This window comes from Lycium barbarum, chromosome 7, assembly GCF_019175385.1.
Source record: "Lycium barbarum isolate Lr01 chromosome 7, ASM1917538v2, whole genome shotgun sequence".
Classification (NCBI taxonomy): domain Eukaryota; kingdom Viridiplantae; phylum Streptophyta; class Magnoliopsida; order Solanales; family Solanaceae; genus Lycium; species Lycium barbarum.
In genome coordinates this window covers 102,199,479-102,271,567 of record NC_083343.1, presented here as the reverse complement: position 1 = coordinate 102,271,567, position 72,089 = coordinate 102,199,479, and the positions used below count along the sequence as shown (strand labels likewise).

Below are 72,089 nucleotides of genomic sequence, written 5' to 3'. Positions count from 1 at the left end.
GTCATCATATTGAGACTACAAATGATTGGAAGATTGAATATCTCCAACTTATTACGGGTAGGGACACGTGTGTAAAGCGTTACCCGAGCATGATAAGATCGCATGTCACAATAAACCAGAAGTTTTGACATAAACTCTCATGCAATTGTAAATCCGAAGTTTACTAAAATAAATAGCACTTGTCATGGTAAACTTGAAGTTTATGGGTACAGATTATTTTATCAGTTGACAAGACCATTTTGATTGTCCTGATTTAAATCTGATGTGCTAATTGAGTATTCGAATATATTGAAGAACTAGAAGATTCTTCAAGAATTTGTTTGTGTTGCTTGTTCTCATGATAAGTTGATTACACCAGCTAATGTTAGGATTGAATCCCCTAAATTTTGAAAAATATAAAAGGTGAATGTGGGGCCCTTCACCTGCCATGTGATGTCTTAAATAGATGTATCTACGAGACGATCACATGTATGTTTATTGTCAACTGGAAGTTTGACATTTACAAAGTTGCTTGCTCAAAATAATTGAGTTGGAAGCACAATTTTCAGAATATGTAATCCAGACAATTCATCTTGATAAGTTGGTTTATATCTAAGCTGGTTTGGCATTGGATGCCTCCATTATATAGCTAAACCATTGCTTATGAGAACAAAGTTGCGGATGTTGGTCTGAGATATAATATATTGCATACAACACCATTTATATTCTTCAGACCAATAAATTATGCTAAATTCTCCCCTCATAATTGGTTCTGGGTCAGGAACAAAATATTTCCATCTTATAGCTTTTGATGTGCGTTATATGATTAATGGATATACTATAAATGCACATAGATGGATTTCCCAAAGAAAATGGGAATATGTGTTAGTTTTTCTAACATAAGGGGAAAGAATATGCAAATAAGAAATATGTTGTGAATTATCATCAGTATGATCCTCAAATAATTCAAGTAAAATGCTGGAAGCATTTACTGATCCAACTATTTCATATTTCATCTGCAAAATGCTCCTAATGTCCTTGAAGGACAGAGTCTACAACATGTATGGAGCATGGTAGACAAGTTGGTTCCAAATATAATAATCCTTGAAAAAAGGGAGGAGCAAATGATCATAATAAGGAGGCAAAGTGCTCTTGAAGAGCCGACGACATAACACTTCATGAAACCTTATGCGAGGTTCAGGTACCTGAAAATAATGAAGTGATGAGATCTCAGTAAGTTATGTCGAATTGCGAACCGATACAACATGATATCTTGTCGACAATATTTTGATACAATATAGCGCACAATATTGTATAAGGTTGTGAGGATTTGATTTCTACGTCTCTTAAAGCATGTTGATGTAGAAAATAATTACGAAGTAAAATGATGCATCTTGGTAAACGTAATGTTTATTGGGCCAGCAGTCCAAACATCAGAAAAATGTCACATTATTTATATTGATGGATGTTGTCACAGCCTATGTGGCTTACTTGATGAAATTTATATAAAAATTCCTGAAGAACTTAAAATGCCTGAAGCAATTAGTTCAAAGTCTCGGAAAATGTATTCAATCAGAATACAAAGATCATTATATGCTCTAAAACGACCAGGACACATGTGGTACAATCGCCTCAGTGAGTACTTGGTAAATGAAGGTTATATAAATGATGCCATTTGTCCATGTGTTTTTATTAAGAAAACAAAATCAGAGTTCGTTATAATTGCTGTTTATGTTGATAACATAAACCTAATTGGAACTCCAGAAGAGCTCCAAAAGGCAATTGAATATTTAAAGAAAGAATTTGAGATGAAAGATCTGGGAAAAACAAAACTTTGTCTTGGTTTGCAAATTGAACATTTGACAGATGGGATATTTATCCATCAATCTACTTATACCGAAAAGGTTTTAAAACGATTTTACATGGACAATGCGCATCCTTTAAGTACTCCAATGGTTGTTCGCTCACTTAAAGTGAGCAAAGATCCGTTCCGACCTCAAGAAGAAAATGAAGAGCTTCTTGGTCCTGAAGTACCACATCTTAGTGCAATTGGTGCACTTATGTATCTTGCTAACACTACAAGACCTGACATAGAGTTCTCTGTTAATTTGCTAGCAAGATATAGCTCTTCTCCTACACGAAGACATTGAAACGGAGTTAAGCATATATTGCGATATCTGAAGGGAACTAGCGAAATGGGTCTGTTTTATACTAACAAAGGTAGTACAGATCTTGTTAGTTATGCAGATGCAGATTATTTATCTGATCCACATAAAGCTCGATCTCAAACAGGCTATTTGTTTACATGCGGAGGTACTCCTATATCATGGCGATCGACAAAGAAGTCCATTATTGCTACTACTTCAAATCATGCTGAGATAATCGCTATTCATGAAGCAAGTAGAGAATGTGTATGGTTAAGATCAGTGATACATTTCATCAGAGAAAGATGTGGCTTGAAGTGTGATACAAAAATACCGACAGTATTATATGAAGATAATGTTGCATGCATAGCTCAATTAAAAAGAGGTTTCATAAAAGGAGATAGAACGAAGCACATTTCACCAAAGTTATTTTTCACACATGATCTCCAGAAGAATGGTGATATTGATGTGCAACAAATCCGTTCAAGTGACAATCCTGCAGATTTGTTCACCAAATCTTTGCCAACTTCAACTCTTGAGAAGATGATATTCAAGATTGGAATGCGAAGACTCCGACATCTGAATCTTGGTCTTCGTCAGGGGGAGTGAAATACGCGTTGTACTCTTTTTTCCTTAACCAAGTTTTGTCCCATTGAGTTTTCTTGGTAAGGTTTTTAATGAGGCAGCTCTCAAAGCGTATTACTAGATATGTGTACTCTTTTTCCTTCATTAGGAATTTTTCCCACAGGGTTTTTTTCTAATAAGGTTTTAATGAGGCACATCGTCTATTAATGGACATCCAAGAGGGAGTGTTGTAAATATTATATTGTATGTCCATTTTACTTGGCCACAAAGTTAGTTTGGTCATTAAGTTTTTATGGCCTATCTTAGAAGCCTTTTTCAAATATGGTTTGTCCTAGAAGCATTATGGCTTGTCTTAGAAGCTTTTTTTTCAACTATGGTTTGTCTTAGAAGCCTTTTTCTTTTTCTATATATAGAGGAGCTTGTTTGTATTGGAAAATATAGAAAGGAATACACAAAACAAAAGTTAGAAGAAACAATTGACATAGTACTACTGTTCCTATCTCTCTCTCTCCGTATATCTTTTGCCTTTTAATTTGAAGCTTAGTCTTTATTTTACAACAATATTAGGATAATAGTATAGATTCTTGAATCTAATTTATAACTTAGGCTTCTCGGAGATTGGAAGATCGAATAGCGAACATCCACCAAACTAAAAAGTGGCGAAAGGGTATGAAAAGGAAAAAAGAATATCAAAGTATGTTACGATGGGATGAGGAAAAGATTATAGGGAAAAAGTTCAAATAAATAAGACGTAAGAAGAGAATAAATGCTTTCTATACTGATATGGACGCCTTTTCTAGTAGTAGAAACACCATATTATGTCCTAAATAGTATGTATAAAACAACCTATTTTTTCTTTTCTGTTGAAGCATAACGAATGAGCAAAAATAGAATCTATTATTTAAATAAGCATGTTTACAATTGATTAACTACTGTATTTAATAGACATGCGGATGAGTGAATTTACAGTATCGCACCAACAATATTAATAAACAATTATTGATTTAGCTTGATTAATTCAGATGAAATAATTCAAATCAATCAGGATGAAAACGTCTCCAAAAGAATATTTCACCAGCTATGAGGTCACAATTCAAGTTACACAATCTTAACTGGCGGAGTTAATTCCTTAAAATTGTCACTCAACTTAACGAAACTATCTAAGAAAGGCATTTATCTATTTTTATTTCAATTAGGTCATTCAAGTTAATACATTTATGATAAAGCTGTTCAATGAAATTATCTAATTTTTGTTTGTGGTTACTTTCAATTTTTTTTTTAATTCTACTTTTTCTGTTTGGCTTTGTAAATAATTAAAAAATGAGATTAATTATGATTCTGTAAAAACTGAGAAGATTAGTATGCAAAAAGCATTAAAAAAAAAGAAAATAAAATGTAATCAGTGGCAGACTCAGAATTTTTACCAAGTGGGTTCAATATAAAAAAATAAAGACACCAAAAAAGTCAATAAAATAAAATTTATTTAATTAAAATAAATTATTACAATTATATTCTAGAAAGGGGATGTCTATGAAAGTAATGGAACATGATGTTAGAGCTTTTCACCGTTGAAACTTGAAATGACTGAGTCGAGAGAGACAATGAAGGGTTCAGAAATTGGGGACTCCTATACCTTTTCAGATTTGTGATTATGTTTTTTTTTTTAAAAAAAGAAGAAGTTAAATGGTAGTATAATTTTCTTTTCCAAAATTTTATGCATATAGAAAAACCTTTCCTAAGTTACATGATATAGGAAAATAGTTTATTTATTTTGGAGAGAAAGAATATAGGAAAGAGTAAAACGGTATACTTATTATTACACAGAAAAAGCTATAGGATATTATACAGAAAAAGCCTTCAGAAGTTATACAACAAATGGTAGTGGGCATGTGTTGTTGACCGGTTTCGAATTCAGTGCCTTAGCACTAAATGAACGCACTTTGCCGTTGGGCTAAGTACGACCTTTGTTTTAAATGGAGTCAATATTTAATTTATTAGGTATTGTTTTAAAGACAGATCAAATATACCTATATACATAGTATAATATTTTGATGAAGTGGGTTCGTATGAACCAACTTGAAATCATGTAGGTCCGCCCCTCGATGTAATTATAAAAGAGCACATAAATCAAGGGAAATTGCAAATTACTCTTATGTTTTAGTGTCTTTTTGTTACTTTATAAAGTAAATATATTAATTTTAGTGATCATTGAAAAAAAAAATTACTAAATAATTTCTTTAAATTAAGTGGCCATTTGAGAAATTACTCTAACATTGGTGCTATTGAGATCTTTCATACTCTCCCGTTAACTATGTCGAGAAAAACACTAAAACCTATGTTGCTTGGACCCTTAAAATGTTTCAACAGGTGCGTGTCGGATTCTCCAAAAACAATGTATTTTTAGAGAATTCGACACGAATACGGCATCTAAAGTGAAGAGTCTCCGCAACTTATACTAAAACAATATTTTGTATTGATACGAGAATCTTGTGGGGTAATAATATATATACACTCGAAAGTGGTCGATTATGTAACGATGATGCCATTTTATGTTACAAAGATGAGAAGCAAAAAGACATTAATATTCTGTATATTGCTAGGAGAATAAAAATAGAATTAATACCCATCATAAAAAATCTTACCAATAATGGACAAACAAATAAATTGCTGTGTGCTGTAGTATACGGTTATACATGCGAGTGGAATAAATGGAATAAAGAGTAGGTAAATGCATGGCAACTTCCACCCTTGATTCCTTTTATATGCAATGACAGGATGTAATTTTGACAAGAACTGGAGGCTGCGTTAAAAGAAATTTCAAAATTATATACAGTATCTTCATATTAAATATTCTGCACCCATTTTCACTTAAGAATAACAACTACTGTATTTTTCGACGTACTGATTTGAAATTTTGAATATGGCTTTGTTTGTTGATCATCTATCTTTAGAGTTCAACGAATCTGTGTTTAACATTACCTCTAGGTAAATAATTTAATTTTCAACTAAGTGCACCATTAAGCCTTTTTGTAACATGATGCCAAAATATAATACTAGATTAATTCTACAAAATATATACATAGGCTTAATACCCAGATGGACCCTTAAACTTGACATGTTTTGTAAGATAAGCATATAAACTTATAAGGTGACCAGATAGACACTTAAACTTACTCAAAGTGTATTTTTCAAGTTTTTCAGTTGTTTTGAAAACAAAAACTATATTTTTCAAACACTCACAATTTTCATGGCCAAACAAGCCCTAAATATATCACAAAATATTTTTTTTAAAATGCAAAAATAAGGCAAACGCATATACATGAGACTATAAATGTGCACTTAAACCAATAAATACTCGCTAATCGCAATTTTGCAGCTTTCAATTAACTCGGTTTTTTTTTACACTTGAATAATTAAAAAACAATAACTTTAACCAATAAAAATCCTTAAAAAAAGAAATTTTAAATTAAGAAATTTCTTTTTTTTAAGGATTTTCTTCTCGGCTTTACAGTTTTCTTAATTTGAAATTTCTTTTACACTTGAAATGCTGAACTTAGAAATTTCTTAATTTGAAATTTCTTTTTTTAAGGATTTTTATTGGTTAAAGTTATTGTTTTTTAATTATTCAAGTGTAAAAAAAAACCGAGTTAATTGAAAGCTGCAAAATTGCGATTAGCGAGTATTTATTGGTTTAAGTGCACATTTATAGTCTCATGTATATGCGTTTGCCTTATTTTTGCATTTTAAAAAAAATATTTTGTGATATATTTAGGGCTTGTTTGGCCATGAAAATTGTGAGTGTTTGAAAAATATAGTTTTTGTTTTCAAAACAACTGAAAAACTTGAAAAATACACTTTGAGTAAGTTTAAGTGTCTATCTGGTTACCTTATAAGTTTATATGTCTATCTTACAAAACATGTCAAGTTTAAGGGTCCATCTAGGTATTAAGTCATATACATAACATAACTAATTTTGCGGAAACACCATGGGTTCATGTGCACCTAAATTACCTACTAAATTCCCCCGGTGTAGGCGTGTACTTCTCATATTGTTATGGCATCTCTTTATATAGATATTTCCGTTTCTTCATTTATTATTATTATTATTATTATTATTATTATTATTATTATTATTATTATTATTATTATTATCATATCTCAGTTGTAACGATTTGGCAAACTGTAATGTTGAACGACACACTGCAGTTATCACCGTCGGATTTGACATTTTGAAGCAAAAAAAAAAAAAAAAAAAAAAGGAGGAGGAAACAATGTATGCAAATTGGCTTAATTTGATTCCTTAATGGAGTTGTATGAAAATTGTGCGCAATGCTTTGGCTGTACCTTTTTTGGTTATTGCTGGCACAATATGCCATGCCTATAATATTTTTAAAAATATTTTCGTTCCATTAAACGTGTAAAAACAGGACGTTGAGTAAATTGAACACTTGATGACACTAACATAGAGAGATATTATACTAGCCTCACTCCCATCTTATATAATACTCTTTCCTTTTTACTTTGTCCCAAAAAAAAGAAGAAGATATTTTTCTATATTTAGAGATAATTTAATTCCAAACTTTCTTTTTATCCTTAATGAAATGATTTACAATCACATAAACATCCAAGACTTGTTTTAGATCACAAATTGTAAAAGTCTTTTCATATTTATTAAACTTCATGCCCAGTCAAACATCCTCGTATAAAATGGGACATAAGGAGTAAGAATATTATAATTAATGGATATATTCAGAATTACTGCATTATTAGTTAATTCCGACACTCGCAATTAATAAATGTTACTATTAACCAGAAACAATATATAAGAAGTAAACAAGAAAAAGTGGAAAGTGGAATTGTTCTTGGAATAGCATTATCCTCCCTACTCAAACATTTATTCTTTTCTTTGGCTCTTAATTATATATCTCACTTAATTAAGCAAGCAAGAGATAGTGTTTAAAATTATTATGAGTTGGGACTTGGTAGATACCTCTCTTTTAGTTACCACCGTCCCAAATGGCATAGGGAATAAAGGTCACACTGCAAGAATTGCAACCGCGTATACAAAAAATGTACCATGAGAAGAGAAAAGGGATGGCATTAGAGTTTCATCTACTTCATCTAAAAATTTAAACTGTTAGAATGTAGGATAAATCAAATTGAAAATAATTGACATGTTGTGATATTATTCATTTTGAATTAAGTTCGCACGATTCTTCCCAAAAGGCCTTAATACTAAAAAAAACGCGAATTTCTAATGAATGTCCCATTGGAAAGTGGTTCATCTTTAAGGAAAATGTATTTGTTAGCTTTCGTTGGAAATTCACTTTTTCTTAGTAGTGCCTCACACAATTAAGATTATTCCTACACTTTATATGTAGTTCCAATCTTTCCAATCAACGACGTGGAATTTTTTTTCGCATACCCAACAATCTTGCCTTCTAACTAAGTTTCATGTGGCTATCGCCACAATTCACAAGTCAATTCTTGAGATTCACTATGTGTCAACCACATATTAATCGTGCATTTATGGCCACCAAAGCTCAGATAGTTTCTTCTTGTGTGTATGTCTCCAAGTTATGTTTCTCATGAAAAAGATAGTAGAAGCCCCATGTTATCATTTCACCATCTCCATATATACTTGTCTCGTTGAATCATTGGCTTGGTAACAGTTAGTTGGGCTAAACAACTCTAAACATACTCTTGACATTATATATTGTATACATGTCAAAAAAGCGTGACACGTGGCAAAATGGTGTTGGAGCACGTGGCAGAAGAAGATATAATTATGCAAGTTGGCTCACTTAATTCGAATAAAAAGCTCAGGTGGTATCCAGAGCTAATCCGCCAAAAGCAGTGACACCGGGTCATTTATGGAAGAATAACGTTATATGATCGGCCATATACGGGGCAGACGTTACGATTAAACATTAAGGCAATATTTATTGTCCATTAATACTATTTATTAGGATGTAATCATAGCCCAAGAGGGGGATTACTTGTACTATAAAAGAAGTTGAAAAGCCCTTAGGGCGATCATCGAATATCACTAATTATACTTTACTCTTACAAGCTTTGCTATTTAAATTCAGTCTCTTAAGTTGCTCTCTTGCTCCGGAAGATTACTAAAGTTTGAATATTGTTCCACCAGATACAGCTTATCAAAGGATTTGCTCCAAGGATTAATCAAGCCCAGGCTTAATCATTTCATTCTTATTTATCTTAATCATTTTATTTGTTTATTATCACGATCATCTTTGTTAATTATTCTATATCTTTACTCATAACGAACAAATCACGTATGCTTTTAACCCCTTGATAAATTTAATTGTTCCCTCAATTTTTAGGTTAAACAGTTTGACGCCCACCGTGGGGCTAAGGATAATAGAGTATTATTTTGTTGCTCTAACCGTAAAACTTACAATTCTTATTTTTCTGTCACCAGATAAGTCTTGAAAGATGAAGAATACTGGAAACCAAGCAGATGGAGTGTTGAACAATGCAAACACTCAGGGAAGGAACCAAACCGTAGAAGACGATATGATAAGGAACAAACAGATGCAAGAATCACCTTGTGGATCCAAGCACAGTGGTGATGATTTCAGTCCAAATGATGATCATGAAGAAGAGGTGGTTCCAAAAGAAGATCCGACAATAGCTAAGATATTGGAGCTATTGGAAAAGCAACAGAAAGACATTTCGGACTTGCAAGCAGGAAGAAACAATGCTGGAGGTGATCCACCCAATACGGAGGCGCGGCAGTAAGAAGGCAATGGTGTAGCCCGTGGCAATGGGGGAGCACCTAAAGTAATGCAGTACCTGGAAGCTCTTTCCAACCGATTAGAGAAAAATGAGAAAGAATTAAATAGCCGGTTGGATAAAAGCGAAAAGGAATTCAATTCCCGGATAGATCAGATTCCGGGAGCCCCGCCAGTGTTAAGGGGACCATATTCAAAAAGATATGTGCAACTGCCATACCCACCAATTGCGACTCCTAAACTCATTCCAAAAAGATTTAAGATGCCGGATCTACTCAAATACGATTGGACTACTAATCCTCAGGAGCACGTGACTTCATACATGTGTGCCGTTAAGGGAAATGATATGCAGCCGGATGAAATTGAATTTGTACTACTCAAGAAATTCGGTGAAACTCTATCTAAAGAAGCAATGACCTGGTACTCATTGCTTCCGGAGCACTCCATTCACTCTTTCGAAATGCTTACGGATGCCTTTATCAAGGCATATGCTGGAGCGAAAAAGGTGTCAGCAAGAAAGGCGGATATATTTAAAATCGCCCAGGGAGATGACGAGTTGCTCAAAGAATTTGTTATCCGATTTCAAAAGGAGCGAATGCTGCTTCTAGTTATTCCGGTCGAATAGACGGCAGAGGCAATTACTTGGGTTAAACCTAAGGAGTTCAAATGCTTCGCTGAAGTTGAAGGAAAACCTATTGGAATTTCCTGCCACAATGTGGACGGACGTTCACAATAGGTATGAGTCAAAAATTCGGGTGGAGGATGATTAGTTTGGTTTGTCAGCTGGTTCAACCGGTAGAAGTCGAAACTATGACAACCTAAGAAGAAATATTGATTCTTATTCTAGAGTTGGAATGGACAGATATCAGCCGTATGGTCAACAAGAAAGGCCTCGAATGAGACCAAAACAAAGCTGGGGCAGTTATTATGAGAGACTAGTTACAGATAGAAAAGGTGAGTCTGGTCAGAGCAGACGCGGATTGCAGCCTAAGCTGGCAACAGTTGATTCGGTTATGAACAAAATTGAGAACCTGAGGCTATCGTAATACAATTTTAACATTGATTTAGTAGAGCTGATTGCGGCGATAGACAAAATCGATGGCGCAAAGCGACCTAGAACAAGAACAGATCTAAGTCAGAGGGATACAAATTTATTTTGTGATTATCATAGTACTCATGGTCATCGGACATTTGATTGCCGACACCTTAGGGACGTGGTTGGTCAGTTGTTGAAGGATGGCTATTTAAGAGAATTCTTAAGTGATATGCCTAAAGATAACTACGGAAAGCACAAGGACCCGGTTAAACAAGAACCACAGGCTTAGCCTCTTCATGTTATTAACATTATAATTGATGAGCCCGAACAATCCGAAGCAATACTAGAAAGGGAACAAATTGCCCCTTCGTATTGGGAATCGGAAAAAAGGTGTTCCTAGGCACCGGATTACCCCTGGAGCTCAAGCTTAGAGTTTGTAGATTTTTGTTAATTAATATTGATTGTTTTGATTGGTCAGGTTCAGATGAAGAGAGACCTTCATCAGAAAGAGTGCTTTCAGTAGTAAGGACGGAGGTATTCAAGCAAGAGACTACGAAATTGGAAGCGAAAGTTACGTTGTCAGCAAGGGAAAAGAACATACAAAACAGTTTGCCTCGCCCAAATGATTTGGTGAATTCCGCTTTAGTCAATCGTATTGTGGTTTCTAGAATTGCAGTGACACCAAGGAGTACAAGGAATTTTATTCAGTGGAATGTTATAGAACAGCTGGTTGAAATGGGAGAAATATAATTGTCTGAAAAAAAGAGACATTAGCCTATTTCAATCCGGAGTTATGGAACTAATGGTAGCCACCGGAGGTGTAGAAGGAAATGTGGAGTTTCGAGTAATCGATAATGATGAAGGTTTCAAGGCCATGATAGGGAAGCCATGGATTCAAGATACAAATGTCGTGATATCGACACCACTCAAACGGTTGGAATTTCCAAACCCGAAGGGAGTGTTACATCTCCTAGAGAGAAGCTTCGTTGAGTGGAATGCCCGATAGCAGAGCGTAAGTTTCCAAAAAAAAAAAAAAAAGAGAGAGAGAGAGAGAGAGAGTGAAGGCTTGATAAAAGAAAAAAATAGGGGTTTTCAGACCAAAATCGTGTGAAGGCAAGTTTAAAGTTTGAACGGATCATTTTATAATAAAGTTTTTATGGAACAAAAAATACTGGTCCAGGAACGCTACACGGCAAGGATGAAGCCCGGAGGAAAGTGAAGGATCAAAGGAGCGATTCCGGAACACTTTTCACTGAGGACGAAGCTCGGAGGCAAAGGGTTAATCCCGAAATGATTCCCTACAAAGATGAAGCCCGGAGGCAAAAGAGGAACGTAATAATGATTCAGAGAACTTAGCAAACCCCGTGCTGCACTATTTTTTCCTTCGACCAGCTAAAAAATTGAAGAAGGGTTTTTTCGGCAAGGTTTTTAACGAGGCAGTAACAAGCGTGTCACTCTGAATCATGATCAAAGGATTCAGTTTGATGATAATCTTAAGAAAGCTTTCAAGGAGAATGGCTACAAGAAGTGTTGTTTGATTCAAGAATCATATCGACACATTTTTTAAGATAGGTGCTGTAAGAACTGGGAACTATGTACTAGATGCAAAATCAAAGTATGACTGATAGCAATAAATTTGTTGTTCAAATTGCTAGACTTATAGCAAAAAGAAAATTGTGTTGATTAAATAAACTTTTTTCAACCATAAATGTTGACTGAGTGATTAATCATATCCAAGTAATGAACGAAATGATAAATATGCATTCAAAGCAAATAATGCCTAAATGAATCAGAGACATCTGGTTCATCAGCATAATTATGAGGCCTTATTTAAAGAAAATTGAACCGGATGACTTATTCCCGGTTAGTAACTCAGATTTGGAGGTAATAAACTCCACAAAAGATAAAAATTTTTTTGGCATGAAAGCCCGAATAAGTCAAGTTCAAGCACGATGAAGTGTAAAAGAGTAAATTCTTGGGTATTTAATCCTGAAAAATCAGACTCATAATCAATTGAGTCCAAGATTATCAAGATAAACTCTGAAAAAAGAGATATGTAACTCACCTCGTACAAACAATAGAATTATTTGAAGTCCAATAAAGCAAAAATTTGTTACTTCACCCAAGGAGTTGTTACACGAGCACAATTCATAAAAGTAGTAAAGGGAGCGCCTTTGGGAACAATATATCCGGGTAAGTGTGAATATTTACATAGTTTCGATTTATCTTACACTAGAATAATAAAGTCTTAGGATTATAGACAAAAGTACAACAATAAGAAATGCATAAAACTAAAAAGTACAATAATAAGAAATGCATAAAAGTCATGCTACTTGTGTCAGAAACGAAAGACATCCATTAAGTTCGACTAGAAAACTGGAGATAAGTACAAAGGGATTGCAGTGTGCTGCGTTTGAAAACATATCTTATCCTCGAAATTGGGATAAGCAATTCTTCCTACGTGATTATGGTAAATCAATGATACTATTTCTGCAAAGAATTGTTTTTTGGCAAGACTAAGTCTAGGGATCGCCTCCTCTTCAAACCTCTCTGCAACCTTATGCGAGGAAGAGTAGGGAAAAGCTTAACAAGCTCATCAGTGGATATATCGAGAAGGGCATCGAGATCCACCCCTCTGTAGGTCAACTTCTTAAATGTTCTTTTCTTTGGCGGTTGCCCGACAATTCGGCTCTAGTTTTCCCCTTAAGAAGCCTAAGAAGCGAAAGTTATAAGGGATTATCAGATATTCAAAACGAAAAAAGAAATGAAATTTCTGATATTGAAGAGTTTAGAGCAAGTACAGGGACTAATTGTCCAGGGCTATCCCGGCGGCAGGTGGAGACCCGAAGTCTTCACTTCCCGGTTCGTTTGCTTCGGGATCCTGGATGTCCTCGAGAGCCATTTTCGCAGCCTCCAAATCAATTATTGCTTCGAGAAGTGACGTTGGGAGATCAAAATCAGGAGCTCTTGACTTTTCGAGTGTACCCCTCCTAGTCTCAAGAATGGCTAAATCACGACGAAGTTTCAATTTTCGACATCGGGCCCTCAAGCGTTCACGGGAAACTTCAACACTAAAAAGCTTGCCCCGGATGTTGTTTAAATCATCCTTAAGCTGGGAAGCTTTGTTCTGATATCCTACGTAAGAGGAAGTCAGGGTTTGTAGAGAATTTTCCCGATCCTGTAACGAATTGGCCGCGTCTTCCAAACGCATTCTCAGAGAAGCCTGGAAGGAATCGGAGTCCCGAATCTCAGCCTTCAATCTCTCTACTTCTGCAGTAAGGCGATCATTGTCGTCTTGGAGTTTTACCTCCAAACGGGAAGTAGCAAGAGAACGTTCAAGCTCGGCAGTAAAGATAGCAGCAACATGACCCTAACAAAAAACACAAATTATAAAGAGGTTATTCGAAGATAATGGGGACTGGCGGAGAAGAGCAGAAGAAGTGATGAAGTAGTTACCTGAAGGAACAGATTGGCGAGGTGAGCTAAGAAGGCATCCAGATTAGTAACCGAAGGCTTGGGAAGAGGAGACGAGCCCGAGGTTCCAGTTTCAACCGGAGGAATGAAGCTTCTTTATGATGGTTCACAGACCGGAGGAATAGGACTCTTTGGGCACTGATTGACAGGAGATGTCCTGACCTCTCCGGACGCTTTGCTGGAATCATCAGGCAATGGATTCGGGGAACCGCCGCCTCGCATTTTCTCATCATCATCATCAATAAGAACTACGCCGGGAAGAGCGTCCTGTTGAACCTTTCTCCAAGCTTCCATAAGCAAGCGATGGCTACGCACCCTGGAACCAATGCGCACCAGAGAAAAATAGGCATCTTTTGGTTTGCGTTTTCGACTGGAAGAAGCAGCATTGAGGTTGTTCGACAGGGCAGCTTTCTGCGTATGAACTCTCCGGGGATTGGGTTTTCGAACTGGAAGATCTGCAATTTCAGAAGTGTTAAAAAAGGTGGAGAGATTGAAATAATACAAAAGAGTTGTGGAAAGTTCATCTCACTGTGGTTCTTCCCTCTCTACCAATCAGACTTCATGCTCTTCCAGGAGCGAATCAAATTGGGAGAAGCACTCAACAATGCTACCACCCATTCGAAGATCCCGACCAAAAATTTTGGCTCAGCGGGAACCACTGAAGGGAAGAGGTATGAAATATGGAAATATTAAGAAATAGTCAATTGAATGCCATTTTCGGTGTTAAGATGAAAGAAAAGGAAAGGGAAAGAGCAGAGCAAAGACCCATGAGTGGGATTCCAAGCCTCCGGGAAGGGCTCAAGCTCAAATCGGTGGAGGTGGCTAGTCCGGATCATAATAAACCTTTGAAGCCATACTCGGTCAAAATCATCTTCCGGGTTAACCAGGCTGCGCCTTCACCGGGGTTACAAGTGAACAAACCATTCCCAGAAAACTCGAGGAGCATATAAGTGCATCAGATGATCAAGGGAGAAAGGAAATCTAGCTTGATCTGATAGAAATTAAATGCAATAAAAATAACTCCAAATTTGCAGAGCAACCTGACTAATGCAAACTCGATATCGGCGACAGAAGCCCTTAATTATCTCATGATAGGAAGACTGAATCCTCTCATAAAGGATAGGTGTAAACAATAGAAAAACCATTCGAACGATGATTCATCTTAGCTCCATCACTGACAGCAGCGATTGCAATTTCGGGAGTGAAATTGGAATATGTACGAACTTTGGGGAGAGTTTCGACAATGATAAACGATTCAATTTCTTCAACACTTTGGTGATGATCAACAACACTGAAATCATCGTGATATTTGAAGTCATCGAGAAGAGTATCGGCTGCAAGAGAGTTTAAGTCAATCTCTTGACTTGAAGGAGAAACCGGAGCCTTCCCAGAATGACGTCCAGGAAATGAATTGTCATTATGGGCAGACATGGTTGAAATTTGGTAAAAACGGAAAAGATGTGGGTGAAGAAGGAAGTGTTTTGCTTTAAGAATGGAAAGGATTTGATTGAGTTGGGTGATTGATTTCTTACCTTATTTATAACCGAAGCAAGGAAGATGAAATGCTTGGCATTCGAAGGGACACAACTTCCAACGAGTGGCAGCTTTATGTCAATCTTATCGATTGAAGGGTTGCCAGCGTTTCGCAACAGATGCACTAACTTCAAATGTTTTTTCAAATGATCAAGAAGTCAATTTGTTTCCCGCCATTAAGTGACGGCTCCAGTTACACTTTCAATTCCACTCTCCGGTTTCACTTCATTATACCGGAAAGTGGGGAGACTATCTGTGTACATGTCAAAAATAGTGTGACACTTGGCAAAGTGGTGTTGGAGGACGTGGCAGAAGAAAATATAATGATGCAAGTTGGCTCACTTAATTCGAATAAAAAGTTCCGGTGGTATCCAGAGCTAATCCTCCAAAAGCAATGACACCGGGTCATTCATGGAAGAATAACGTTATATGACCGGCCATATACGGGGCAGGCGTTGCGATTCAACAGTAAAGCCATATTTATTGTCCATTAATACTATTTATTAGGATGTAATCATAGCCTAAGAGGGGGATTACTTGTACTATAAAAAAGAAGCTGAAGAGTCCTTAGGGCGATCATTCAATATCACTAATTATACTTTACTCTTACAAGCTTTGCTATTTAAATTCAGTCTCTTAAGTTGCTCTCTTGCTCCGGAATATTACAAAAGTTTGAATATTGTTTTACTGGATACAACTTATCAAAGGATTTGCTCCAAGGATTAATCAAGCCCAGGCTCAATCATTTCATTCTTATTTATCTTAATCATTTTATTTGTCTATTTTCACGGTCATCTTTGTTAATCATTCTATATCTTTACTCATAACGAAACAAATCACGTATCATTTTCTTAACTGTTCCCTCAATTTTTAGGTTAAACATATATGTGAAATTATTCGCTTTGGATTAGACCACACAATTTTCTCCAAAAGGCCTCAAGCTATTAGATGTATTCCTGCATCTTATATGTAGCTCTTAATCTTTAATATCTTATCAATGTGAGACTTTTGTTTATACACCCAATATAAAAGAATATACTCTTATGTATTATATTTTTGTCTTAACCCTTAATCTACATATATTGAAAAGAGAAGGAAAAAAGCGAGAAGCATCATTTAGAAGTAGAAAAATCATTTGCTATTTGAGGCCAATATTTCTTTTTTCCTTATCAACAACGTTTTTCCCCAAAGTGAATCATTAACAAGTGTTAAACAACTTGATAATTAGTTAAGTGCCAACAGAATATCTTGCATATAAGTTTAAAACTATACCCACCCAAAATTTGAACCTGAATTTCATCAGTAGAAAGAATAATTATCTGATTAAATAGTATTACTACAGAATGACTGATGGATTCTTCTTTGTGAGTGGGGTAACAGAGTTGACATTCAAGATTTTCATTATAATAACTCTCCGTCCCCTCCAAAAGAGAGGCAGAATTAAAGGTCTTCTTTTCTCTTGAAAATATTGTCGACACCCTTTCTCAGTATTGTCCAAGGATAATATTCCACACTTCAATAATGTTTTTCAAGTTTTAAGTCAACTCGCTTAATTATTATTTTGTACATGTACTCATAGGAAGTAGCATATTTTTTTTTTTTATATATTAAGCCATTACCAAAGGTTGCGAGCCTTGGTGTGGGGGATTAATAGGCTTGACCCTTGCCATGTTCATTCATCTACAAAAAAAGGTACAAAGTTAGAGGGGAACATGGACCAAACCTTTGATCTAACATAAAAAGGATCTACACATTATGACAAAAAAAAGATAAGAAAGGATTAGCCTATACAATATCCTTTCTTCCTAGCATATATTCAATAAAATAGAAAGTAGCATATATTCGATAAAATAGTTGATCATGCGTACAAACTGATTTAAACATCATTGTTATTCAAAAAAAAAAATAAGGTCAACTAATTTAATCATGAGTAATTGATGATTCAAACCTTTGTTGATAAGTTGAATTTTCAATACGGCTAAAAAGGATTTAATTACTTGAGAGTCCAACGCTAAAGAAAAGACTAGTTTTAAAACAGAATCTTTGCTCTAGCTAAGGGAAACAGATCTTTAGTTGGACTGATTATTCTTTGACATTAGAAACAAGCATGCGTGAGTATTGACTTGGAATCAACTATTTATTTATTTTTGGTGTGTGTGAGTGTGTGTCTGCTGAGATTTGAATCTAAGGCCTTTGAGGTTCTCAACTCATTTCATTAACAATTAAGTCACACCCTTGGGTGCTTGGAATCAACTAATTATATTAGGGTATAGAAGCCTACTTTCGTGACTACGTCCCAAGAGCTCAACAACATGAACGACTAGGGAATGAATACTACTAGTCCACCGCATGCCCGCATCCGCTGTCGAGCATGGTTCAGTTAGTTGAAAATCTTGACAAAGATCTCGATCCATTATCTCAGGAAGAGATTTTGTTATTGATATAACAAGGAAAAGAATATACAGGTAATGTAGTGTTAAGAAGAATGAGTTTCATCCCTCTGTTGTTAGGTGATGTCTCCATTAAAACTTAACGGAATCTTTGGAGTGTGACTAAATGTGCACTACTTTAGTAAACATTGTGTACTATTAGTGCTCCAAGTAAAAAAAGATGGATGATTTTGAGTCCAAGTCCATAGATAATATACTATTTTAGGCCTTTTCTCTCTAATTATGTAATCTGTGGTTTACACAAGTATTATGATGAAGTCATTATGGTCTCCAGATTTAGCTTTTTCATTCACTAATGCATTCTGCACCTTTTTTAGCTAGAGGTATCACTATGGGTTTGCCCTATTGGCAGAAATTAACTTAGCAACAGATTTTATTTTCACATATAGCTTCTAAGTAACATATTCGTTAATGACAATGCAACAAGATCAATTGTTTTATTTTGTGAAAGTCAAGAGAGATTCTTGTACAAATAATACTCTAAAAAGAGACATAACAAACAATTGTTAATAATAAAACTATTATTATTGGTGTCACCGTCATTAGTTATATATCTGAGTTCTCCTGCAACCCATTTATATTATGCTTTGGGGGGCTAAATGTTTTGTTCCCTTTTGTTGTTTTCCCTAGTCCGCCTCAAAATTGTAGTTTCCAAGATGGCGGTTAGGTTGAATAGGTTTTGCTTTTAATTTTGCTTTGTGTGTTAGGACTACTTTTTAATTTTGTTTAGTGTGCTTGAATATAATATGGTTTTAGAAAAATTACACGTGTTATTGTCAGTGTATGAAACAGAAGACTCGTTGTTTTTGGTGTGAAGACAGTGATTTACAATATTATAGTATCTTTTATTGTTGACAAAAAAGAAGTTCTCTCTTTATTATTTTAACTTTCTTTTTAAGAAGCAGAATAGTTCTATTTGCTTCAGAAAAAAGTTAAGTATTAAGGAAAATAGGCAATTCCACTCCAGTATTTTCCAGATTCCATGGTGGCCCATGGTTTTAGAAACGGTATCTTAACATTTTGGGAAAACAACACCAAATACCCCTAAAATATAAAATATTTACCTGCTCTATATCCCTCAGTGAAGGAGCTAGTAAGAGCCAAGGGGGTCCATACCCCCTTCACCAAAAAATTACACTCTATATATAAGTTGATTTTTTTTTTATGTATATATAATAGACGTTGAACTCCCTTGGCTTCTTCGTTTGTCGGCTTCTTTATATTTTTGAACCCCTTTTGTTTAAATCCTGGCTCTGCCACTGATGCCCTTGCTAAAGTAATTTCGCTTCTACCCTAACCGGCCGAAAATATTTACCCAACATACCCCCTCACCCAAACCCCTTCATCTGTGATACCATCGCAATATATTTATATATCATGAAGGTATTATGGAGGACTAAGATAAGGACTGAATCAGTCCTTATGATACCATTTCAGTATATTTATATACCACGATGGTACCATAGTCCTGAGGAGTGTCTTATTGAAGGACTAAAGCAGTCCTCCAAGATACCACCACAATTTATGTATACAAGATGATGATATCATAGAGGTTTTTTTCGAAAAAAAGTGTGTCTTTTTTAATAAATGAACATGATCATCCATAATACCATCTCAGTATATTTATATACCATGATGGTATCATGGAGACTAAGACAAGGACTGAAGCAGTTTTCTATGATATCATCTCAGTATATTTATATACCATGTTGGTATCATAATTTTGGGGGCATCTCGGGTAAATAGTTTTGATTTTTTCTGGGGATACGAAAGTAATGGGGGATATGGCCGGGTAATTATTTTGGTTTGAGAGGGCATGCACATTCTTTCCCCATTCTTTAATCAGTCAATTAAGAGAAATTCATCCTCCTAACTATAATACTCCCTCCGTGTCAGATTATCTGTCATTTTTTTTTATTTTACATGTCTTCTAAGAAATATTAATTAAAAGGAGTATTTGACTGAATTTACTTTTATTTATGTCTAAGTTATAATCTCTCTCCATTAAATATTTACTCTATTTATGTGTTATCTCTATTAATGTAACGACCCGCCTGGTCGTTATTGGACCTTCCGCAGCCCGTGTACGAAAACCAAGTGTATCGTCATAAGATTGGTCCACGAGGGAGTTATAAGTGTAATATTTACTCGTAGTTGAATTAGATGAGAGTTAAAGAGTTGTGGGCCCGGGGAAGACGTCTTCGTTACAGTGGATGGACGACCGCCATAGCGAATCCGGTGTAGCAGACAAGCAGTCCGCTGCAGAGATATATGCGGACCAGTACCAACGTTTAATGACTTTATTTCGGGATTAACCCCTTGTTGTCCACAAACCCCTCTCCTAAGCCGTCATTAGGGTATTCCCAGAGTAAAACACTTGATGACTAGGGAGGAGTAGCCCTCCAAACATCCTTCGCGTTATCTCCCTTAAAGATTTCTCTATCACGGTTTCTGGCTCAAAGACGGGATGGTGGATATTCCATGAACGTTTGTGAAAGCTACTTGGCAACGAGGTGGGTTATGGTTTACCTGAGTTAGACTTTGATTAGTAAATCGTATAGGACTTTGATTAGTAAATCGTATATATGCTATAGAATTGACGGGAGAAAGCATGATTAGGTCTCCGGACATGAAGTTCGGTTGAATATTGTTTAGGTTAAGATAAATGTTGATTTCTGTGGGCATCATGCCATTAAGTGAATAAGTGAAGCAAGATGTGTAGTTGATATGCCAAAAAGGGAAGCAAAGTAGTGAATATAGGTTGTTACTGATCTAGTTAGAGGGTGGGATATGTGCAATTCCCGAGTTGGCCTTAATAGAGTATTGTTGTACTATGAGTGGGGCCGATTTAATAGAGTATTGTTTTACCATGGGTGGGGGCGATCTGTTGCTAAATTGTAGGTGTGCTCATTGAGTATTCATGTGGTCGTTATTCTATGTACTGAGTATGCAGGAATCGTCATATATCTACTTTTTTGTTGACTCGGGGTCTTAATCGTGTTATTGATGAGTCGAGTCTGAGTCTTGGTATGGATGTTTTATGAAGACTTGTATCCTTATTGTATGTCTCTTCGTGGAGCATTCACATTGTTAGGAGGTTGATCTCTTAAGTCTGGTTGTGACTCGTGGCATGATGACTTATATTCTTTGATATTGATGCATTGATTGTTCACATTCCTAGTTGATTGTGGAACGGAAATACATCGTGATGATAAAGGCAATATAAATATAAAAAGGCACATTTGACAGGGGGTGAGGATGTGGCCTAGTTATGGGCTCGTGATCCGAGGTCAGTTCTGGAGCGAGTGGTACATGGACACCATGGGTCCCCTGCAAGTTATGGTTATTTGGGCAAACATTACCATTTAGCATGTGTGTACGGATACGATACTAACATTGATTGCATTATACTTGTGTGTTTATATTTTGTGACGGTGGCAGAGCTAATCCCGATTTGGATGACATATAGTCATGGTTCATTCTGGTAAGTTACAATTGATTTCCTGATGTTTGTAGAGATGAGGTGTTTACAAGTAACCTCATAATCCGTTGATAAATAAGGGAAGGTAGGTTGAGTTGACCTCATTAGCGTGGCTAAGTGGTTGGGAGTATGTTGATTTGCTATCATTGATTGCATTGCTTTACTTGTTCTTACTTGATACTTGATAAGAGGTTTGAGTTTGGTGTCCACTGTGGGTTGTGTGTTGATTGGGTCAAATCGTTAAATTACAAGTATGTGAAAGTGAAGAGGAAAAAGGCAAGAATTAGTGGTCTCACTGAGTGTCGGTGGATTGAGAGAGTGAGGTCTGTCCTTACCAATTGCCAGGGTTAAATTGGTCAGGGAGTTTGTCTTGAATGTAACTGTTGTTGTCTGTTGGTCCTTAATTCCTAATGTTGCGTTGACATGGTAATGGGATACGAGCATGTTTATGTCAGAACTGTTCAAGTACGGGTAGGGTTTAAAAGGGTGTTACGACTATACTCACCTGTTTATTCTGTTTGATTCTATATCGTGTTGCGTGAACTAATCTTAGTCGGCCTACGATGGTTACCAGTACGTGTGGTGTATTGATACCACTCTTGCTACATCCTTTTGGGGTGTAGATGTGTTTCATGTTGTTGCTTCAAGGTTTCCTTAGTTGCAGTGACGGATATCTTCTGTATGTCTCATTCCGAAGGCGGAATTGTGTCATTTTATTTGTGTTATCTCTCTATAATTTAGAAGCTCTTGTACCTGTCTAGACTAGATCCTTGGGAAAGTTAAATTGTTTTAAAAATTAAAGAATGTCCTCGTAATGTTCATTTTATTTACTGTCGTTGGTTACACTTGCTTTCAAAACATCTTTACAAAGGGGTTTGGTTGGTAAGGGTTCGCCTATCAGGTAGCAATAGGGTAGGTGCCCGCAGAATACGTAATTTGGGTCGTGACAATTAATAACAAAATTCTACTATGGATAAAATAGCGAAAAAGTACTTAGTTGTGGCCGAAACTTCTAAAACGATAGATGATTTGAGATAACTATTTTTAGTAACCACGAAAAATAATTTGAGACGGAGATAGTAGTTTTTAATCGTTGTCAATATGTATTTGATGTACATACTAATTATACACAGATTATACAGTGATTATACATATATAATCTACATTTGTTGGTTTCGTTTCTAGCGAATGTATCAAAAACACTGCACTACGTACCCCTTTGAAAGGATTGTATTTAGTTTTTTACCCGTTTTCAAATGTTTTGCAAAAATAGACCCTACTGGCATAACTTTCATCTCTACGCTCTGTTCTCCTTTTTTTCCTCCTCCTCTACATTTTGGTTTCTGTTGTGATTTAATAGGGGAGTCAAATATGGCCCAAAATATGATGCCCCCCCCCCCCCCCAACCAGGCGAAAATTTTATAGGTTGGGGTCAAGATAATTTCATATTGGGCTGATTTTAACCCAACCCAACATAGTCAATTTTAAAGTGATCTCCAACTTAGCGCAATACTAGTCCAATTCTAGCCCGTTTTCATTTTTTGAGTGGATTCCCTTCTTTTGGGGTGGTCTTTAATTTTTTTTTCCCCTCAAATTGATGGTCTTTAATATTTTCCCTTCGCTTATGTTACACCTCGTTTTTTGCATACGCTAAAGTTTGTCTGAAGTCGGTTGTCGTAGGTTCGTATTGGAGATCATTTGAGAAGTCATGTATGCGGAATATGGGTATATCTCGGAGTTATATAAGTCCTTAAACATATTTGGAAGAGAATATGAAGGTTGGACGTCAAACGAATCACAAAGAATAGGTTTCGTAGGAAAAATTGGGCTAAGACCATTTCACGGCCACTTCCACGGACCGTGAATAATTTCACAGGCCGTGAAAGTAGTGGTTGGCCACCGTGAAATGGTGGCAGTAGGGTGGAGACACTGGAGTGGTTTCACGGCCAGTGAAAAATTCATGGTCCGTGAAAGTGGATCGTGGAATTGAGGCGGTGGAAATTTTCCCTTTTGTTGTAAATTAAGACCCACAACTTGGGGCTCATTTTTTCACCCAAAAAAAGATCCCTAGTGCCTCTCCAATCTCTCTCAACCATCCCTAATCATCCATAAACATCCTAAACTATTTCAAGAGAAGATCAGGCTCTAAAATCCTTAACTAGTTATGGAAGGCGATTGTTCTTGCTTCTAGTTGAAGTTATGGTGAATTGGTCTTGAAGCAAATTGTGTGAGTTGAAGATCTTCAATCTATAAGGTATGTTTTTCACTCTATTTCTTATGTTGAGTTGATTTGAAGGTTTAGCAAGCTTTAAAAGGTGAAAATGGTTATAAGAGAAAGGTCATAAGGTGTTGTGTTGAAGTATTAGTTATGGATTGAGTATGAAAGGAAGTTTTGGGACTGATTTGAGTCTTGAATATAATCTTTTGGTTATGGTATTGTTGATGTTGTTATTGAGGTTTTGGGAGTTGTGATGGAATTTGATGGAAATAGACTATATAGGGAAATGGTGCCCAATTCGTTAACTCACCTATTAGTTTAACTTGACCTTATAAGTGTTTCAACGACTTAACCTTAGTGTGAATCATCTTGAATATATATTTTCAATCTCAGGAAGATAGACATTGAGTGGTTAAGTAAGAGACGAGGTATGTTAAGGCTGTCCCTTTCCTTCTTTTTGGCATGATCCTTATGAACAAAACTACATGTAATGTTAATCCATAATGGATTCTTAGAGTTAGGGATGGTCCATTTGATTCATTTTCCATATTGTTACCTTCAGAAAGTCTCTCTTTAGATCCAGTATGGTCTCTAGAGTTACTTGTACTCTTATCATGTTTATGCATTGCATTTCATTTATATATATGCATATACAGACCTATGAACCCTCAGGCGCTATATACGCATATATATATATATGGGGTATGGGGAAGGTGACGGAGTTATATACACACTACCACCTGATCAGCTGGTCATATGATGATAATGATGATAATGATGATGATGATGCCTACAGAGGCTGATACGAAACGATGGGATGCCCACAGAGGCTTGACAAGTGTTACACACACACACACACACACACACACACACACACACACACACACACACACACACACACATATATATATATATATATATATATATATATATATATATATATGTATGCATGTATGACCTCATGCATTCATGCACAATATTTATGCATATCATTGACTCTCAGAAGCAGATCAGACGTACAGGTTGCACTCATCTACCCTATGTTTTCTTATGTCTCTCTTATGATACTCTCATGCCTTACATACTCAGTACTCTGTCTGTACTGACATCTTTTTGTTTGTGGACGTTGCGTTCATGCCCGCAGGTAGACAGGGAGATGGTTTAGACCCCTAGGTTGTCTTCTCAATGCTTGTGCAGGAGCGCTCCACTTGTTCCGGAGTTGCAGTTCAGCTTGGTATGATCCTTTTATGTACATTTGGGTATTACGGGGTCCTGTCCCGTCCTCATTATGTTATGCACTCCAGTAAAGGCTCGTAGACAGATGTGCACAGTTAGATGCTCTATGGCCATCTTGGTTCTTCTTTTGTTGTATCATTACCTTTGGTAGCCTTTTCGGCTTATACACTTGGGTTCAGTTTGATTACGTGTCTATATCTATCTATATATATATATATATATATATATATATATATATATATATACACACACACACACACATACACACACATCTTTTGGGCTTGTGTCCCTTACAACTTATGATATATATTAGTCAGTATCACGGCCCGCACTAAGGTATGGTTAGGTAATGCATGTACTTCTTGTAGTGGTTGGTATCCTGGGGCCCGTCATGGCCCTCTGGTTGGGTCGTGACAGCTTTACACCTAGAGGTTCTGGGTTCGAACCCAAGCTCAGTCAAAAAAAAAAAAAAATCGCAAGACATAAGTTGGGATTCTTAGGGCAGAAGGTGGGATAAGCAAGACATAAGTTGGACCCCAACTTATGCCTTAAGGCAAACTTTTACCCAAAGTTAGGCTTTAAGGCAAACTTCTGCCTTAAGGGCTAACTTTTGCCCAGATTTAAGCCTTAAGGTAGAGGTTTGCAAAATTCCAGCAATTTTTTTTTGCCTTAAAGCAGAGTTTGAAACCTAACTTATGCCCTGCGAATCCCAGCTTTACGCCTTGCGGTTTTTTTTTTAAAAAAAAAATTGACTAAGCGGGGGTTCGAACCCAGAACCAAAAAGCTTTTAGCGAAGAGAAAAAATTAAAGACCACCCCCAGCGAAGGTCAATCCAGCAAATTGCCCGCCCGTTTTTAAGGTTTACTTAAATTTGGATTTATTACTTGAGATTTACTTTTTTATTTTTTATTTTTATGTATACACTTATCTTGTATCGTGTATCTTATAAGTTTGTGGTGTGTTTGATATGAAGGAAAATATTTTTCACGGAAAATGTTTTTCCCGAAAATATTTTCCACGAAATTTTTTTCCACAAAAATATTTTGCACGAAAAATCTACAAAAATATGTTTCAGGAAAAATATTTTTCTAGAAAATAGACCCTTAAAAAAAACTGGGTCAGGTCATGTCCCAGCCCATTTTTAGCCCAAGTAACTTTTTGGGCCAATATTAGCCCAACATTAGCCCAGCTCATTTATTACCTCAGCCCATTTTGATTGGGCCAATTTCAGCCCAACCCGCCCATTTGACACCCCTATCAGATTTAACTCAAATTTTAATATTTTAATTAAATCAATGCGAACATTAATAGTAGTATGAGCATATTGGATTATAAAGAAGAACAAAAATATAATTTCAGATTTTATGATGTGTTTTGAATGAATATTTCTGTTGTACAGTGTGATGCTTATATAGAAAAAATCCTAACTAATTTGTACACCTGTCTAATTATTACTTGTTGCCTACTAACAAACTACAATGAGTTGTACTCAAAGGAATATTGGAAGCTTCTAATATCTGTGAGTCATCAGGTTGAGCATGAGTGTCGGCTTAAGAGGAATTCATCTGGGCCTTCATGCGCAAATGTTCTAAACGAGGCCCAATTTGCTGTTTGCAATGTTTGGGCCTGACCTTGTTGGCCTTTTTCCTTCTTTGAATTTTCGGCATTTCCTCTTTCAAACCCATCTTCTTTACCTTCACCGGAGATACAAAGATTTCCTCTATATTTATGTCCAATACCCTTCGTCAAGGTGGAGGGTGCTAAAGCAGACCGAGCTTGTCTAATATTTTTTGGTGAGAGGGTCCGGGAAGGGATTTGGTAAATAGATCTGCAAGTTGAGAGTGTGAAGGAACAAAAGAGCAAGAGCGTAAACCAACTATAAATTGTTGCGGAACAAAATGGCAACATGCTTCTTCCTTTCAAAAGATAGATGTGGATAGCTGCTTGGATATCAGAATGAAGATAAACAGGCAAAGAAGATGTTATGGATAAATCTTCAAGCAATAGAACAAGAATGTGATCTCTGCTACTACTCGACGCATTGATATGTATTCAGCTATGCCGAATGATAAGGAAACAAAGGGTTGCTTCTTTAACTTCCAAGAAATCGGACAACCCCCAAAACTAATAAAAAAAATCGCTGACAGATCTCTGACTCTCAGGGTAAGTAGCCCAATCGGCGTCACAAAAATCCAATAATTCATATGAAGTAGAAGAAGAAGGAAAAAGCCAAAGCCCTGGGTCGAGAAGCACATGCAATTATGCAGCATAATGGGGTTTCTGTGGCTGTTGCATATACTGGCTTAAATGATGCACGGAGAATGGCAAATTAGGTCTGGTATGCGTTAGAAATTTTAATTTTCCTATAAGTCGTCGATATAAAGTAGGATCATCCATCAATAAACCCTGTTCTACTTTCAATATGTGCGAAGGATCTAAGGGATAGGAAACCGGACGAAGCTCAAGACATTCGAATTCTAAGAGCATTTCCATAACAAGCTTGCGTTGTTGAGTCAACATCAAACCATGAGGTTCACGAAGAACCTCCATCCCCAAGAAATATTGTAAGTGTCCAAAGTCTTTAATTTTAAACTTAGCATCCGAAAAAACCTTAATAGCATGAATTTCTTTCATATCATTACGTGTTAAAACAATGTCATCAACGTAGACTGCCAAGATTGTGATATTAATCCATTTGCATTTGGAAAACAATGAATAATAATTAAATGAATGCTTGTATCCCTTAAAACTAAGAGCTGAATTTAACTTAGGATACCATTGTCTTGAAGCTTCTTAAGCTTATAAACAAGGTTAGGATTAGATGGCTGCAAAACAGGTGGAAATCTCATGAAGACATCTTCTTCTAAATCACCATGTAAAAATGTGTTGTTCACATCAAGTTGAAACAACCCCTAACCTTTCTTTACTTCCACTGATAGTAAACACCTAATTGTTGTCATCTTGACAACTAGGCTAAAAGTTTCATGAAAGTCAATTCTCTCTCTTTGTATGTCACCCTTTATAACTAATCGAGCGTTCAATCTTTTAAGTGTTCCCTCTGATTTGAGTTCACCTTATAGACCTACTTGCAAGGCAAAGCTTTGTGGCCTTTCGGTAAATCTACTACATCCCAACTGTCATTGAGAACCAAAGCATCATATTCCCTTGCCATAGCTTCTGTCCACCCAGGGTGTAGAATAGCTTGTGACTAACTTGCTGGTTCTTGAAAATTAGAAAGAGAGTTAAGTATGTGCTTCTTGGAAGAGGAAAGCCCAGAAAAAGAGAAGGAAGAGGCAGTCACAGGGGGGGGGGGGGGGGGGAAATAACCAGTAGATACATATGCTAAGTGGACAGTGCTACAAACATAATCCTCCAAATGGGCAGGAGTCTTAGTAGCTCTAGTAGATCTTCTTAAGAGTGTAGGATTAACAGGAGGGGGGTCATTGGTAGGGATAGGGACAGGAGAATTTGCGGTAGAATATGGAGTGGATCAACAGAATTAGGATGGGAATTCATGTTAGGTGATTGAGAAACCATAGCTACAGTTTCAATGGGAGTGATGACAGGGACATGAAAATAGGAAGAGATCGAATAGGAGAAGAAAAAAGGGAAATTTCTTCATGAAAGACTCCATTTCTGGACACAAATATTTTCTATGTGACAAGACTGAATAACTTATAAGCTTTTTTACCAAAGGGATATCCTAAGAATATGCAAGCTTCTGCTCTAGGGTCCAATGTGGTTCTACCCTGAGATAAGGTAGAAGCAAAACTTAAACACCCAAAACATTTAAGAATGGTATAATCAGGTTGTTTGCTGAAAAGTTTTCAAAGGAGTTTTAAAATTTAGAATTCTAGTAGGACATCTATTGATTAAAAAAGTAGATGTCATGACACAACCTCCCCAGAATTTGTGAGGGAGTTTAGATTGGAACAAAAGATCCCTGGACACCTCTAATAAGTGTCTATGTTTTCTTTCTACAACTTCATTTTGTTGTGGTGTTGCAACACAAGAGGTTTGGTGTAGAATACCTTGAGAATTTAAAAAATTGGAGCATTCAGAACCACTTCCCAATTCCTAAGCATTATCTGATCTAATTATCTTGACTTTTGGATTAAATTGTCTTTCAATCATGAGAAGAAATTTTTTAGATTAAGAAATGCATTACTTTTGGTGGCTAATACATAAGTCCAAGTTCCTCTACTATAGTGAGAAAATACTTGAAACCATCATAAGTAGGATTTTTATGTGGTCCCCATGTGTCAATATGTATTAAATAAAAGGATGTTTAGAAGACATATGACTACTAGGGAAGGGAAGTTTAGCCTACTTGGCCAAAGAACAAGTTTCACAAGGAACATTGAATTTAGAACAAACAGAATTGAAAATTTCATTGACGTTTTATATGTTTGACAAGGGCAAGTGTCCTAGCCTATTGTGCCACAACCTGCTGGATACATCAGATTTGGAAGTAGAAGACAAACTACATGGAACATTGCCGCTTGATTGAAAATTATAAGACAAACTAAGTGGCATATTACCATTTGATTGAAAAATATAGCTAAGATAAGCATTACAATTCCTATCAGACTTAGACACCACTGGAGGATTTGGCTTCAACACATAGAGACCTTTGTATGAATCACCAAGGACCTTGGGGCTCTGATGTGCCGCGGATTTGTGGCACATTCGACGCATTTTTACTATGAATTTTGGTTGTTTTCAAGTAAGTCTGGTTCTCGTTAATATGTTTTGTTGTGTTTTAGGAAAACAATGGCCCAAAAGCAAAAAGCAAAGAACAAAGGAAAAATTGGCCAGAAATGAAGAATCGACGTTCCGTCGATCAGCCGATGGACCGTCCTTCGAAGCGTCGATAAGCTTGATTTTCCAGTGATGACAAAGTTGAAGACGACAAAGGATGGAGGCATCGACGAAGCGTCGAACTGATCGACGCTTCGTCGTTTGTGTCGTCAATCAGGATCTCTCAATAAGAAGAGAGAAAGACGGAATACTCGACGGAGCGACGAACTTATCAACAGCACCGTCGAATGAAACACATTGCTGAAGGTACAAAGGACGGAGAAATCGACGGATCGTCGAACGATCGACGGTCCGTCGATCTTGCTATCGGGGGCAATTTTGTCAGTCGCTGCTGTGCGTTTTTTGGAGCCTATTTAAAGAATATTTTAGGTTTTTTTTAGCAGCCAATTTTAATTGTAACCACGTGAACAAAGTTCCATTGGTGGGTGAGCATTGAATACTCCCCTTTTGGAGCTTAGTGAAGACAACAAGATTTCATTTTCCATCATCTTTATCACACTTTGTAAGCTTTATGTCTCATTTATTGGTTACTACTTTTGAGACCATAATGTGTGAGTAGTTCTTTAAATCAAAGTTGTGGACCCAAATGATGGGTGCTATGTAATGGGTGTCTAACATTGTATATATATATATATATATATATATATATAATGGGTTGTGATATATTTTATTATTTCTCGCATTCATTGTTCATTAGTGGTTGCAAACACTTGTTCATGCATAAACCCTAGTTTACTTGAAAAGATGAACTAGGGCGTGATTTGAAATAATATAACAAGGACTCGGGGCGCTAACCCTCGTTTAATGAACTCACTTAGGGATAAGATGAGTTCTACTTAGCATATTTAATCAATCTTATTTACAACTTTTCTGCATTTGGGAAAATCATGAAAATAAATACTTTCTAACTATTGGAAAATATTAGAAAGTGCACTAGAGATTAAGTGCATACATAATCCCGACCCGTTAGAAATATATCATATTGATACCCATAGCATAACATCTAATCATCGCGGGGACACAACTTTGGTTCTCCCAATCCAAACAAATTCAAAATACTTCAAAATAGCGAATACAAACCAAATCTCTTTTCAAACTATTCGGAATAGGATTAAAGCCTTTAAAGACTAGTATCGCATACAATTAGTACCCTTTTCTCTCCATATTCCCTGTGGGATTCGACCCCAACCTTGTTTGGGTTACTATATTTGACAACGTCCGCTTTACGCCATTAATAGGTGTAATTTGAGCGTATCAAATTTTGGCGCCGTTGTCGGGGAATACGGTTTAGAAATTACTGATTGTTGTGTACTCTTCTTTAAAACCTTTTCTATTCCATCACACTTTGTTTGCTGTTGTGGTGAACCAGGTGAACATGGCAGGAAGACAGAATCGGAATCAAGGAAACTAAGGTGGACTCCAAGTGAACCCACCTGGACCAGAAGAGGATGAGGATGAGAATATATTTGCGGAATTCATCAATGAAGCTGATTATGCTTCTGCTGTGGTTCCTCCTAGAACTGGAAATGCTACTTTCAAAATTGATAGTTCTATCTATCATCTGCTGAAACTTGAAGGTTATTTCCGAAATTCTTCGGAGGATTGTCCACTCCGACATTTGAAGAACTTCTTGCATGTGTGTGCTCAACAATCCCAAGGCGCTGTTTTTGCTGATGCACTTCGGTTACAGGTCTTTAAGTATTCCTTGGCTGGCCAAGCAAGGGAATGGTATGAAAAGCTCCCCATCAATTCTATTCATACCTGGAGCGAGTTAGCCAATACATTTTTGAAGAAGTGGTTCCCACCAAGCAAAAAGGCTGAGCTTCGGGATAAGATCTTTGAGTTCAAACAACTTTCGGGGGAACAATTATATTCGGCATGGGAGCATTGCAAGTACCATCTAGCTCAATCTCCAACACATGGGTTTCCGGATGCTATTCTCATCGAGAAGTTCTACAAAGGGTTAGATACAATGAATCAAATTGTTGTCAATACTGCAGCCGGAGGATGCTTCATGGACAAATCATTTGTTAGCATCATCAGGTTGCTCGATAAGCTCACCACGCACAATCAAGCTTGGCACTCAAGTGATAGTGAAATCCTGTCATATGGTAGTCCCTCTGTCGCCGCAGTGGCCAAAGAGAATCATGAGCGAGATCACGCTTTTGCTCAATTGCAAACCACCGTGGATTTGCTGTCAAAGAGGCTTGCGGAGAAAGAAGCTAAAAGTGTGAATGTTGTCGAAGAGATGCCATCTCATGCTCCCGGAATGTACCAAGTCTCAGAGGAAACTTATCTAGAGGGGCAGCCACAACGTGAGATCGATGACGAGATCGACGGCCCGTCGAATCAATCGACGGGGCGTCTTTCCAATCGTCTTTCAGTCGAAAATTCCAGTGGCTAACAAGAGATCGACGATGAGATAGACGGCTCGTCGATCAATTCGACGACCACTTCGACGCTCCGTCGATCTGTTCGACGACTTTTGTAGCAAATCGACGGACCGCTGGCAACTTTAACATTATCGCATGTCTTGCACTTTTGTCTGATTATGTTATATTTCTATGGTTGTCGTAACAACGAAGGGTGTTCTTTTCTTAGGTATGCCTCCAAAGAATCCAGTCAAGCGGGGTGGTGGTCCCAGAAAAGGCCGAGGTTGGAGTCAAACAACCCTTACTCTTAGGGATGAATCCTCCGACTCTGAACGTCAAGCGGTGGTCCCAACGACTAGATTGAGGGCACAGACCACCACTCCCCCAAGCAGAATCACCCACCTTACTCTCCTCTCAGTCTGCAGAGGGGACTTCATCCTCCACATCCGCTGATTCTAGCAATGCAGCAACAGAGCAACCAGCCGCTCCTGAGCGAAATTCAGATGAGGAACAAGAGCGGCTGCAGCTGCAAAAGATGGAGATAACTGCAATCCGCTTCCCCTATGAGGGGTGCCGAAAATACTATATAAAAGGGGCCACTACAGTCAGCGGGGGTAATCCGAGGAGAAATATTCAAGAAGAAGAACAAATCAATATGAGCGGCTTAGAGAGCTACCCTCGGATTACTGATCTCATCCAGCACTATCATCTTGAGGCATTCACATAGCCTCCAGGGGATTATTGCCCGACCATGGTTCGGGAATTCTATGCTACCTATAGAGTGATGCTCGAGCAGCGGCACAAGAACAAGAGAGATTTGAAAGCCGCCCCTCCATTAGACACAATGTATGTTCGGGGTGTCCATGTTGACATCCCAGCCCGCACAATCAACAGGTTTTATTTTGGTGATGACTTCGTGGCACCGACCACAGTGGAATATGATGATAAGTTTGAAAGAAGGGCTGAACAATCTGTACGGGAATGGTTTGCGACGGTGATGGCTAGAGGGCCGGTGGACCAGGCCCCATGGGTGAGACACTTGGCTGCCAAAATCCATAAGGCGGATATCAGCTTGGAAGCTAAATTTTGGTGGAATTTCGTCATATATCGGGTTCTGTCCAGGGGAGCAGATAACATAGTCATGCCGGACAGAGTAGTGGTTGTGGTTGCCATGCTATCCAGGTACCCAATGAACTTGGGTGATCTGATCAATAGAGCCATTCGGACACGCGTACCACAGGAGGCGACAGCCTTGATATTCCCGTGCCTTATCACGCAGTTGTGTAGGTTGGCCCAGGTGAGGCACATTGATACATTTGCAGCTACTCTCCCCGCAGCAAAGGTGTGTGACATCACACGGAGTAGGGATGAGACCCTCCGTACATCTCAGGCCACCAGTACTTCATTGCTAGATCTCATGGGTGAGCAGGCTGAGCATGTTATGGATTCAGTACCACAGGGCACAGTTGATATAGGCACGGAAGGACTGTCCACAACAGAGGCCTCCACACCATCTGTAGCTGATGCTACCCCTTCTTCAAAGGCGCCACCTCAGCCTGCTGTCCCATCTGCATCTCCTATTCCTCCGTCAGCCGCATCATCAGCTTCCGAGGATCTCTTTGTCCTCAACAGAGCCAACTTCAGAGAGTTTGCAATCAAGGCAGAGCATGCTGATCAGCAGGTGACCCGAATATTACAGCAGTTGGGTAGGTTTGTCCGGAAAGAGATTGCACCGGGAGTTAGAGCCTCTTCAGGAGGCTATGGAGAGGCATCATGCTAGGGTCAATGTACGACTTGACAGTTTAGAGATGCAGATACCCACCATTGAGAAGAAGAGTGAGTCTGGTACTTCGGGAGATTTGAAGACCGAGCTTGACCAGCTCCGAGCTGAGATTGCGGCCCTTCGGACAAGAGAGCAGGTTATTGTGGATGACCCGACACCACCTGCATCGGTCGCCAGCATTTCCGATTTGATCAGGGTAGTTGACTTGGTGACTGAGGATGAGCCTAGGGAAAGTCGCAAGAGAAAGAGGCCTGTCACATTGGCTGATGATGAGGTTGAGAAGGAGGATAATGAGGATGAAGACCCCGAGCTTCAAGAGGGTATTCGGTGGTCGCGCCTGGACACGAGGTTCACCGACGCATCTTCTAGCACTAGTGCTATCCCGGCACCAGTCAGGCCGATTACGATAGCTCCTTAGGACCTGCAGCCACAGAGCCAGTCAGCTCCACCTCTTCAGTCCACTGAGCCAGCAGTAGAGAGGGCTCCCATTCGCACTGCTGCAGAGGAGACACCTTAGCAGCAACAATAGGATTAGAGCATTTCAGGTTGGCCCCTCCACCATGGGGTAATGGTATGATTTCTGATGCATTGGGGACAATGCATCCTCTTTTTGCTAGGGGTGGGGTAACCTGATGTACCTTGTAGTATATATATTTGTTAAATCTTATTTAAAGTAATTTGACTTTCATGGTTGTTGCATTTTGAACTTATGGCATGAATTTTGAAGGAAAAAGGATATTTGTGAACTTGAAAATGGATTGATTTGAAATTGACCCCTCCGAAAGTTTATTGAGTATCTTAAGTTGTAATGAATTGACATGTATGGTTCTTTTTGTGACATCATAGATATTAGAGTGTGTATGAATTGAGTGTTCAAATCCTTATGCCATTGTGAGTGTGAGAACTTTTTGTGTGTTCATTGTTAGCATATGTGGATCCAGAACTTGCCTGGTAGGTCGTGCTATGTTGCTTAGGATAGTTGGTTGTGAAGTGATCATAGGCTTTCTTTCTAAATAGTCACGTCAACCTTAAAAATCCCAAAACCCGTTCTATATGAATATCACTAGTTCCCACGTTGAGCATTTGACTTTTTCTCTTGATTAGCCGTAACAAACCTTTTCTTCGCTTCATGAATTCATTCCATCTTTGCACCCGTTCCCTCCTTGACACTACTAGAGAAAAGAGGCAAATAGCCTAAGCTGAGGGTGGTATATGTGTGAAGTAAAGGCCAAGAGCCTAAAGCTGGGGGTGTGTGAGTTGCATAGTCGAGAACTGGATGTGATAGCGGATCAAATTTGGAAAACAAAATGTGTATATATATATATATATAGTTTTATAATAATAATAATAATAATAATAATAATAATAATAATAATACTAATAATGTCTCATAAAAAGATTGTAAATTCTAGTAAGAGTAAAATCACATCTTAGTCATGAGTTGAAGAATGAATAGATTGGGCATGAGAAGAAAGGTCAAAATCTGTAGTGTCAAGGAGGATGAGTCACTAATTCCCAAATGAGTATTCTACCCGTCCCCGAGCCTACATTACAACCCAAGAACAAGTCCTATACTGATCACAACTGAACCATCCGAAAGTGTTAGGTATTGAAATTAAAGGCAAGCATATGGTATCTGCACTTGTAAATCATGAACTTCTTTGTGAGCGCAAGTGCTTTCTATTCTCATCCATCCTTGTCCCGATTCTTATTGTAAAATTGTGTGTGGGACATTCTCTAATCTAAGTGAGGGCATAATGGTGAATACTCGCACGCATAAATGCTTCTAATAATGTGATGTCATCGATTGAAGCGTCATGGTCAATTCTAATAGGTTTGTTTTGAAAGAACCCTGTTTGGGAATGAGGAAAGAGGGAGTTGATTTGAAAAATGCATATGCCGGTAGCGATGAGCAAGCACCATTGTAGTCACTTTTACTTTATTTTTAGCATAGTTGTAGTTTTATTTTGTGGTTGTTTCGTCTGACTTGCTTGAGGACAAGCAAAGATCCTAAGTTGGGGGTGTTGATGTGCCGCAGATTTGTGGCACATTCGACGCCTTTTTACTATGAATTTTGGTTGTTTTCAAGTAAGTCTGGTTCTCGTTAATATGTTTTGTTGTATTTTAGGAAAACAATGGCCCAAAAGCAAAAAGCAAAGAACAAAGGAAAAATTGGCTAGAAATGAAGAATCGACGTTCCGTCGATCAGCCGACAGACCGTCCTTCGAAGCGTCGATAAGTTCGATTTTCCAGTGATGACAAAGTTGAAGACGACAAAGGACGGAGGCATCGACCAAGCGTCGAACTGATCGACAAAGCGTCGAACTGATCGACGCTTCGTCGTTTGTGTCGTCAATCAGGATCTCTCAACAAGAAGAGAGAAAGACGGAATACTCGACGGAGCGGCGAACTTATCGACGACACCTTCGAATGGAACACATTGCTGAAGGTACAAAGGACGGAGAAATCGACGGATCGTCGAACGATCGACGGTCCGTCGATCTTGCTATCGGGGGCAATTTTGTCAGTCGCTGCTGTGCGTTTTTTGGAGCCTATTTAAAGAACATTTTAGTTTTTTTTTGGCAGCCAATTTTAATTGTAACCACGTGAACAAAGTTCCATTGGTAGGTGAGCATTGAATACTCCCCTTTTGGAGCTTAGTGAACACAACAAGATTCCATTTTCCATCATCTTTATCAAAAGTAGTAAGCTTTATGTCTCATTTATTGCTTACTACTTTTGAGACCATAATGTGTGAGTAGTTCTTTAAATCAAAGTTGTGGACCCAAATGATGGGTGCTATGTAATGGGTGTCTAACATTGTATATATATATATATATATATATATATATATATATATATATATATATATATATATATATATATATATATATATATAATGGGTTGTGATATATTTTATTATTTCTCGCATTCATTGTTCATTAGTGGTTGCAAACACTTGTTCATGCACAAACCCTAGTTTACTTGGAAAGATGAACTAGGGCGTGATTTGAAATAATATAACACGGACTCGGGCGCTAACCCTCGTTTAATGAACTCGCTTAGGGATAAGATGAGTTCTACTTAGCATATTTAATCAATCTTATTTACAACTTTTCTGCATTTGGGAAAATCATGAAAATAAATACTTTCTAACTATTGGAAAATATTAGAAAGTGCACTAGAGATTAAGTGCATACATAACCCCGACCCATTAGAAATATATCATATTGACACCCATAGCATAACATCTGATCATCGCGGGGACACAACTTTGGTTCTCCCAATCCAAACAAATTCCAAATACTTCAAAATAGCGAATACAAACCAAATCTTTTTTCAAACTATTCGGAATAGGATTAAAGCCTTTAAAGACTAGTATCACATATAATTAGTACCGTTTTCTCTCCATATTCCCTGTGAGATTCGACCCCAACCTTGTTTGGGTTACTATATTTGACAACGTCCGTTTTACGCCATTAATAGGTGTAATTTGAGCGTATCAGGCTTTTCATTGAAGGGCGTTGCAAGAGACAATGAGTGGAATTAAACATAAGAAGTGAATGAAATTTTTAGCACAATTTTTGAACAGATAATAAGCTGTAATGGAAATTTGGAATAAAAAGAAGATCATGTATGATCATTTGAGTAAACAGCTTGACAGAACCTGCACGGATTACTTCGACTCTTTGAGAATTTGGTATTTTAACATATAGCTTGACGTAAAGGAAGAAGGCTAACGAACAGATCCCTATTGAAACTTATGTGCTCAGTTACACCTGAGTCTATAATCTAGGATCTTCCCAATGATGAGGTTAGAAGGAATGGAATTGAAAATGAAATGGGAATTTTACCAGCACAGTTACCACTAGCTGAAGCATGAGATTCTATGTTTTGGTCACCAGTCCTCACTTGATATAGCATCTGCCTGATCTGATTCAGCTGCTCCTGACTGGGAGGCTTGTTATTTCCATTGTGTCCACATTGTACATAAACTGATCACCATTTCCTTCATTTGGTAACATAGTGTTTCCCTGCACATAATTCTGGAAATTCCTTTTAGTAAATTTGAAATGTGCTGGATATCTATGTATCTTGTAACATTTATCAATTGTATGGCCAATCTTATTGCAATATCTGCAAACCACCAAAGATTTCTTATTATCATAGAAAACTTTATGTCCTTTGGGATCAGAACTATATGGTCTCTGTCCCCCATTGTTCTGCTCAGTAACTATAAAAGAAGTTTCTCCTAGATATTTAGGTGTGCTATGCATTTCCCTCTGTTTTCCCTCTTGCATCAAGAGAGAATGTACACTAGCAATACTAGGAAGGGGTGAAATCATTAGGATATTACCTCTTGCACCACGGTAGCTATCATTAAGCCCCATAAGGAACTGCAACAGTCTTTTATCTTGTTTAGCCTTAAAATTCTTACCTTTTGCTTCAATGGTACAGAGACAACTACAAAGAGTGAAAGTGTTAAGCTATCAAGCTCATCCCAGAGCCTCTTCATCTTGGTGTAATAGGTTGTTATGTCACTACTCACTGAGTTTTTGCTGCAATTGAAAGAGTTTTGCTCCACTGCTTTGGTCAAATCTGGCCTCAAGATTACTCCAAAGTTCTTTAGCGGTAGTAGAGTAGATAACATTTTCAGAGATCTCTGTAGAAAGAGAGTTTAAAAGCCAAGAAATTACCATATTATTGACTCTTGTCTAAGCTGTGTGCAGAGTTGAATCAGCTGCTGGTTCAGAAGAGGAACCGTTGATGAATCCTGCTTTCTTTTTAGGCTGTAAGTGTAATCAGTATACCTCTGCTCCATCCTGCAAAGCTCTTACCATCAAAGGAAGAGTTAACCAATAGCATTCCTGGTGCATCTAATGGGGAAAGGAAGTGGGGATGAGAGGCATCAACAACCTCTACAGAAGCTACTTGTGCTACTGTTTTTCCGCAATTTCTCAAGCAAAGGAGCAGAAGTAAAAGATGATTGAGAAGAAAAAAATGCAGATAGCAAAATATAATTTCAGCTTTTCTATTGTGTATTGAATGAATATTTCTGCTATACAGTGTAATGCGTATACAGAAAAAATCCTAACTAATTTGCACACCTGTCTAATTATCACTTGTTGCCTACTAACAAATTACAATGAGCTGTACACAAAAGAATATTGGAAGCTTAAAATATCTATGAGTCATCAGGTTGAGCATGTGTGTGTGAAAGCAGCAGCCGCCACACACTCTCTCTTCTAAGACTACTCTCTCTTCTAAAATAACCAAACCCTAGACCAATCTTGTATGGCCATGGCGGCCGGCAGCCAGCCACCCCCGGTGGCTGGTCTGCCATCGACCAACTCCACAAACAACAATACACCTACTCTTAATTTTCTATCTGCTTTACAACCACCTCCAGAAGTGGAAGCTTTAAACCTTAAACCTTTAATATATCTACATGGGGAACCAACGTTTGCATGGACAAAGAAGGAATTTGAGGAATTGTCGCGACGTCAAAACCTAAAATATGCTGTTATTGCAAAATTCTCTCATGGCAGACCAGATTTACAAGAAATAAGGAAGTTTCTACCCATTCAATTGGGGATTAAAGGGCGGTGTGATATTGGTTTTTTGGAGGAGAGACATCTGTTATTGAGACTCTCACGACTTGAAGATTATGCAGCCCTAACATCTGGTGCATTTGAATTGCATTATAGGGGAAGGATATATCCTGTACGATTTTTAATATGGAATCCATGGTTTAACCCAGAGGAGGAAAACACGATAGCAGTTGCATGGATCTCATTCCCTGGACTACCCACAAATCTATTTGATAGAGAATCAATGTTTACTTTGGCACAAGCAGTAGGCACACCATTGATACTTGATAAAGCTACTACTAATCAGACGAGACCAAGTTGTGCACGTGTGAAAGTGGAAGTAAATTTACTGAAGGAATTGCCAAAGAGGATTCACATCAGTTGTGTTGATGAGGAGAATGGAGAAGTACAAGCAAAATGGCAAAGAATCCAATATGATTACTTGCCAAAATATTGTACACATTGTAAACTGCATGGGCATGATATACAAGGTTGTTGGGTGGTGCATCCTGAATATAGGCCCAAGAAGGAGGAACCAAAGCCGGAGCAGCATGAGAAACCTGAAAAAGCCAAGCGGAAACAAATTAATGAGGATACTAAAGATGAAGCAGCTACCAAACCGAATGGGAAACATTTGGAGAATAATGGTTCTCAACCTACTAAATCAGTGGCAACAAGATGGAATGGAACAAACAATTATTATGGGAGGAATCATGGGTATAACAATAAAATGGAATGGAATGTAGTGACACATAAAAAGATCAACAAGCAAGGTATGGAAGAGGGGAAAAAAGGAAAGGAAACAAGAGATAACAAAAAGGATAATACACACCAAAAGACAGTAGAGAAGGAGCTGAACAGGGGAAATTCTTTTGAGGCACTATCAAAGGTAGATGAAGAAACTTCACTGGAAATATGCAAAGAACAAGGAAATCAACAAATACAGTCATCAAAACCTTTGGTGGAATTATCTGTAGATAGGATGAAGGAAGAGGGTAGCAAAGCCCCAATTGTGGTGGAGAGCAACTCATCTGATGAATCTGGAGACAAAGAAAATAAGGAGAAAGGCAGCATGTTACAAGAAGCAGTCAATAGCAAGCATAATCAAACACAACAAAGAGTGGAAACACAAGCAGAGGTACCAACATCTGATGAGAACAAGGAAAAGATCACAACCAGTAATCAAAATACAACTGAAGAAGATCATGTAAACAAAGGAATGGAAAGCAAAGCAATAGAGGATGAGGGAACTAAAGCAGCAGATGTGGAGAAGGGACAGGGCCAGACTAAAATAATGCAAGATGTGGATTTAAATGAAGTGCCTGATAACCACCTGATACAAGCATAAGTGAAAGTGTTAAAGAGGTTGGAAAGTTGATTCAACAACCTGATGATACTCTTTCATCGTTAGAAGTGGATAAAAGGATCAATAGAGGTCAACAGGGGGAGAATAGGTGTCAAGAAGAACAAAGTGGAGAAGCTATGGGGGAAAACTGGATTGCTTATGTGGAGAATGACAAGAGTAAGTCTAGTACTATAGTGGAGGATAGGCAAATGAAAAGTACACAGTTGACTGTAAAAAAATTTGAGCATGGAGGCCAGCAACAACCACAGGTTACTACTAATGAAATTGAAATTGGTGATGATGATGAACTGGATGAAGAGAACATAGCGCAAAGCATACAAAAAGCTATGACCAAAGGAGACATATCACCAAATCAAGTTGCAACCACCAACAAGCATAACATAAAAAAAACAATCAGAGGTAAAAGTGTGCCTCCAGCAGGTGTAGGAGGTATACAAACAAGGAAAATAGCTTCCAAATCCAAAGTTTCTCAATGAATAGTGCATTAATATGGAACATTAGATCTGTTAACACTCAGCAAGCTTTTGAAAGAGTGGTGATGTTAAACAGACAGAAAAAGTTCAAGTTTATTGCTTTAATGGAACCATTTCAGCATCAAAGACACATTGAGATGTATAAATTATGGGTGGGAATGTCAACTGCTTGGCATAATAGTAATGACAAAATTTGGGTATTTGTAGATGATGAGTATCAGGTGGAGACCCAAAAGGATACAGAACAATTGCTATCTTTGAAATTGACAAAATTGATTGGAGGCCAAGAAATGGTCATTTCTATTGTATATGCTAGCACAGATAGGGAAACTAGAGTAACATTATGGAATGATATTCTTCATATTTCTAACATTGTTAATGCACCATGGCTTGTGGGTGGTGATTTTAATGTTATAATGGATGAAATAGAGAAATTTGGAGGTTTAGAAGTGCCTTTTATGGAAGTGGAAGATTTCAATCAGTGTATTAATATCTGTCAGCTTACTAATTTGGGATTCAAAGGAAGCATGTACACTTGGTGGAATGGAAGATCAGATGAACAATGTATTTTCAAGAGGCTAGACAGATGTTTAGCTAATCAGGGGCTGCAAGATTTATATCTGAATATTGAAGTGGAGCATCTTATTAAACAAGGGTCAGATCATTCACCTTTGTTGATTAATTGTAAAGAGGACAACAGGATAATCAAAAAGTCATTCAAATTTCTGAATTTCTGGATTGAGCATCCTGCTTTTATGGATATGGTGAAGGATAATTGGTCAGGATTTCATGGGTCAGATCCTTTTTACATCTTTCATAGTAAATTGAAGAAGTTGAGTAAAATCTTATCCAAATGGAGCAGAGATACTTATGGTGACATATTCAGACAGATTGATACACTAGAAGAAGTAGTTAAAATTCATGAACAGGAATTTGAAGAGAATCCTTCTGGTGCCAATAGAGAGAGGTTACAAAAGGTGCAAGCAGAACTAATAAAATTTTATGCAGTAGAGGAGCAGTTTTGGAAACAGAAATCAGGAATGCAATGGTTTATGGATGGGGATAGAAATACAAAATTCTTTCATGCTCATGTGCAAGGCAAAAGAAAGAAGCTACAAATTAACAGAATTCAGAATCAGAATGGAGTGTGGCTAGAAAGAGAGGAGGATATTGCGGTGGAAGCTGTTAATTACTTTCAGCATCAGTTTACTGCAGAAAAAGAGGCTACTGATTTTGAGTTGCTGGATAACATTCCAAATATGATATCAGCAGATCAAAATAGTGAGCTTACTGAATTTCCTGAAGATGATGAGATTAAGAAGGCTGTGTTTGGGCTTAATGCTAATAGTGCAGGAGGACCTGACGGGTACACTGGGAAGTTCTTTCAGGCAGCGTGGGATATCATATCTAAAGATGTCATCAATATGGTGCATGCTTTCTTCTGTGGACATGAACTTCCTAGATACATTACTTGCACTAATGTAGTGTTATTACCTAAAAAGAAGGAGGTGCTTACTTGTTCTGATTTGAGGCCTATAAGCTTGAGTAATTTCATCAGCAAAGTATTCTCCAGAATTATTCATGAGAGATTGGTGAAGTTGTTACCAAATATTATTTCACCTCAGCAGACTGGTTTTTTCAAAGGAAGGAGCATTGTGGAGAATATATTACTTGTTCAGGAGATTGTGCATGATATCAGAAGTAGGGGTAAACCTGCCAATACAGTTATTAAACTGGATATGGCAAAGGCTTATGACAGGGTATCTTGGCTTTTCCTAACCAAAGTGCTTAGACAAATGGGTTTTGGGGAGAGTCTAATTGACATGGTCTACAGAATCATCTCTAATAACTGGTATTCAATCTTGATAAATGGGCAGGCACAGGGTTTCTTTAAATCATCTAGAGGTGTAAAGCAAGGGGATCCTCTATCACCTACTTTATTCATTTTAGCAGCTGAATGCATGACAAGGGCACTGAATAAACTACATTATAAAGAAGGATATGTGGGATATGGGATGCCTAAGTGGAGTCCATATATCAATCATTTAGCATATGCAGATGACACTATCATCTTTACATCTGCACAACCTGATACTTTGCAAAAGATCATGGAAACTTTGACAGATTATGAGAGGATTAGTGGCCAAAAAATCAATAAATATAAGAGTGCAGTGTACTTATATCACTCTGTTTCTCAGACAGTGGCCAATGATGTGGTTGAGAAGACAAGTATTCCTAGAAAAGAGTTCCCTTTTACCTATCTAGGTGTACCAATATACTATGGAAGAAGGAGGATTTGTCACTTTAAGGAGATCGTTGACAAGATACAGAAGAGGCTAAGCTTATGGACTGGTAAGCTTTTGTCTATAGGGGGAAGGACTATTCTTATTAAGCATGTCCTTCAGAGCATGCCCATCCATCTACTTTCTGCTTGCGATCCACCTTCAGGAGTGTTTGCTCAGATTCACAGATTATTGGCCAAGTTTTTCTGGAGTAATTCAGTGGGGAACTCTAGTAAACATTGGACAACGTGGAATACGCTTTGTTATCCTATAGAAGAGGGAGGAATGGGCTTCAGATGCATGCAAGATATGTCCAGAACTTTGTTTGCCAAGCTATGGTGGAATTTTAGGACAAAGCAATCATTGTGGAGGACCCACATGAGAAATAAATATTTAAAGAGATTTAATGTTATTTTAGCTCAGTGGAAAGGGGGTACTTATGTGTGGAAGAAGATGCTACAGTGTAGAGATGATATCGACCAAGAAATTTGGTGGCAACTTAAGCAAGGAAATTCTTATTTTTGGCTAGACAACTGGACTGGATTAGGAGCATTATTTCAGAGAGTGCCACCAAATTTTCAATGTGACTTTACAGTAGTACTGGTGAAGGATGTTCAGGATGAATGAAGATGGAAAGAAGAGAAACTTGGAGAGATTCTACCTGCAGAAGTAGCTAATCAAATAATTCAACAGGTGAAACCACCTTCTGGAGGTGAGGAACTGGACAAAGCTTACTGGAAAAGGGATTCTAGAGGAACTTTCTCTGTAAGGTATGCTTATCAACTATTGAGACAAAAGAAAAACTCTAGAAAGATCTATGAATACATGTGGCTGAGTAAATTACCTGTAAAAATGAGTTTCTTTGTTTGGAGACTGTGGCAAGCCAAATTGCCTCTAGATGACACTTTAAAAAAGTGGGGATTCCAGTTTGCATCCAGATGTAGTTGTTGTCAGACACCTCAGGAGGAAACAATTGCACATGTGTTCTTAAGATCAGAAGTGGCACAACAGATTTGGAAGCATTTTAGTGGACCAGCAGGTATTAAGATTGAAAGATTACAGTTGTCTCAAGTTATTACAGCTTGGTGGGAAGCATCTGTAAACCATCACATTAAAATAATCTATCAAGCTGTGCCAATTGTTATTGTTTGGGAACTTTGGAAGAGGAGAAACACTTTATTGCGTGGTGGAAAGTTGTCCGTGAATAGCTTAAGGTATAAGATTATGCATTCCATTATACTATTTATGAAGGCAAGAAGGAAGAATTTCAAGTATGCTCCTTATAATTGGGTTGATTTATTGAAAGCATTACATACTTATACTCCCAAGCTGAGGATTACTCAGGTATGTTGGAGACCTCCGGATATAGGTTGGATGAAATGCAATACTGATGGGGCATCAAGAGGTAACCCTGGCAGAAGCTCATGGAGTTTTTGTTTGAGAAATGCTAATGGAGATCTGGTATTTGCTCAGTCTAAGGAAATGAAAGAAGGCAATTTTTCTAATACTGAGGCTGAAGCAAAAGCCATTCTGCAGGCTTTGAGACACATGGAGATAAATCAGATGGTTGTGGAAAATGACTCCATGTTGATGAAAAATGTAATGGAGAAGAAATGGCACAGCCCTTGGCAGATCATTAACACAGTGGAGGAAATTTGGAGGATTATGAGTGAAAGAACTATTTTGGTTTCTCATGTGTTCAGAGAGGGGAATAAACTTGTTGATTTTCTAGCAAATTTAGCTCTAGACAGAGGAGATTACACTGCTAATAGCTTTCAGGATCTGGTAATATGGGGAAGGAAGCTTATTAACAGTGACAAAAGCAATATACCATATTTTAGAATCAGGAACTGTAAAGGATGAGGTGGTTAATGGTAGAAAAAGTAGAGCAAGATGGGAGAATAAGGAAGAGGAATACCAAACATCAGCATTCTCAAATTCTTTGGAAGGAGAGAATGAAGATGTTATTTTACTCTAACTTGTTGGTTTCATGTGCAGGATTACTAATCACATTTTCATTACTGTGGAACCAAGCTACACTCGCAGCAAACCACACACAACGGGACAACAACACAAATGTCACTACAGAGAAGAAAAATCAAGCACCACGGGAAAGGGGCAACTTTTACACAAAATCAAGCATCAATACAACAAGGCAATTAGCAGGGAATATGTGCAACTTGAGCATACACAGATGCAGATCACAAATACAGAGGCAAGCAGTTGCGATGCAAGTACGAAAGGAACAAAACATCCGGGGCAAAATGGGAATAAAAAAAAAATCAATCAGGAGAATCGATCAATTCATGGAAATACACAACAACATCTATAAGGAACCATACCAACTACAAGATCGGAGCAACAACAAGATGAATTTGCTCCGACACATCACAGAACACAACGAAAATTGAAGCACAAAAGATGGAATTCAAAGATGAGGAAAAGCAACAAACCTGAATCATGTGCAATACAAGGATGGACTCAATCAAGAGGACAAAGATGGAAGCTCCACCGGCGACGACACAGACATCTCCGACGAAGGGCCGATCTGACCATTGATATACCTGGCCTATACTTACTAATCGTGCTAGTCCATTTTGTTTTTACATTTTGGTTTGGCTCTTTTTCTTTGTTTCGGACTATCTTTGTTTTGTTGCTTTATTAAATTAATAAAATAAGCCCTAGGTGATAAAAAGCCTAGTGGCCTTTAAGTAAAAAAAAAAAAAAGAGCATGTGTGTGGGCTGAAGAGGAATTCATCTGGCCTTCTTGTGGAAATGTTCTAAATGAGGCCCAATTTGTTGATTGCAAAGTTGGGCCTGATCTTGTTGGCCTTTTTCTTTCTTTGAATTTTTCACCTTTCCTGTTTCAAACCCATATTCTTTACCTTCACCATAGATTCAAACATTTATATTTCTGCCCAATAGAGCATCCATATGAAGGACCTAAAAGGAATAACATATGCAAGTCATATCAATATGGTTGGTCTTATGTACAATATAACAAGATTAATAGAATAAGCGCGGTACCACGTGTTGTCAATCCAGCATAACTTGTGAACAATTGACGTATTGAACAACATTACAACACAGACTAATCTTGTCCATCTGGCATGAATTGTGAACATGCACGTTTGTCAATTCAACATGACTTGTGAACAATTTAAAGATAGAATGGAGATGTATTTAAAGTCATGCCGACGGGGCATGACCTTTGAACAAGATAAGTTAGTCAATTCGGCATAACTTGTGAACAATTAAAAAATAGGTAGAATGAAAATTGTACTTAAGTTATGACCCCCCGATATGACTTATGAAAGCGTAAATTTCATTCTTCCAAGTGTACAGCGCCAATGCTACTCTAATTTTGCCCAAATTCCTTAAAAGGGTACAAAAGTTACATAATGATGCAAAATATTCCTATTTGTGCAAAACACCCGAGTGTATGTAGGTATACTCTCTTCTTTCTTTTTGGTACGTCTAAAAATATTAACATACTTTTATATTTGAGAACACTTTGATTTTCGCTTTGATTTATGCAATATTCTATTATAGAAATAACAGAACATCTTTAAAATTATAAGCAATTTTTTATGAGTACTTTTGATATGAATATTTTTAGAAATTGTCTGTCAAAGATTGTCATAAGAAATAGAAACAGTAAAGAGTATTTATACACTACTAAAATCACTATTTTCCCATTAAAATTTTCAATTGAAAAATGTTTAGGGACTATTTCCACAGATATTTTTATTGAATCATTGAGAAAAAAAAAATATTGTTTTCACGTGAAAAAATTAGGAAGTTTCGATTCACTAGGAACCCGTTTTCCACCATACGTTTTGTCAGTGAGCTGTTTCGGTAGAAATGAGATGGGAAAATCATGTTTTATAGTACAAATTTCCCACTGAATGTCGGTGGAAAAAATTAGTGTTTCTAGTTTTTGTAATTTAGAAGTTCGAGTGAAAAACCAAAAGGAGAAAGAGAGATATCCTGAGGCTCAAGGAATTATCTTGCTTTCTCTTTAGGCTGAATGGGACTGGCCACACATGTAGACATAATTAGACTTTTTCAATTCTCTTGAAAAAGGTAAGTATACTCTTGAATGTTTTACAGGAACTCTTATCTCCCTTTCCTTCTAACAGACTGTTTCTTTTTCTCTCAAAAGAAATATACTATACTGATTCTTGTTAAATTGTTTTTCTTTACAAATTAAATTAAAGTTTTTTTCCTTTTTTCTTAAAATATAAGTGGATTTATGAATATTAAGGGAGCAGAAAAAGAAAATGAGAAGACATTGAATTCTTACGGATATGGTTATATTAGCCTTTCAATTTACTGCTTTCTTTTCTCGAGTTCCTAACTGAAAAAATACTCCTACTAAATATAGACGTGATTGAATCAATTTGTTTAAAAAATAAAAGGGGGGGGGGGGGGGGGGGGGGAGAGAAGGTGGAAAATTGAAGGCCCTTTAGTGGGGGAAGTGCTCAGATAACTATTTTTCGATCTCTTGTAAATATTTGTAAGTTTAACTACTTCAAATTAACTTCCGACATACGTGATTTAAGTTGCAAAAATTCGTCTCAGAAATTATAGATTTTGCCTGAAGTTTGACATATTACTTGCACAAGCAAATTTTCAGGTATTTTTTGGTCTAATTCGGACATACACAATGAAAATTTGGCTTGGCCGAGTCAAAGTTCAGTCATTTATGCCTGAACTTCACATACAAAGGTAAATTTCACCATAAAATATTATTATGATTAATCCTTGTCCATTATAAAAATACCATTCTGGCTTTTATAACATTAAACTGAAAGTTGGATAACAACACGTGAAACTAACCCCAGCAAAGGGGAATCTTTAGAATACAGAGCAAGAGACACAGGTACGGTAACAATTTTTAGCCTTTACCAAACTGCAAACATGTTGTATAGTGGTACTCCAAATTCATGACTAAAAATTCTGCATGACAGATAGGTGATCGGTCCATTTAAACTTGTTCTTCTGTTGTGGAGTCACCCATCACTAGAAACAAACAAAAAACTTATGATGACTTTGAGACTTGGGGCAACCATATGTACCCACAAGAAAATGACTTTGAGGGACTAAAATAGGCAAATAGGTGGCTAATCAAGAAAGTGATAGAGAGAGCGTATAAAGTTCACATGCTTTTCCATATGTTTGTTTGCCCCTTCCAGGCTTCCACCTAAAAGAAGGGAGCCAAAATTTTTCTTAAGGGATTAAAATATATAAAGAAGTAAATACACGAAAAAGCCCAGGGAGTAACATCTATTACATATATGTAAAACAAAAAATTAACCTTATACATACAGTATAATTTTTCGCCGAAGAAGGTTCTGATGAACCCCTCAACCCTACCCTAAAAGAATTCCAAGTTGGTAAGCCCAATGTGCTCATTTCTTCAAATTCTTGATCATCTCTGCATTTTTTTTAATGCATAACAATGTGGCCATGATGATACATTGGACAATTTGAGATTCACTTTTTTTCTTTTAAAGTTAATGGGTATCCATCAATCATCAAAATACATAAACAAATGATTGAAAGAAAGATATTTAAAATTTTCTTTTAAACCAAGTTGGTATTATTCCTTTCTTGTTTTCAGTAATATTCTTAAAGCTTATAGTTGTAAAATTTCCTTTTTTTTATGGCATAGATTCTTTAGAACCCTCTTCAGGGGAATGGACGGATGAATTGTTGTTCTATTTTGATTCTCTTCTTTACACGGTTGAAAAGATTGCATGTTTTTTTTCCTTCTGTTTTACACTCCTTTTCATTGATGCTTTCTATATTTCTTTATCAGTTTTCTAGGTTGTATAGGCACAATTTGCAGCTGTTACACACATACTTAGTTGTTGTTTTCATATTCAGATGTTTTATTATTCCATTTTGTACCTACTCCTTTGTGTATAAATAGGGACTAAAACGTTGTCTTTTCTTCAACTCAGCATATATCACTTCTCAGTTTTTTGTTGTAGAGAGAGTTGGAGTTTCAAAACTATACTGAAGGTTGCATTTCATCTGTGAAGACAGATATGAGTTACATAAATTCTTCCATGGGCTCTGGTTAGTTGCAATTTACAAGCTTTTCTTTCCCTTTGGTTCTTCGCACGGACTTTACATTATGCATCACTACTAAAAAAATAGGAACTGGCGACAGACAAATTCTGTAGCTAAACAACAAATCCGTCGTTGATCCTATTTAGTGACGGATTGTCACAAAAATTTGTTAGTTACGAAGTTCATAACTAATTTCAGTTTTTTTTTTTTTTTTTTTTTAGTGCATCCTTTAAAAGGCTGAAATTAATTTAAGGCCTTTTTTGGCTTTATTGCCAATATGCACTGAGATTCAGCTCTTTGTCGCTTCAATTTGTAGAGGATAAAAAGCAAATAAGTTTAAGGGCTTTTAGCTTTAAATTCTGAAAAGCTACATTGACATTGTGGTAGTTATCAACAAGAGTAGCTTTTCCTTATTCTTAATGTCTAGCTGTCTTTCTGGGAACTTTTTCTCCCTTTATTATCTCTTTTATATCTTTATCAAAGTAATTAACTTGGTTAACAATATTACAGGAAGTAGAACGGCTAGGAGGCTGGAGTTCGGAAGGACATATGTAGTGAGGCCTAAAGGAAAACACCAGGCTACAATGGTTTGGCTGCATGGCCTCGGTGATAATGGTTCTAGGTAAGTTCCTTTTTGCTTTTAAGCCGAACATTTTTTTGGTTATTTTCTAAAAAGGGTGTCACATTTATATAGTCTCGTGCTTCCTTCGGCCAATTTTTTTCTAATCTGAAGCAAAGGAATTGTATAAAGTACCCAAGATAAGACATCACTTTGGTGTATTCCCTGTTTTTGCACTTGTTTATTGCCTTTGAGGCTCCTTTGGAGAAATATACAACAAAGTCATGATGGACAATTTATACAAATAACCTGATTCTTCCTTCATTTGTGTCGCTTTTCAAAATGTAAAAGCAACTACAAAAATAATCACATCACTCAAAAGCCAGATAGTCTGTTCTCTAAGTGGAGTTTACTTTACCAATTGTTAGAATAAAGTTTGTAAAGTGTGAGATCATCGACAAAACAAGAGAAGAAAAGTTGGTTAAGAGAATGTCAGCGTTTTGACATGTCCTATAAGGAAGTCATTCAAATGTTAAATGCTTTTTAGCTTATTTTATGTTAAGCTAAAGAAAAGACAAGAAATGTTTTGTAGTATCTGCTAATTTGTTTGTTTCTTTTTGCAGTTCTTCTCAACAGTTGGAAAGCCTAGCCCTTCCTAATGTAAGTGGAGAACTAGTTAACCTTTTTTTGCTTTATGTGGTTAGACGGTATTCTTGCAACATTGCTTTTTCAATTGAGGTATATTCTTCCTTGTCCTGGACGATGATTTTTGCCTATATGAACTTGCAGATCAAATGGATATGTCCAACGGCCCCAACTCGCCCCGTGGCTATACTTGGTGGATTTCCTTGCACTGCATGTAAGTATCCATACGATAACTACGACATGGTGACCTTTTATATCTGTGATTATAAAAGGAATGTGCTTCTTGTTCCAGGGTTTGACGGGGGAGAACTTTCTGATGATACTACTAATGATCTTGAAGGCTTAGAGGCATCCGTTGCACACATTGCAAACTTATTGTCAACTGAACCTGCTGATGGTAAGTCTCTTTACTATCCATCATTATAGACTATTATAACCAAAAGGCTGGTATCTCCCCTGTATTCTTTGTATCAAAATTAATTCACTAGAAGCTCGTTTGGATAAGCTGGTTATAAATAGTTGACAAGCATTATGTGTTGATAAAAAATTTTAAGTGTTGAAATTAGTTTTATGAATAAACAGTTACGTGTTTGGATAAAAGTGTTGAAACTAATAATAAACAGTTGATGTTTTTGGTAAAAAAAAAAAAAAAAAAATGCTGACAAGCTATTTCTTTAGTAAAATGACCACTAATGTGAAGGCTCAATTAACATCAACTACTTCTCACAGGCTCATAGCAGGCTTATTCGTCCTCCTCTCTGACCTTCCCTTGGTCTTGATTCGCAACATTGACAACCTCTCTGACCTTCCCTTTTCATGCTAGGGTCTTGATTCGCGATATTGACACCTAAGAAGTTAAATCATTTTTCTTGAAATTGTTTGATCAGACTGTTTTATTTGTTTGATGAGCAAATTTCTATGTCTTATACAGTTAAACTTGGTATTGGAGGCTTCAGCATGGGTGCGGCCACTGCCCTCTACTCAGCGACTTGTTTTGCGCAAGGAAAATATGGAAACGGAAACCCTTACCCTGTCAACTTGAGGGCTGTCATAGGCCTCAGTGGGTGGCTTCCAGGTGCTAGGTGCGCAAATCATTTTTCAAACTATAGCTCTTTTGATTCTCTCTTTTCATTTTTTCTCTCTTTAGCCTGAGCAATAATATGGAAAATCACAAGCACTAGGTGCTGAAATTTTAAAACATTTTTACTGTTCAAGAGCTATAAAAATGAACTACACAAAAGGAAAGGGAAGGAAGAGAAATTTAAAAAGTTATTTTTCTTTTATTTTTCTGTTTATCCTTATATTCTGAAAGACAAATGTCATGAGGAGCTACAACTGATATTGTGCAGGAATGTGAGGAACGAGATTGAAGGATCACATGAGGCTGCAAGATGTGCTGCATCTTTACCCATTCTACTGTGTCATGGAAAATGTATGCACTTGCAAATATTGAACATTGCGACATATTGCCTTATTTCGTATAATGTGATTCATGTGAAGTATGTACAGTCTACATATCCATCTTAACACGGTTATCTGTACTTATTAGGTGATGAAGTTGTTCCTTATCGATATGGAGAGAGGGCTTCCTATGTCTTGAGCTCAGTTGGATTCCGGAATCTTCAATTCAAAGCCTATGATGGGTAACCCCTTTTCTTTTCTCGAATAAAAAATAGTTCTCACGATTTAAGAAAGAGTAATGTAAATTACCAACTTATTTTACAGGATTGGTCATTACACAGTGCCAAGGGAAATGGATGAGGTTTGTAATTGGTTAACTACAAGGCTCGGTCTTGAAAGTCCTCGACGATAAACTCCATTACAACTATTTCATATTCAACATAACTGATGAAAAAAGAAAAGAGGCTTTGTCATTATACAATGCCAAGAAAAATGGGGAAGCAGTAACAAGGAGGAGTATACAGAGTTCTCATGTAGTTAGTACTATATATGCTTTATGGTGAATGCTAGGACTTAGTCTTCCAATTTTGCCTTAAAATTTTCTGCATAATAAAATTTTGGATGTGTGTTATTTTCATTCACTTGTAGACACAAATAATTTGACATTTTGTTCTCTTCAATAACAGTTTTGACTTCCAAAATTTGTTTATTCAAAATTTTGATGGTTTGAATTACTATAGTCTGCTACATGGATATCGTTGGGTGAGGTTTTGACTTGTGTATATATGTACACATTATTTCTTGTCATGATAGTGGCCATAAATTGACAAAAAATTGGTGGTGTAATTCATCCTACTAAATACCCCACTAAGACTTAAATCTTGTAACCGCAATCCCATGTTCTACTGTTAAGTTTCTGATTAGAGAGAAGAATTAAGAGAGTTGAATCTTGGAGAAGAGGAAGAGTAAAATGTGTACTCATCTAACTGATCGTATAAAGCTGTGATATACAGTATATATACTACAACTAACTAACTGTTAAGTGTAACTAATTTCAGGATTAGTTAACTAACTAACTGAACATATAAAATGGCTAATCTACCCTCTAGTCTACATTACATTTCTCTCAATACTCCCCCTCAAGCTAGGTGGTGAAAAACATTAAGTACCCCTAGCTTGGAACACAAGTACTGATGCTGAAACTTGTTAAGGCCTTTGGTCAATAAGTCTGCTTGTTGATCTCTTGTTGGTACATACTGTGTCTTGATCATTCCTTTCTGAATTTTTTCTCTTACAAAGTGGCAATCTATTTCAATGTGTTTTGTTCCTTCATGGAACACCGGATTTGCAGCAATTTGCATTGCTGCTTTTCTATCAATATGAGCTTGAACTGGTAATGTGACTTGAACTCCAATTTCTTTGAACAATTCCAGAATCCAAGTTAAGTCAGCAACTATTGAGGCTAGGCTTCTATACTCAACTTTGAACTCCTTGAAACTGTACTTTGCTTTTTTGATTTCCAGGAAATTAAGGAATCACCTAGCTTCACTAAAAAACCTGTTACAGATTTCCTTGAGTTTGGACATGCTGCCCAATCACCATCACAGTAGGCTGAGACCTGCTCTTGACTGTTACTTGACAAAAGAATTCCATGCCCTGACTGATCTTTGACATATCTCACTATTCTCATAGCAGCATCTAAATGTGACTTCTTGGGCTGATGTAGAAATTGACTTAAAATCTGAACACTAAAGGCTATATCAGGCCTGGTTATAGTTAAGTAAAGCAATTTACCAATAATTCTTTGATAAGTACTAACATCTGCCAATGGATCATTCTCCCCCTGACTTGTAGAACTCTTTATCAGATCATCAACTTCTTTTGGGGTTAACTTTGCATTGACTTCAAGAGGAGTAGCAACTGGTTTTGCTGCTCCTAATCCCAGCTCAGAGATTAACTCTAAAGCGTATTTCCCTTGATGCATTAAAATACCAGACTTGGACCTGGCCAACTCAATGCCAAGGAAGTATCTTAATTCTCCTAAATTTTTCATTTTGAAGGATTGATGTAATGCTGCTTTGGTGTCTTTGATCAATTGTAGACTGCTACCTGTAACTAGTATATCATCAACATAGACAAGTATCACAAAAAGTCCATTTTCTACTTTCTTTATAAAGAGTGAATGATCATACTGACTCCAAGTAAAATCAAGGTGAAGAAAGCTTCCAAAAACTTTGAATTCCACTGTCTTGGAGCTTGTTTTAGACCATAAAGGATTTAAGAAGTCTACAAACTGGTCTTGTCTCCCCCTGATTTCTAAATTCTTGTGGTAATTCCATATAGATCTCATCGTTTAGGTAGCCTTGAAGAAAGGCATTGTACACATCCATTTGCTGGATGTGCCAATGTCTAATAGCAACAATGGCAAGAATGGACCTGACTGTAACCATCTTTACTACAGGGGAAAAAGTTTCCTTGTAGTCAATTCCCTCTTGTTGACCATATCCCTTAGCTACTAGTCTAGCTTTTAAACCTTTCAGTTTCTCATGTATCCTTATACTTTATTCTGAACACCCATTTGCATCCAACTGGTTTTTTTCCTTCAGGTAGTGCAATTATTGCCCATGTTTTGTTGCTTTCTAAGGCATCTATCTCTTGCTTCATGGCATCAACCCACCTTGGATCTGCAACTACTTCAGCATAAAATGCTGGTTCCACTTCGGTAGAACTAGCAACAATGAATGCTTGATTGTTAGCAAGTAGATGATCATATAAAATATGATTTGCTAAACTGTAAGATGTATCAGATGTAGGTTTTTGAATAGTAATAAAGTCCTTCATCCTCAAGGGTGGTGATTTTATTCTAGATGACCTTCTTGTATGAACTTCTGAGGTAGTTGCTTGAGTAGCAAGTTGTGCATTTTGTTGAATAGAAGCGTCCTCTGCTTGAGTGGTTTGTTGAGAAGGTAAAACATCAGCTACTGATTGATCATGATGTCTTTGTGCATGATTGTTATCACCAGGATGATCAGAATAGTCTTGAGATTGCACTGTATTGTCATTGTTTTGTGGTGTTGTTAATATTGCATCAGTAAAAAAATCTAGAAATGGAGCCTGTGAGTCTTGTGACATCTTTTGAAATAGAAATACATTTTCTCTTAAATCAACATCTCTGTTGACAAAGAATACATGGTTAGTAAGATCATACAATATGTAACCTTTTTTATTATGAGCATATCCCATGTGCACAACAGTTATAGTCTCACACTTAAGTTTGTCAACCTCATTAACTGCTTTGGCAAAGCACATACATCCTAATACTCGAAGGTGATTAATACATGGTGGATTTCCATGCAGAACTTGATAAGGTGATCTATTCTTAGGAACAGATGATGGTATTTTGTTTATCAAGCAGCTACTAAAACACAATGACCCTAGTATTTAATGGGAATCTATCCTTGAAATCTTATAGCTCTACATACTTCAAGAATGTGCTTGTGTTTCCTCTCAACTACCCCATTTTGTTGAGGGGTATAAGCACAAGATGTTTGGTGAATAATTCTAAGAGACTTAAACAAAGAGTCACATACTGAATTTACAAATTCAATTCCATTATTAGATCTAATGTATTTTACTTTCTTATTGAAATAAGTATGGACATAGGTAAGAAACTCTATAAAACAACACATACATCAGATTTGAACTTTAATAAAAACAGCCAAGTCATTCTTAAGAAATCATCAACTACTGTCAAGAAATATTTATTTCCATCATAGGTTGCAATTTTATAAGGACCCCATACATCAAGATGCAAAAATTAAAACAACTAGTACTTCTTATACTACTACTAGGAAAAATTGATCTAGCTTGTTTTGCAGAAGGACACACAACACAGTTTTTTACAATTGTACTGCAAGTATCTAAAATTGCTAGTAATATATTTTTTTAAGACTTTGGATGATGGATGTCCAAGTCTTCTATGCCACAAGCTTATATCAAGTTTATTTTCCTTAGCAAGGGTGATAGATTCTTCAGAAACTAGTGAGTAAAATCATGCATCATTTACTGTTCTTGTATGAATTGAAGGTAACAAGTATAAGCCATCTCTTTCTCTACCAAACACTTTCACCTTCCCACTGAAGAGATCCTAAAAAACACAAAAGTCTGGAAGAAAAGAAACTAAACATTGTAGGGCCTTGGTTACCTGACATACTGACAATAGATTAAATTTGAATTTTGGTATGTGAAGTACATTGTCAATTTTGCAACCATCAGTTAATATACTAGCGCTCCAATGTGAGTAACATAGTCTACATCACCAGTGGGTAAAAACACTTTTCTAGAATTGGATTCAATCCTAGTAGAACTTGTTAGTAACTCAGGATCTGCTACCATATGGTTCGTAGCTCCTGTATCAACAATCCACTCCTTTTGATTCTTAGCAGTTAATAAAGCAGTAACAATACCTGCAGCATTAGCCATAGAAGAGTTTTGAACTATCTGATCATACTGTTCTTTTGTGAAGAAACAAGGCATTTGACTTCCCTGATGTCTTGAAATTTGTGAACCAAATGTACCAGTCTGCTGAGTTCCATTCTGAGACATTCCCTGTGAACTTGTTGCTTGATTTTCAGTCAACACATTGTAAGCACCAGAAGAAGGGACTCTTGATTGATTTTCAGCCAATACATTATAAGCACCAGAAGAAGGAACACCCCCCCCCCCCCCCCCCTTATTTCCTTGAACTTGTCTGAGGGATATCCTATGACCTTATAGCAGTTTTCTTTTATATGATTTCTCATTTTGCACACATCACAGAACAGGTTGTAACTCTTCTTGAATTTTTGTCCATTAACATTTGGTTTAGCACTGTATAGAGCAGTAGACTCATAAATTCCTGCACTAGAGGCAGGAGGTGCTCCAAGAACACCACTAGTTGCTGCTACAGCCTTTTGACTTTCATCACTGATCAACATTGAATAAGCTTGGTCTACAGATGGTAAGGGATTCATCAACAAAATATTACTCCTAGCTTGAGTATAGGTTTCATTAAGTCCCATAAGAAATTGATACAATTTTTATCTATTAAAAATTCAAAGAATCTTTTGATTCGAGACAATTACAACCAGGATGTGGAACAAGATTTTCAAATTCAGCCCAAAGTTCTTTCAACCTAGAATAGTAAACTAAGATTGAAGAAGTTCTTTGACCAAGAGTTGCAATTTCTCTATGAAGATTGAATGATCTAGAGCCATCCACTTTATCAAACCTTTCTTTAAGATTTGACCACACATCAAAAGCATCTGATGCATAACCTACACCATTCCTCAAGCTTGGGGCTACAGAATTCATTAGCCAATAAAGTACAATTGCATTGCACCTTTCCCATTGATGTCCATATTTTTCATGAAACTTATCCTTTGTCCAAGAACCATCAACCATACCTAACTAATTTCGAGGAAGCAAAGCAATTTTCATGTTTCTTTTCCATGAAGAGTAGTTATCACCAGTTAATTGAAAAAAGATTAGAGAGATACAACTTGTATCACTCGGAGCAAGATAGAGAGGATGAGTAGCTTCGACAAACACACCTTGTCCTAGAGTTTAATCAATCGTTGAATTGGTTGTATTAGTTGTGTCACTGGTGGTTCCAGTACCGATTTCACCATTGATAGCCCTTTCCGAGTTTCAAGAAAGTGGAATTAATCTTGATCAAGAAATGAAAATTTTGCAGAACAGAAAAATAAAAGAAGAAGAAGAATCTTAGGATCGATTGAGAGAGCTTGGATTGCTCTTGCGCTTTGATACCTGATACGCTCAAATTACATCTATTAATGGTATAACGCGGATGTTGTCAAATATAGTAACCCAATCTCGTCGAATCCCACAAAAAATATGGTGTGAAAAGTTTATTGAACAAGTATTATACTAATCTTGCGGACCTGGTGTATTCCAGAAAAGAGTTTTATAGTTGATTTGGTTTGTGGACTAATTTAAAGTGATTGAAAATTTAAAGATGTAAATATATAGGTAAAAAGAACTAAGGTTGTATTCCCGTCAGATAAAGTATATGATCATGGGTATCGATCTTGATATACTTCTAATGGGGATCTTGATATACTTCTAATGGACGATTTGTATGGATGCACTTAACCTCTATGTGAATCTGAACTATTTCCCAATAAGAAAAGATTGTTTCTTTCTATGCTTTTTCCAAAGATAAGAAAGTATGCATGAAGAACGGTTAATTATGTCAGGTAAATTCCTCTTATTCCTAAGTGAATTTATTAAACAATGTTTAAAGCCCTGAGTTCTTTTTATTTGTTCTTACCTAACCCTAGCTATTTTCCCAAATAAACTAAAGTTTATGGCGTTAGCTAATGTTTGCAACCACTAACTATATGATGAAAACGAAGAACAAATAAACCCTAAAAATCCATTATGCGTATATCTTTCACGATCCTCAATTACAACACACCCATCATTGGGTTCACAAACTTAGTAAAGGTGTTTAGCTACTCATGGCAACAACAAAACAATAAAAGATTGAAGATTGCATAATTGAATTATTGTATTGAACTTACGAATAAAACATTAAAGTAATGAATGTAATCGTCTGGAAATCTTCAAAAGCAATAACAACTCAAAAGTAATTACTTTAAGTTTAAAACACCAGATGTCTAAAAAATAAAACCTAAACAGGTATTTATACAAGTCAAACTCAGAATAATCAATCCAAGTCCTGTTCCAGCTCGGCTTGCACTTCGACGGGTCGTCTTTGCACTTCGACGGTCATTGACATGCTCGACGACCATATCAACGATCTGAGTATACTTTTATCACTCTGCAGGAACTCCACAGTCGAAGAACTTCGACGGACCGTCGATCATGTCGACGGTGCAAGTCGACGTTCTCATGATGCTCTGATGATTTGTTACTTCGCAGGAACTTATTGACGAGGTAATTCGACGGACCGTCGAGCATGTTGACGGTCCGTCCTTATGCTTATCAGAACAGATTGCCTATTTTCCTCGTTTTTTCGGTTTTCGAGCATTCTAACTTCACAATACCTGCACAACACACAAAACACATCAAACTAACACAAACTTCCTCGAAAACAAGTAAAACTTAGACTTAAAAAGCATTGGATGTGCCAAAATTCCCGTCACATCAACACATCCAACTTTAAGTCTTTGCTTGTCCTCAAGCAAGTCAACTAACAGACTCAATCTACAAATGTCTCGATATCACAAAGTAAAGCTATCTACAATGGTTGTGGCAATTAACTTCCGACATATCATGTGTATCACAATGACTCTCTCCCCAATAAAAACAAAACCAATCAAGAACTCGTTGCAACTAACAATGAGGCTTCAATTTATGACATCTAGTTATCGAAGAAACCATAGCGCACATTGTCACGACCCGACTAAGGGCCATGACGGGTACATGGGGCTAACCACCGAGCACCGCTCATACTACTATTCATCATACTCATCCTGCGCTCATTCATTAATCTCATGCTTCTAATCGTAGAGAGACTATTTTCACTTTGAAACATAATTACCTTTATATACATAAGCCCTTTGGCTATCAAAAGAATATACATACACAAATGGGGAATCGTGAGACCATACTACCTACACATACGTATCTACGAGCCTCTACTAGAGTACTAGACATATGGATGGGAGAGGATCCCGTCATGCCCAAAACATATATATATATATATATATATATATACACATAAAATAGTAAATCAGTAGCACTTCCGGAATAATAGAGTGCTCCCAAAATCTGCTGATAGCTCCTACGAGTCTGGATCACCTCCCTGTCTACCTGTGAGCATGAACACAGCGTCCAAGGAAAAGGACGTCAGTACGAGCATTGTACTGAGTATGTAAGGCATGAATGAAATAAACATAATAGAGAAATCATAAGACATAATGTGAAAACATAACCTGCTTAGCCTTTAAGAATAAATACATTTTAAACATATCACATACATCGATCTATCACATATATAATCCTCATTTACCCGCGTCCGGGTACCATCATATGCCGCCCACTAGTGGTGTCATGTCCGGCCCTCTCGGCACAGTGTAATCATAAGCAGCCCGCATTAGTGATGACATGTCCGGCCGTCTAGGCGCGGTGGAATCATAAGCAGCCAGCATTAGTGGTGACATGTCGGGCCATCTAGGCGCGGTGGAATCGTATCATCGCATACATCTCATAAACTCATCATAAAACATACCTTAGAGTCCCAAGATAATCTATAACCATATCGGGGTGACGTAAGGTCAAGAACCCTCGATTCTATTATGGAAAAATCATAACTATCATACCTCACCTTGAAGGAACTAGTATCATAAGGTGGGTCTAGCAATAATAATTAACGTCATATCATAGGCTTTAGAATCCCTAGACTTAGGCTCCTCATTACCATTATCGAAATCATCACGCATCTCTTATTCCTTGTCTCAGAAGGAGCTCTATATAACGTTGACTCATATTTTCCGGAATGTAAGAAAGTAATGGAAAGAAAAGGGAATTCATTTCATGAGAATCATGCCATAGAAGGAAGGGACTAGCCTTACATACCTTTTCGTTTGGCTACTCTATCACTTGAACGTTCTCTTCCAATTCTCACGTCTCTACCTTCAGGAGAGTTCATATTAACATTAGCTAATCGATCACATGAACATGCTTAACTAAGGTTAGAGAAAATTGGGTAGCATTTCCCTTGTTTATACAACTTTCTCCATATCATATATGAACTTCCAAACATCTATAATAACATTCACAATATCCTAAGCAATAATCTCCATTCACTTACAATATCCACATTTCCCAATTTCATTTCAAGTCATCCATAATCATGGTCATAGTGCACTACTACATTTACTCATGTATAATGTTTATCCCATGTTCTCAATGTCATTTGTAACAAGATTCTATTCATAATACATCAAGAGCCATGATTCATGTCAACTATTATTCAAAAATACCATTGATTCTACATTTAAGCTCCATATTCTATGTTCTTCCATAATCCAGGTCTTTCAACCCCTCAATACCCTCAATGATAAGAAATAAACATAAAACTCACCTTAAACACTTGGGAACAAGCCTTGAGTCACTCTGCTCTATTAGAATGGAATCCTTCACTTGCATGCCAAGGAAATTCTTACTCTCCGCAAACCCTAATGGGCCTCATAGTACATGAATCTCTTAAATCTTGGCTTTTCCTCTTGATTTCTTAGCTTAGATTGTTGTAGAAGTAAAGAGAGTGTTTTAGAGGGTTCTAGAGAGATATAGGGTCTGTTCTTGGGAGAAATAATGAAATAAAATGTGGGAGCTTATATTTATAATCAGGGCTGGAAGCTTCCAGATCCGCGGGTCGACAAGCAGGGTTGACGGCTCGTCGACGTGCGCCGTTGATTCTCCGCCTGAGATGTCCGATCGCAGAACCTCATCGATGGTGCCAGGCGACGGCTCGTCGACGGTCCGTCCCTTGGGCCGTCGACGCTGACTGGTGTCAGCAGTTTCCTGAACTGCTTCGCTTTGCACCGATTCGATTCGTTTCACTTCTAATTTCCTCAAAATGTCAAGAATACATACTTATACACCTGTACACATACCAAGCAGAATATCTCATGACCAAAACTCTGGTGCGGACTACCGTACCAAAGGTATATACCACCAATAAGCCGAAATCTCCTTGAAAATAAAATGGGATGTGTAACACACACGAATCAAGACTCACGGGAAACCAGTCACTTTACAAATTCTAATCCCCTCACAAAGACCAAAGAATGTCCCAACATATATGTACACACAGAATGGGACAGAAGACAAAGGAGAAGAGACACTCACACTCACACTCACAAAGAAATTCTCTAGCTATACATGCAAATACCATAAGCTTGCCTTTATTTTCAGTGCCCTCGACTTTGGAAAGTTCGGCGGTGATCACACTAGGACTTTTTCAAGGTTGTAATGTAGGCTTGGGGACGAGTATGATAGACATTTGGATAACTGTGACTCTCCCTCCTTGAACACTACCATCTTATTCTTTTCTTTTACCCTTTTCGCCTTTTGTTTTCTTCCCTTCTTTCGTTTTGTTGCCTCGGTGTGGTTTCATTGCGATTCTACTTCCCTATTTTTTTTTTATTTGGTTGCTGTTTTTTATTCTTTTTATTCATTTTTTCTCTTTTTTTTTTTCTACACTTACCACACCGCTGTCTTTTAACAAGGCACTTTACTTCAACCCCACTTTAGGCTTATGCCTTATAATCCCCTTAGTCCACCTATCACCCCCAACTTAGGCTTTTAGCCTCAATCTTATTATTTTAGTGCGAAGGAGGGACCGGGTGCAAAGAGATGGATATTCAGAACGGGTATCGACTTGTTACGGCTAATCAAAGAACAGGTTTTCAGGCTCAAAATGGCTAACAAGGGATATTAATCTATGGGTAGGCTTATATTTAGGCTAAACATCGGTTCCTAACACAAAAAAGGCCTAAGATCATTTCACAACTTCACTTATCTTCAAAATGTGGGCACGACTAACCAGGCAAGTTCTAGATTACATACACAACTAGAGAATATATCTGCAAAACCTCACAACACATGGCATCAGAATTGTCAACACACTAGTCTCCCTGCTATACTTCCGCACACAAGGTAACCCAATAATCTAAATGTCACACAAAGAAGCATGCATGTCAATTAAACAACGAAGTCCATTTTTTTCAATATTTTCGAAGGGAAGTACTTTTTCTCAAAATCAAAGTAAGACAGCCCTAAGTTAATCAAACCACCACCACATAACTCAAAATTACTCTATTTTATCTAAACACGACCTAAACATTCCAGGTTAAAAAAGAAATAAACGCCCCAGGAAAAGAACTATGGCAAAGAAAAGCCGAGGGGGTCCTAAACACATATATAACAAAGCAAATACTCCCACCCCCAACTGAAAAAATCTGCAATGTCCCCAATGCAGTAAAAGTAAAACTAGGGAGTAGGAATACCTGTGGCGCAATAGGCACGCTGCTCATCTCACGACTCCTCGGTCTGCGAGGCATTAGGTGGTGATACCGCACCAACTGCAGTCTCTATAGCAGCGTCAGCAACAACATCAGTAGTGGTGCCCGTAGGCACTGGCACTGGAGTAGGAAGGGGCGGTGGCAATGTCTCACTACTGGGAGCACTGCTCGAGGTGGCTCCCCTAGTCCCAAACTGGACATTCTCCACGAGCGATCCCTGAATGGCCTCTGCCACCTGCTGCTCCTCTATACTCGAACCCTTAGGGCGAGTGCTCTCTCCCACCTCCTCCTCATCACGGGCCGCTCTCTTTCTCTTTCCCAACCACCCGCTGTGGTAGGCGTAAATAACTGCACCACTAGAAGCTCCTCCTCAATCGCCTCCGCAACAGACGGTGGTGCTGCCACTAGGCTCGGATCACAGGTCTTCAATAATGCAGCATTAACCTTAAGCTGCTCCAACTCTGCCCTCAAAGCATTAGTGGAAGTGGTCGGGCGAGCCATCTCCAATACAGTCAATCTCATCTCAAATCCATCCAGTCGAGCGGACAATGTCGTCCTCACAGGATCTAATTCCTCGTCCACTCTCAATCTCACATAATCATCGAGCTGGGCCACTATGATTTTTGACTGCTGGTTTGCTGTAGCCGCCTGTTTTGCAAAATTCCTAAAGTTGTCCATTTAGAAGGCATATGGATCAACTCTGGCTGTACCCTGGGGTTGTCCAGCTGGCTGTGGGGTTGAACTCGGAGGCGGCGGAGCCGAAGTCTGTGGCTCAAGAATATCAGTTTTAGTCTCAACGGAACATCTCCAATATCAGAATCTGTAGCCTGTATAGTCTCAGTAATAGGGGCAGCAGTGGCAGGTAACTCCTGTGTAGAGTCACCCGCGGCCCCGGGATGAGTCAGCTCCTGCGGTAGGGGTACCCCTCCAGGGGTACCCCTCCAGGTGCCACTAGGAACCCATATGCTTCCCCTTGACTCTCATCAACAGCCTCCATATTGCTCTTTTATACCGAATAGATCGATGAAGCTGTAATCCGGTGGTCGATAGCATCTATAAACCGCACCTGTGACCTTCGAACAAGCTCTATAATCAGGCATGGAAATATCAGGGAAGTGTTGGGCTGGGAAGCCCTCAACTGTATCTTCGTACTAGCTAATGCCCCGAAATCAATCGGGTATTTGGACATCAATGTGGCTACAACAACCTGCCTGTCAACTGTAAGAGCATTATCGGCCTGAGTGGGGAGAAGCCGCAACTACACCATGCTCCACCAAAATTTGCCCTCTAGAGTCAACCAACTCTTCTTTATCCGATTCTTCAAATTAGCACACTCAGCTCTCTTGTTCGGGCGACCCAACACTGTAGTTACCCAGTCCCTGACGGACTGCTTCTTGCGTCTTAGAAATTTGTCTTCTAGCTCAATTTTCTACCTCGGGGCGGTGTAGTTATTATCGAAATATACTCTGTTAATAGCCTGGGCAGATATATCAACAATCACCCTCTAATCTCAACCTCGCTCAGTGGCGGTATCTTCCTCAATTTCTGGTGCCTCTTTCTAACTTTTCTGATCAAGGCCTCGTATGTGGCATATATCTCACGAACCAAAATCAGGCAATACTCCCCAGGCGGCTCCTGCATAAACTCTAGCTCATAGTGGCGAATGAGCTCTCTGGCCCTGGGTAAGATCTCAAGCCTCTCAAAACTGATCCGCCGTTCTTCATTTGTGGTGCGTTTCTCATGCCGAGTGTTGTCACCTTTCAATTCAATGACATATTCATACAGCTGCCTGGCACCCTCAACAGTGAAGCGATCCTTAAGCTTCTTGCTTCTAAGTTCCCGAGCCCTAGCCGCCTCAGCATCAGTATCAGCCTCATAATCACTAGGCTGTGAGCTCTGACAGGTTTGGGATCTAGAAGGTGCCTGAGAGGACTGAGCAGCATCCTCAGTAGACTATGCTCGTGCGGCAGGTGAGGCATCTCTAGATGCAGCCTCTGATCCCTCCTCTTCGGATCCATCACCGGACCCATATGTAGATGATTCCTCCTCGTCAGACTGGGAGGAACTGGGAGGTGTAGGAGCCGGTACTGTGACCTGCCTGTTCCACAGGGGAGGAGCAGCTCTGTTCTTCTTCACGGGTATAACCTCAGGCTCATCATCTGACCTTTCGTCTCTAAGTGTGGGTTGGCCACTAGGCCTCCTTCGACCCGTTGTTCTTTGAGTTTACCTCGAGCCACTCCCTTGGGTGGTTGTTAACTTGGATGGCTCCATACCTGTAATCATCAATAACCACAATCTAGTCAGTCCGTACAAATGAAATCAAACACATTTAGTTTCAAGAAAAAAAAATCTCAGTGTCAGTTCTCTGATGTTCTCCGTCTGCAGACCGTCGATGCGCTTTGACGGACCGTCGAACCTGTTGACGGACCGTCAATCAGCTCGACGGGACCATTTTTGTAAAAAGACGGTCCATCGACCTGTCGACGGTGCCGTCAATATATTTACGGCCCTGCATCAGTAACCAACAGTTAACAAACATCAAACTCGTTTCAGCTTTGCGTTTTCTACTTCAATCAATCAGAGAACCAATTTTCAAATATTTTGCATATTTGGGGTTTCGGGTTACGCAGACTTCACCCTCATTTTCAACCTTTTTGACTTTAGGAAATTATCGGGGTTTTGTTTGGTGGGTATAACGATATCAAACCGAGATTTTTAATCGAAGTACCTTCCAACCCGTTGGATTTACTCAGACTTCACTCTTCAAGCTTTATGTTTCAACAGGATTCCCTTTTTTGTTTTGGACTATTGGCGGGCATAATGAACCAACAAGTTGATCAAAATTCCCGCCGACTCAATGGGGGCATGATATTCTCGTCCCCATGAGTCCTCCTAACAGCAATCATACCAAATTCCCCTCCCCCAACCACAATTTCACAATTTAGCCCATTCAAGCATAGATTTCATTCAACAAATACAAACCCTAAGTCATAATTTCTACCCTTAGCATTCACACCAAAGATATCACCCACTTATCCTAGTTAAAAACACACCCAACTTATTTCAATACCATCAAATACAGCCTAGCTCCCATAATCAAAATTTTCAATTATTTTAGGAACCCTAGGCATTTTCTTTGGCAATTTTTGAACAAATACCAACATTAAAACCAAGAAAGGGCCGAAATTTATGCAACATACCTGTTTATGTGAAGAAGTAGAAGATTACTTGACTAAAAATCCAAAAAGAAATAGAGCAACTGGGGCAGAGGGGAGAAAATCAGTGAGTAATCACTTTTTAGGGTAGAGGATTATAGTGGGTGGTGGTTTATATTGATTAATGGAGGAACATATGGGGAGTTATGGAAGGAGTTATGGAGGGAATTGTGGATTTGAAGAGGTTGAGTGGGAAATAAAATAATTCACTCTACCCGTTGTCACTCTTTAAAAACGCGACTCTTCGCCCTATTATTTTTTTTGAAGTTTTTGGACTCGTCAAAGCGTAAAGATGACAAAAAATTAAAGGACATAGCTTACCTGTTTACGAGCACTTCGACGGCATCGTTGAACGTGTCAACGGTCCGTCGACATGCTCATCGACTAACTTACCTATAGATTAGCAGTTGCTAATTCTCAGAAGTTCAGCTCTGCATACCATCATTGTACATTGACGGTCCGTCGACATATCGACAGCCCGCCTTTGTGCTCTGGTGTAACTTTGCTGGTTGTCCGAGTTTCAGTTCCTGCACACTCGATACCTGTAAAAAAATAAAAACTAAAACCTACAAAAATAAAATTATAGAATTTTAAACTTGGGTTACCTCCCAAGAAGCACTTGATTTAACGTTGCAGCACGACGCTGTTATCAGTTCACTCTTGGTCGGGACTCGCCGCGTCCCCATTCGTCCCAAAGTGCTTCAACCAATATCGGTCCACAATCCTATCTCCCGCAATCATACCATGGTAGTGCTTCACCCTCTGCCCGTTCACCTTAAATGTCTGAGTTCCGTCTTCGGACTTCAATTCAATAGCTCCATGGGGTGAGACACTTACCACTTCAAAGGGACCTGACCACCCTGATTTCAATTTGCCCAGAAACAGCTTCAATCTAGAATTAAACAGCAAGATGGGGTCACCCTTGTAGAATTCCTGCTTCAGGATTTTCTTGTCATGATACTGCTTCATCCTCTCTTTGTATAGGGCTGCACTTTCATATGCCTGATAGCGGAACTCAGCCATCTCATTGAGCAAAAACAACTTGAGTTTGGTCGCCTCTTCCCAATTCATGTTCAATTTCTTCAAGGTCCACATGGCCTTATGTTCAAGTTCAACTGGCAGGTGGCATGCTTTACCAAAAACTAGCTTGAAAGGGGAAGTCCCAATCAGAGTTTTGAAGGCAGTCCGGTAGGCCCATAGAGCATCATCGAGCTTGCGGGCCCAATCAGTTCTGTTTGCATTCACCGTCTTTGCTAAAATACTCTTTATCTCCCGATTAGAGACTTCAACTTGCCCGCTTGTCTAAGGATGATACGGGGTTGCCACCCTATGCTTGACTCCATACTTCTCCATCAATCCCATAAAGGCTTTATTGCAAAAATGAGAACCACCATCACTATATTACCCTTGGGGTACCAAAACAAGTAAATATGTTCTTTTTCAAGAATCCCATGACAATCTTGACTTCATTGTTAGGTAAATCCATCGCTTCTACCCATTTGGAGACATAATCAACAATCACCAAGATGTATTTCATGCCACAAGAGCTTACAAAGGGACCCATAAAATCAATTCCCCAAACATCGAACACTTCAACTTCTATTACAAAGTTCATAGGCATCTCTTACCTCCTACCAATATTCCCCTGCCTTTGGCACTGATCACACGAACGCACCATCAGATTAGCATCATGAAAGAGAGTAGGCCAATAATAACCACATTCGAGGACCTTTCCAGCAGTCCTCGTACCACTATGATGTCCCCCAACTGGAGAGTCGTGGCAAGCCTTCAAAATCTCCAATACCTCACTCTATGGGACACAATGCCGAATAATGTTATCAGCGCAAGTTCTGAATAAGTATGGTTCATCCCAATAGTACTGACGAACATCCCGCAAAAACTTCTTTTTCTGATACGATTTTATCTCGTCGGGAATGCTACCAGTTACCAAGTAGTTAGCAAAATCGGCAAACCAAGGTGCCACCTGCATAGACACCGCCAAAACTTGGTCATCTGGAAATGCATCTTCAATGTCAAGTTCTTCTGCTGGCACCCCAGTTTCTTCAAGCCTAGAGAAATGATCTGATTGATCTTTTACTTCGAAATCAAACTCTTGTAACAAAAGGACCAACCGAATTAGTCGCGGCTTAGCTTCCTTCTTTGCCATCAAATACCTTAACGCAGCATGATCAGTGTACACCACTACCTTGGACCCTAGCAAATAGGACCGAAACTTCTCAAAAGCATATACTATTGCAAGTAGTTCTTGCACGGTCACTGTGTAGTTCATCTGCGCCGCATTAAGTGTCCTACTAGCATAGTAGATCGGGTGCATAATTTTATTGTGCCTCTGGCCAAGCACAACACCTATCGCAAAACCACTAGCGTCAAACATCAGCTCAAAAGGTAAGGACCAATCCAGAGTAACAATCACAGGAGCAGTAGTGCGGCGCTCCTTTAATTCATCAAACGCCTTTCGGCACTTGTCATCAAACACAAACTTAGCCTCTTTTTTCAAGAAGCTTGCACATCGGGTTGGCAATCTTGGAGAAATCCTGGATGAAGCGCCTGTAGAACTCAGCATGTCCTAAGAAACTTCGGACACTTTTTACTGATATCGGTGGAGGAAGTTTTGCAATCACATCTATCTTCGCTTGATCGACCTCAATTCCCTTTTCAAATATTTTATGACCTAGGACGATCCCTTCCTTCACCATAAAGTGACACTTCTCCCAATTTAGCACGAGATTTGTCTCCTCACATCTTTTCAGCACTTGACCCAGATGGTCAAGACAATCATCAAACGAATCATCAACAACAAAGAAATCATCCATAAATACCTCCAAGAAGTCCTCTACCATGTCAGAAAAGATCGACATCATGCACCTCTAAAAAGTGGCTGGTGCATTACACAACCCAAAGGGCATTCGGCTGAACGCAAACGTCCCATAGGGACAAGTAAACATCGTCTTCTCATAATCTTCTAAGGCAATGTTGATCTGATTATAGCCTGAGTATCCATCTAGGAAGCAATAGTAAGACCTCCTAGCCAGCCTATCCAGTATCTGATCAATGAAAGGCATAGGAAAATGGTCTTTACAAGTGGTAGTGTTCAGCCTCCTATAGTCCATGCAAACACGCCATCTAGTAACTGTACGAGTGAGAATCAACTCATTCTTTGCATTAGGCACCACAGTGATACCTCCTTTCTTTGGTACACATTGAACAGGACTTACCCACTTGTTGTCTGCAATCGGATAAACTACCCCAGCGTCTAACCACTTTATGATCTCCTTTTTCACGAGCTCTTGCATGTTCTGGTTCAATCTCCGCTGATGCTCAACACTCGGTTTGATGTCCTCCTCTAGCTGAATTTTATGCTCACAAATACCAGAAAGAATACCCCGAATGTCTGCTATGGTCCAACCAATAGCACGTCTGTACTCGCGCAAAATCTCGACTAAACGCTCAATCTGTTCCTCAGTCAATAATGTTGAAATGATCACTGGCAATGTCTTGTTCGGACCAAGGAACTCATATCTCAAGTGTGCTGAGAGCTGCTTAAGCTCAAGCTTTGGAGGCTCAACAATAGAAGGCTTAGCTGGTGGAGTAGTTCTATTTACAAGATCAAGATCAAGCTTTCTTGGGTGATAAGTGTAGGAACCTAGACCCTCAAGCGCGTTTATAGTTTCCACGTAGCCCTCCATATCACAAGCATCAAAATTTATCAGAACTGCAATGAGAGCTTCTCCCAAACTTTCTTCTTCCATTTTATGTTCGACAGCGCCATCAATCCCATCAAACGAATCAATAACCGAGATACTCTCATAAGCGCTTGGCAACTTCATCCCCTTGCTTGCTTGGAAAACTACTTCTTCATTATTCACATGGAACTTAATTTCATTCTTTTCAGAGTCCATAAGTACTCTTCCTGTAGCAAGGAACGGTCTTCCCAAGATAATGGGAATATCTCTATCCACCGCACAATCCAGAATCACGAAATCAGCAGGCAACATAAACTTACCCACTTGCACCAACACATTATCTATAACCCCAACTGGCTTCTTGATAGATCTGGAATAGATACGCGCAAGGTAAACGACGGAACCATGTACTCACCAGACCAAAGGAAGAGGTCTCCTATACAATCTGTGGCCCAAGAATCTGTCTCTCTCCTACTTCATCCCAGCATAGGAGAATGCATGAAGCCCAATATTGCACGGAATGGTAAATGCCCCTGGATCTCCTTTCTTCTGAACTGTGGTGGAAGCAATAATTGAACTCACACGATAAGTTAAATTCACTATCTCATGTGGAACAGACCTTTTCTTCGTAAGCAGGTCTTTCACAAACTTAGCAAATCCGGGCATCTCTTTGACAGCATCTAAGAATGGAAAATTCAATGTTAACTGCTTCAACTGATCATAGAACTTCTGACACTCAGCATCATCTTTCTTTTTTGCTAACCTCTGAGGAAAGGGAGGCTTTGCGTTGTACATCTGAGTCAAAGGGCGAAGAGCCCCTTTTATCGTGTGTTTCCCTGTATCAGCAGCAACTTCTGGAATATCAGCAACTTTTTCTTCACCACGGGCTTCTTCATCAATAATAGGCACGTAAGAATGCACCTCTTCTTCCTCAACAATAGGATCTAGATCAACCACCTTCTTGTCAGCACTTTGAAGTATTTTACCACTCCTCGTGCTAATAGCAAAAGTACGTTCCACTCCCCCACCATTCTTCGGGTTTGGAATTGTATCACTAGGAAGCCCTCCTTTTCTAGCAGGATGTTGTTCTCTAGAAAGATCACGCATCTGCTGTTCAAGATTCTGAATAGCTGCTGAATGAGAGACCACCATCTCTAATAGCCTGGACAGTGTCTTTTCTGTGTTTGTCTGACTTGCCAACACTTTCTCAAGCGTTGACTCCAACCTCGAACTACCTTGATCATTAAACTTACCTTTTGGTGGAATGTAAGGGTTGGAACTTCTGTTCCCAAAATTACCGTTGTTGTTGTTGTATCTCCCTTGATTCAGTCCACCATAGTTGTTGTTGTAGTTCCCTTGGTTATTTTTGTAGTTCCCCTGATTGTATGACCCCTGTCCTTGTTGGGGCCTCCAATATCTCTGAATTGGCCCAGGAATATCCCCCTTCGCTATGTAATCTGCATACTGAACATTCTCAATTTGCGGAGGGGGGCCCTCTTGATACGGACCCTCTTGGACTTGGTACATTCCAGGAGGCATGCCTGAGATATCTTCACAAACATTCACCTTCTTTGCTTCTTTCCCGTCAAGCCTCTTTGTCAGTAAAGAGAGACTAGTGGCCAATTGTGCCAACGTCTGCTGCGTTTCTTGGCTGTCTTTCACAATATTTTGAATCAACGGTGTTCCAAGTGATAGCCCATCAGAATTACTTGAATGCCAGGCTTGCCTATGTGTAGTCAATCGATCAAGTATATCAGTAATAGTAGCATAGGACTTATTCATGAAACACCCGCTAGTAGCATTATTAGCTATCGCTTGGGTCATAGGATCCAACCCTCTATAGAACTT

At 38.1% G+C, this 72,089-nt stretch overlaps 3 protein-coding genes across 6 annotated transcripts; 2 read left to right on the top strand and 1 right to left on the bottom strand.

Annotated features, from left to right (window-relative positions):
• Positions 1-44,434: 44,434 nt before the first annotated feature.
• LOC132601671 (uncharacterized) lies at positions 44,435-45,445 on the top strand. The gene has a single exon (XM_060314745.1). It carries the CDS (start codon positions 44,435-44,437, stop codon positions 45,443-45,445), a length of 1,011 nt encoding a protein of 336 aa, XP_060170728.1.
• A 3,365-nt stretch (positions 45,446-48,810) lies between these two features.
• On the top strand, positions 48,811-52,969 carry LOC132603659 (uncharacterized). 3 transcript variants are annotated; one of them, XM_060316802.1, is made up of 10 exons: positions 48,811-48,981; positions 49,582-49,669; positions 50,174-50,285; positions 50,846-50,882; positions 51,012-51,081; positions 51,160-51,264; positions 51,799-51,949; positions 52,217-52,299; positions 52,417-52,510; positions 52,593-52,969. In XM_060316802.1, exons 2-10 carry the CDS (start codon positions 49,639-49,641, stop codon positions 52,678-52,680), a joined length of 771 nt encoding a protein of 256 aa, XP_060172785.1. In that variant the 5' UTR covers positions 48,811-48,981; positions 49,582-49,638; the 3' UTR covers positions 52,681-52,969. The 3 variants fall into 3 exon arrangements, with proteins under 3 accessions (XP_060172785.1, XP_060172786.1, XP_060172787.1); XM_060316803.1 differs by lacking the exon at positions 48,811-48,981 and adding an exon at positions 49,122-49,184; XM_060316804.1 differs by lacking the exon at positions 48,811-48,981 and adding an exon at positions 49,162-49,180.
• A 261-nt stretch (positions 52,970-53,230) lies between these two features.
• On the bottom strand, positions 53,231-58,301 carry LOC132603658 (uncharacterized mitochondrial protein AtMg00810-like). 2 transcript variants are annotated; one of them, XM_060316801.1, is made up of 2 exons: positions 56,735-58,301; positions 53,231-55,318 (listed from the first exon to the last, which is right to left on the bottom strand). In XM_060316801.1, exons 1-2 carry the CDS (start codon positions 56,871-56,873, stop codon positions 54,813-54,815), a joined length of 645 nt encoding a protein of 214 aa, XP_060172784.1. In that variant the 5' UTR covers positions 56,874-58,301; the 3' UTR covers positions 53,231-54,812. The 2 variants fall into 2 exon arrangements, with proteins under 2 accessions (XP_060172784.1, XP_060172783.1); XM_060316800.1 differs by having other exon boundaries at positions 56,735-58,268.
• Positions 58,302-72,089: the final 13,788 nt, after the last annotated feature.

Excerpts from the sequence above, each read along its gene's own strand:
- LOC132603659 (XM_060316802.1), top strand. The coding sequence starts at position 49,639 with ATGAGTTACATAAATTCTTCCATGGGCTCTG. Across the intron at positions 50,286-50,845 it reads CTCGGTGATAATGGTTCTAG|TTCTTCTCAACAGTTGGAAA; the intron begins GTAAGTTCCTTT and ends TTCTTTTTGCAG. Across the intron at positions 51,950-52,216 it reads GGGTGGCTTCCAGGTGCTAG|GAATGTGAGGAACGAGATTG; the intron begins GTGCGCAAATCA and ends GATATTGTGCAG.
- LOC132601671 (XM_060314745.1), top strand. The coding sequence starts at position 44,435 with ATGAGTTTCTTTGTTTGGAGACTGTGGCAAGCCAAATTGCCTCTAGAT.
- LOC132603658 (XM_060316800.1), bottom strand. The coding sequence starts at position 54,618 with ATGAGATCTATATGGAATTACCACAAGAATTTAGAAATCAGGGGGAGA.